The sequence below is a fragment of the Procambarus clarkii genome, unplaced genomic scaffold, assembly GCF_040958095.1.
Source record: "Procambarus clarkii isolate CNS0578487 unplaced genomic scaffold, FALCON_Pclarkii_2.0 HiC_scaffold_213, whole genome shotgun sequence".
NCBI lineage: Eukaryota > Metazoa > Arthropoda > Malacostraca > Decapoda > Cambaridae > Procambarus > Procambarus clarkii.
Window position 1 is genome coordinate 107,960 of NW_027189246.1, and position 72,089 is coordinate 180,048.

Here is a 72,089-nt window from a genome sequence, read left to right on the forward strand (position 1 = left end):
CAAGTTCTAAAAACGGCAGTGAGTCACATTTTGCACAAACTCCCCTGCAGTTTTCAAAATATCCCAAATATCCCAATTTCGAGGCCTGAGCCATATTATGGAGCCAAATTCAGGCTCTCTGCACGTATTTGCAGTTTGAAATTATGACTTTTTATACCCAACATATGCCAAGTACTGAAAGCGGCGTTTGGTCACATTTGTCCCAAACATCCCTGCAGTTTTCAAAATATCCCCAACATCCCAATTTCGAGGCCTGAGGCATATTTTGGAGCCAAATTCTGGCTCTCTGCACGTATTCGCAGTTTGATATTACGACTTTTTATACCCAACATATGCCAAGTCCTGAATGCAGAAGTGAGTCACATTTTGCACAAATTCCCCTGCAGTTTTCGAAATATCCCAAATATCCCAATTTCGAGGCCTGAGCCATATTTTGGAGCCAAATTCTGGCTCTCTGCACGTATTCGCAGTTTGAAATTACCAATTTTTATACCCAACATATGCCAAGTACTGAAAGCGGCGTTTGGTCACATTTGTCCCAAACTCCCTGCAGTTCTCAAAATATCCCAAACATCCCAATTTCGAGGCCTGAGCCATAATTTGGAGCCAAATTTTGGCTCTCTGCACGTTTTCGCAGTTTGAAATTGCGACTTTTTTATACCAACATATGCCAAGTACTGAAAGCGGCATTTGGTCACATTTGTCCCAAACTCCCTGCAGTTTTCAAAATATCCCAAACATCAAAATTTCGAGGCCTGAGCCATAATTTGGAGCCAAATTCTGGCTCTATGCACGTGTTCGCAGCTTGAAATTGCGACTTTTTTTTACCCAACATATGCCAAGTACTGAAAGCGGCAGTGAGTCACATTTTGCCCAAACTCCCCTCCAGTTTTCAAAATAACGCAAATATCCCAACTTCGAGGCCTGAGCCATATTTTGGAGCCAAATTCTGGCTCTCTGCACGTATTCGCAGTTTGATATTACGACTTTTTATACCCAACATATGCGAAGTACTGAAAGCGGCGTTTTGTCACATTTGTCACAAACCCCCCTGCAGTTTTGAAAATATCCCAAATATCCCAATTTCGAGGCCTGAGCCATATTTTGGAGCCAAATTCTGGCTCTCTGCACGTATTCGCAGTTTGAAATTACAAATTTTCATACCCAACATATGCCAAGTACTGAAAGCAGCGTTTGGTCACATTTGTCCCAAACCCCCCTGCAGTTTTCAAAATATCCTAAGCATACCAATTTCGAGGCCTGAGCCATATTTTGGAGCCTAATTCAGGCTCTCTGCACGTATTCGCAGTTTGAAATTACGATTTTTTATACCCAACATATGCCAAGTACTGAAAACGGCGTTTATTCACATTTGTCCCAAACCTCCCTGCAATTTTCAAAATATTCCAAACATCCCAATTTCGAGGCCAGAGCCATTTTTTGGAGCCAAATTCTTGCTCTCTGTACGTATTCACAGTTTGATATTACGAATTTTTATACCCAACATATGCCAAGTCCTGAATGCAGCAGTGAGTCACATTTTGCACAAATTCCCCTGCAGTTTTCGAAATATCCAAAATATCCCAATTTCGAGGCCTGAGCCATATTTTGGAACCAAATTCTGGCTCTCTGCACGTATTCGCAGTTTGAAATTACGACTTTTTTATACCCAACATATGAGAAGTACTGAAAGCAGCGTTTGGTCACATTTGTCCCAAACCTACCTGCAGTTTTCAAAATATCCCAAATATCCCAATATCGAGGCCTGAGCCATATTTTGGACCCAAATTCTGGCTCTCTGCACGTATTCGCAGTTTGAAATTACGAATTTTTTATACCCAACATATGCCAAGTACTGAAAGCGGCGTTTGGTCACATTTGTCCCAAACCTCCCTGCAGTTTCAAAATATCCCAAATATCCCAATTTCGAGGCCTGAGCCATATTTTGGAGCAAAATTCAGGCTCTCTGCATGTATTCGAAGTTTGAAATTGCGACTTTTTTATACCCAACATATGCCAAGTGATGGAAGCGGCGTTTGATCACATTTGTCCCAATCCCCTCTGCAGTTTTCAAAATATCCCAAACATCCCAATATCGAGGCCTGAGCCATATTTTGGAGCCAAATTCTGGCTCTCTGCACGTATTCTCAGGTTGAAATTTCGACTTGTTATACCCAACATATGCCATGTAATGATATCGGCAATGAATCACATTTTGCACAAACTCCCCTGCATTTTTCTAAATATCCCAAACATTCCAATTTCGAGGCCTGAACCATATTTTGGAGCCAAATTCTGGCTCTCTGCACGTAATCGCAGTTTGAAATTACGACTTTTATACCCAACATATGCCAGGTACTGAAAGCGACGTTTAGTCATAATTGTTCCAAACTCCCCTGCAGTCTTCAAAATATCCCAAACATCCCAATTTCGAGACCTGAGCAATATTTTGGAGCCAAATTCTGTCTCTCTGCACGTATTTGCAGTTTGATATAACGATTTTGATACCCAACATATGCCAAGTACTGAAAGCGGCGTTTGGTCACATTTGTCCCAAACCTCCCTGCAGTTTTCAAAATATCCCAAACACCCCAATTTCGAGGCCTGAGCTATATTTTGGAGCCCAATTCTGGCTCTCTGCACGTATTCGCAGTTTTAAATTACGAATTTTTTATACCCAACATAAGCCAAGTACTGAAAGCGGCAGTGAGACACATTTTGCACAACGTCCCCTGCAGTTTTGAAAATATCCCAAATATCCCAATTTCGAGGCCTGAGCCACATTTTGGAGCAAAATTCTGGCTCTCTGCACGTATTCGCAGTTTGAAATTACGACTTTTTTATACCCAACATATGCCAAGTACTGAAAGTGGCGTTTGGTCAAATTTGTCCCAATCCCCGCTGCAATTTTCAAAATATCCCAAACATCCCAATTTCGAGGCCTGAGCCATATTTTTGAGCTAAATTCAGGCTCTCTGCACGTGTTCGCAGTTTGAACTTATGACTTTTATACCCAACATATGCCAGGTACTGAAAACGACGTTTAGTCATATTTGTCCCAAACTCCCCTGCAGTCTTCAAAATATCCCAAACATCCCAATTTCGAGGCCTGAGCCATATTTTGGAGCCAAATTCTGGCTCTCTGCATGTATTTGCAGTTTGATATAACGATTTTTATACCCAACAAATGCCAAGAACTGAAAGCGGAGTTTTTTCACATTTGTCCCAAACCTCCCTGCAGTTTTCAAAATATCCCAAACACCCCAATTTCGAGGCCTGAGCCATATTTTGGAGCCAAATTCTGGCTCTCTGCACGTATTCGCAGATTGATATTACGACTTTTTATACCCAACATATGCCAAGTTCTGAAAGCGGCGTTTGGTCACATTTGTCACAAACCCCACTGCAGTTTTCAAAATATCCCAAACATCCCAATTTCGAGGCCTGAGCCATATTTTGGAGGCAAATTCAGGCTTTCTGCACGTATTCGCAGTTTGAAATTACGACTTTTATACCCGAAATGTGCCAAGTACTGAAAGCGGCAGTGAGTCACATTTTGCACAAACTCCCCTGCAATTTTCAAAATAATCCAAACATCCCAATTTCGAGGGCTGAGCCATATTTTGGAGCCAAATTTTGGCTCTCTGCACGTATTCGCAGTTTGAAATTACGATTTTTTTATACCCAACATATGCGAAGTACTGAAAGCGGCGTTTGGTCACATTTGTCCCAAACCTCCCTGCAGTTTTCAAAATATTCCAAACATCCCAATTTCGAGGCCTTAGCCATATTTTGGAGCCAAATTCAGGCTCGCTGCACGTATTTGCAGTTTGAAATTACAACTTTTCATACCCAACATATGTCAAGTACTGAAAGCAGCGTTTGGTCACATTTGTCACAAACCCCCTGCAGTTTTGAAAATATCCCAAATATCCCAATTTCGAGGCCTGAGCCATATTTTGGAGCCAAATTCTGGCTCTCTGCACGTATTCGCAGTTTGAAATTACAAATTTTCATACCCAACATATGCCAAGTACTGAAAGCAGCGTTTGGTCACATTTGTCCCAAACCCCCCTGCAGTTTTCAAAATATCCTAAGCATACCAATTTCGAGGCCTGAGCCATATTTTGGAGCCTAATTCAGGCTCTCTGCACCTATTCGCAGTTTGAAATTACGATTTTTTATACCCAACATATGCCAAGTACTGAAAACGGCGTTTATTCACATTTGTCCCAAACCTCCCTGCAATTTTCAAAATATTCCAACCATCCCAATTTCGAGGCCTGAGCCATATTTTGGAGCCTAATTCAGGGTCTCTGTACGTATTCGCAGTTTGATATTACGAATTTTTATACCCAACATATACCAAGTACTGAAAGCTGCAGTGAGTCACATTTTGCACAAACTCCCCTGCAGTTTTCAAAATATCCCAAACATCCCAATTTCGAGGCCTGAGCCATATTTTGGAGGCAAATTCTGGCTCTCTGCACGTATTCGCTGTTTGAAATTACGAATTTTATACCCAACATATGCCGAGTACTGAAAGCGGCAGTGAATCACATTTTGGACAAACTCCAATGCAGTTTTCAAAATATCCCAAATATCCCGATTTCGAGGCCTGAGCCATATTTTGTAGCCAAATTCTGGCTCTCTGCACGTATTCGCTGTTTGAAATTCCGACTTTTTATACCCAACATATGCCAAGTACTGAAAGCGGCAGTGAGTCACATTTTTCCCAATCTCCCTGCAGTTTTCAAATTATACCAAATATACCAATTTCGAGGCCTGAGCCATATTCTGGAGCCAAATTCTGGCTCTCTGATCGTATTCGCAGTTTGAAATTCCTAATTATTTATACACAACATATGCCAAGTACTGAAAGCGGCGTTTGGTCACATTTGTCCCAAACTCCCCTGCAGTTTTCAAAATATCCAAAACATCCAAATTTCGAGGCTTGAGCCATATTTTGGAGGCAAATTCTGGCTCTATTCACGTATTCGCATTTTGAAATTACGACTTTTTATACCCCACACATGCTAAGTCCTGAAAGCGGCAGTGAGTGACATTTTGTACAAACTCCCCTGCAGTTTTCGAAATATCCCAAATATCCCAATTTCGAGGCCTGAGCCATACTTTGGAGCCAAATTCTGGCTCTCTGCACGTATTCGCAGTTTGGAATTACGAATTTTTTATACCCAACATATGCCAAGTACTGAAAGCGGCAGTGAGTCACATTTTGCACAAACTCCCCTGCAGTTTTCAAAATATCCCAAACATCCCAATTTCGAGGCCAGAGCCATATTTTGGAGCCAAATTCAGGCTCTCTGCACGTATTCGCAGTTTGAAATTACGACTTTTATACCCAACATATGCCAGGTACTGAAAGCGACGTTTAGTCATATTTGTTCCAAACTCCCCTGCAGTCTTCAATATATCCCAAACATCCCAATTTCGAGACCTGAGCCATATTTTGGAGCCAAATTCTGTCTCTCTGAACGTATTCGCAGTTTTAAATTACGAATTTTTTATACCCAACATAAGCCAAGTACTGAAAGCGGCAGTGAGTCACATTTTGCACAAAGTCACCTGCAGTTTTGAAAATATCCCAAATATCCCAATTTCGAGGCCTGAGCCATATTTTGGAGCAAAATTATGGCTCTCTGCACGTATTCGCAGTTTGAAATTACGACTTTTTTATACCCAACAAATGCCAAGTACTGAAAGTGGCGGTTGGTCAAATTTGTCCCAATCCCCCCTGCAATTTTCAAAATATCCCAAACATCACAATTTCGAGGCCTGAGCCATATTTTGGAGCCAAATTCAGGCTCTCTGCACGTGTTCGCAGTTTGAACTTATGACTTTTATACCCAACATATGCCAGGTACTGAAAACGACGTTTAGTCATATTTGTCCCAAACTCCCCTGTAGTCTTCAAAATATCCCAAACATCCCACATTCGAGGAGTGAGCCATATTTTGGAGCCAAATTCTGGCTCTCTGCATGTATTTTCAGTTTGATATAACGATTTTTATACCCAACATATGCCAAGAACTGAAAGCGGAGTTTTTTCACATTTGTCCCAAACCTCCCTGCAGTTTTAAAAATATCCCAAACACCCCAATTTCGAGGCCTGAGCCATATTTTGGAGCCAAATTCTGGATCTCTGCACGTATTCGCAGATTGATATTACGACTTTTTATACCCAACATATGCCAAGTTCTGAAAGCGGCGTTTGGTCACATTTGTCACAAACCCCCTGCAGTTTTCAAAATATCCCAAACATCCCAATTTCGAGGCCTTAGCCGTATTTTGGAGGCAAATTCAAGCTTTCTGCACGTATTCGCAGTTTGAAATTACAACTTTTATACCCGAAATGTGCCAAGGACTGAAAGGGGCAGTGAGTCACATTTTGCCAAACCCCTTGTAGTTTTCAAAATATACCAAATATACCAATTTCGAGGCCTGAGCCATATTTTGGAGCCAAATTCTGGCTCTCTGCGCATATTCGCAGTTTGAAATTCCTAATTATTTATACACAACATATGCCAAGTTCTGAAAGCGGCGTTTGGTCACATTTGTCCCAAACTCCCCTGCAGTTTTCAAAATATCCAAAACATCCCAATTTCGAGGCTTGAGCCATATTTTGGAGGCAAATTCTGGCTCTATTCACGTATTCGCAGTTTGAAATTACAACTTTTTATACGCAACACATGCCAAGTCCTGAAAGCGGCAGTGAGTGACATATTGTACAAACTCCCCTGCAGTTTTCGAAATATCCCAAATATCCCAATTTCGAGGCCTGAGCCATACTTTAGAGCCAAATTCTGGCTCTCTGCACGTATTCGCAGTTTGGAATTACGAATTTTTTATACCCAACATATGCCAAGTACTGAAAGCGGCAGTGAGTCACATTTTGCACAAACTCCCCTGCAGTTTTCAAAATATCCCAAACATCCCAATTTCGAGGCCTGAGCCTTATTTTGGAGCCAAATTCTGGCTCTCTGCACGTATTTGCAGTTTGATATAACGATTTTTATACCAAACATATGCCAAGTACTGAAAGCGGCGTTTGGTCACATTTGTCCCAAACCTCCCTGCAGTTTTCAAAATATCCCAAACACCCCAATTTCGAGGCCTGAGCCATTTTTGGAGCCAATTTCTGGCTCTCTGCACGTATTCGCAGTTTTAAATTACGAATTTTTTATACCCAACATAAGCCAAGTACTGAAAGCGGCAGTGAGTCACATATTGCACAAAGTCCCCTGCAGTTTTCAAAATATCCCAAATATCCCAATTTCGAGGCCTGAGCCATATTTTGGAGCAAAATTCTGGCTCTCTGCACGTATTCGCAGTTTGAAATTACGACTTATTTATACACAACATATGCCAAGTACTGAAAGCTGCATTTGGTCAAATTTGCCCCAATCCCCCCTGCAATTTTCAAAATATCCCAAACATCCCAATTTCGAGGCCTGAGCCATATTTTGGAGCCAAATTCAGGCTCTCTGCACGTATTCGCAGTTTGAAATTATGACTTTTCATACCCAACATATGACAAAGCTGGGCCTATACCCGGGCCTGTCTGGGCCTATACCCGGGCCTGTCTGGCCCTATACCCGGGCCTGTCTGGGCCTGGATTCGAGCCTGTCTGGGCCACGACCGGGGCCTGTCTGGGCCTGGACCGGGGCCTGTCTGGGCCTGGACCAGGGCCTGTCAAAGCCTGGACCGGGCCTGTCAAGGTCTGGACCGGGGCCTGTCTAGGCCTGGACCCGGGTCTTTCTGGGCCTGGACCCGAGACTTTCTGGGCCTATACCCGGGACTTTCTGGGCCTATACCCGGGACAGTCTGGGCCTATACGCGGGCCTGTCTGGGCCTAAACCCGGGCCTGTCTGGGCCTATACCCGGGCCTGACTGTGCCTATACCCGGGTTTGTCTGGGCCTATACCCGGGCCTGTCTGGGCCTGGACTCGAGCCTGTCTGGGCCTGGACCGGGGCCTGTCAAGGCCTGGACCCGCGCCTGTCAAGGCCTGGACCCGGGCCTTTCTTGACATGCCAGAAAGTATTCTGAGGAAACTACTCCAAGCTTGTACTAAAGAGGCACCCTTCTTGAGCCCGGATGGGCACATGTATAAGCAAGTAGATGGGGTCGCCATGGGTTCTCCCCTAGGTGTCCTGTTTGCAAACTTCCACATGGGTACCATCGAGCAAAAAGTCTTAGTCGACATGAACTTGAAACCGGCCATATACTGCAGGTATGTTGACGACATTTTTACACAGGTACCTGATGTCAGACATCTGCAGGAGCTGAAGGAGGCATTTGAGCAGAGTTCCGTGCTGCGTTTCACTTACGAGACGGAAAAGGATGGGAAGCTGCCTTTTCTAGATGTAACAGTCATGGAAAAGGGCGGAGGTTTCCACACTGCAGTCTACACTAAGGAAACAAACATAGGAATGTGCCTAAATGCCAACAGCGACTGCCCTGACAGGTACAAGAGGAGTGTTGTTAACGCATACGTCGACCGTGCTCTCAGCCACAGCTCAGAATGGAAGCAAGTCGACGAAGAACTCTGTAGGGCAAGGCAGGTCCTAGTCAATAACGGCTTCTCCAATGGTTTCATCGAAGACATCATAAGAAGGAAAGTGAAAAGCCATGCAACCTCTGAAGAGACAACTAACACAACACCTATACCCCCTATTAGACTATTTTACAGGAACTTCTTTTCCACAGCTCATAAAACGGAGGAAAGGGTCCTGAAAGATATTGTTAATAGAAACGTTATCCCTACAGACAAAAATCAGAGGATACAACTGACGATTTACTATAAAACCAGAAAAACGGCCAGCCTACTCATGAGAAACTCTCCAGACACAAAACAGAACGCTTTAAAAGAGACTAACGTCGTCTATGCCTTCAAATGCCCACTTGGGGACTGTAAGCTCCGAAAAAACCAGTATATAGGCAAGACAACAACATCTCTTTCTAGGCGTTTAACGATGCATAAGCAACAGGGCTCCATTAAGGAACATATAATCTCTTCCCATAACCAAACCATCGCCAGAGAAATCCTAGTAAACAACACAGAAATCATCGATAGATACAGCGATAGCAGGCGGCTTGACGTTTGCGAGGCACTACACATCAAGAAGTCAACACCAGCAATCAACAGCCAATTATTGCACAACTATATTCTACCCACCTCAAGACTCCGCTCCAATATAGAAGCATCAAGAAATATGGACCAATAGGCTTTCTACAAACACTTCTATTCAATACCCATTGTTTCTGTTCTGTCTTGTGTTGATACTTTTAATACCCTATTAATATCCCCTCTTGTTCTGTCTTGTGTTAATGCCACATCACCCCTCCCACCTCACTCAAATGTAGATATAAAATCAGGGATACGTAAGTTCTAATCAGTTGTGTATTTGTGAAGTCTTTGAAAATGTAATAAGTTTTACGAAACGCGCCCGTGTCGCGTCAGACTAGAAATAAAAATGAATTTTGGAGAAGTGATTTTTGATTTACCTCCAACAGTGAAGCGTAATGTACGAAAGATTGAGAAAATTCGTGTTAGAATTATTAATCTTACTTTTTCGGTCATATTTAATAATATATATATATATATATATATATATATATATATATATATATATATATATATATATATATATATATATATATATATATATATATATATATATATATATATATATATATATATATATATTATACTGTACATACATATATTTATTTTATTTATTTATTCATATACAAGATGATACAATGGATCATTAAAGTATATATGCTGGTGAGTGAGTGATACATTCTTGCACAACCACTAGTATACATAGCTGTGCACTTTACTGTATATGATACAGTCCTTGAATACTGGGAATTTCATTATTAAAAGTACATTGTCCAATAAAAGAATAGCTCATATATAAAATATTGATGACAATGCAAATACAAAATAAATTGTAATAAAACATTGAATTATTTTTAATGATCCTTCAGTGATAACCCATAAGAGTTAACACTAACTTTTGTAATTGTCTATGTCAATTGACAAATTGTAAAAAAAAAATTAATTAATTTTGTAATTGAAATATTGCTACTGCAAATATTTATCTACCCAAACCTAACAGAGGGCCACTAAAACTAGTGGCCTCAACGAGGACAGGAAGCCGGCGGATTGTCAAAGGTCCCCCTCATTTGCCTTGATGATCCTGTCTAGGTGAAATTTAAAACCTAACTAGTTTTGGCATTTACGACTTCGGTGTGTAGGTGGTTCCATAGGCTTGTAACCCTGAGGGTGAAAAAGCATCTGAACTCAGACCTACATTAAGGTTTGTTGAGTTTACATTAAGGTTTGTCAAGTTTTAAACCGTTGCTCCTTGTTTGTGTTACATCAGACCTTTTGAAGAAATTGTCAGGATCAACATCATCCAACTTTTTAAGTACAATATTTTAAAAGTTTAAATGAAATCTGCTGTGTCATGCCAGGTTTGTAGTGTTGTTAGGCCTTTGGCCCTCAACCCTTCCCGATACGAGACATGACTTGGCTAAGGAATGACTTGTTGCCCAGTGTTCACTTTCTCCAGAGCAGCTATGACCTAATGAAGATGAGGTCTCCATGTCTGGATACAGTCGTCCAAATGTGGATGCACCAGAATATTTACAGTTGAATCAATTCCTTATTTTCCTTAAAGTCAAAGATACGATTGATTACTCTAAGGGTTTGGTTTGCTTTTCTGACTACTGTTCCTACCTGTTGTGCAACTTTTAGTGAGTGACGGAGTAGCAACTTTTCGTCATCAATTTGCTGTAATGGAATGGTATTAATTTGTAATTTGTGGCTTGGGTTGTTATGCCCCACATGCAAGGTCTTGCATTTGTCGTTATTAAAGAGCATTTGCCAGTCTTCTGACCATTTGTGGAGTTCATGTAGATCTCCCTGTAAGACTTCAATATCATTATGATTTCCCACTTTACCACTGATTTGCGAGTCATCTGTAAATTTGATGATGAGGTTTGTAACATTTTCATCTTTGTCATTAATGTATATGACAATAAGGGATGGCATCACTTTTATGCTTGTATCACTCACCTTGTATCACACAAGGGAGATGTGTTCGAGGTTCTGAAGTGCATGGATGAATGGAATTAATTGTTCCACACCATATTGAACTTGGACCCAACTGTCAATTAGGTTAACCCATGTATAGGATTCCAAAACTGTACAACCATCTTAGAACACTTGTTAGCATCATTTTTGGAAGAAAGTGCTCTATGTTAGGGGGACAGGCAGCCAGAGTGTATTTACCTGAATTTACTGGATTTTAGCAGAGAGCCACTAACACACTAATGGCCTCAACGAAGACAGGAAGCTGGCAGCTTGTCAAAAGTCCCGACATTTGCCATGATGATTTTTTCAAGCTGGACTTTAAAATTTAATGGAGTTTTGGCATGAACAGCTTCGGTGGGTAGTTGGTTCCAAGGGTTTATAACCCGGAAGGTGAAAAAAAAAATATGTTTTCAGTCCTACATTGTGGCTTGTTGAGTTTAACACCATTGATCCTTGTTTGTGTTACATCTGACCTTTTGAGAAAGTTGTCTGGATCAACATCCTCCAAATTGTTAAGTTTTTTAAATGTTTCGATGAGATCTGCCTCGCCATGCCTGGCTTGCAGTGAAAGTGAAAGCCCCGAGGCACTCAATCGTTCCTGGTACGAGAGTTTACTTGGCTTTGGAATGATTTTTGTCGCTTAGTGCTGTACTTTCTCCAGAGTAGCCATGTCCTTCTGAAGATGAGGTCTCCATGCTTGGATACAATAATCCAAGTTAAGGCACACCAGAGATTCATGCAGTTGAATCAACACCAACTGTTACTTGAAGTCCAAGGGGATTGGTTAGGTCTTTTTGGTACTGCTGCTCCCACCTGTTGTGCAACTCTCAGTGAATTGTGAATTTTGACTCCAATGTCTTTTTCTTCATCTATCTACTGCAAGATAATGTTATTAATTTAGTAGTTGTGACGTAGGTTGTTATGCCCCACATGCAAAGTCTTGCATTTCTTGAGATTAAAAAAGCATTTGCCAGTCTAATGACCTCTTGTCAAATTCATATACAGTAGATCACTTTGTAAGGCTTCAATATCATTTTCATTTCCCACTTTACCATAGATTTTGTCATTTGAAAATTTGATCATGTGGTTTATACTCTCATCTGTCATTGATGTATATAACAAAAAACGGTTGGCCTTGACCCCTGTGGCACCCCACTCGCCACATTTCTCCAGCCAGATTCATTCCCATTTAACATGATTGTTTGTTTTCTTTGTTTTATCCATAATAGTATTCTACCATTTATTCCAAGTGCCCAAATTTCTTTGCTAGTTTTGCATATGGTACCTAATCAAAATCAATGTTTTCTACATCCACAGAAAGTCCTTTGTCTAAGTAGCTGGTTACCATTTACAAACATGTAAACAGGTTTATAATACAGGATCTATTTTAACAAAGCCATGCTGTATTGATTTTACAAGATTGTTTGCTGTGAGTTCGTGAATGATTCCTTCCCCTAGAATTGTCTCCGTGAGCTTGCAGGTGTATGATGCCAAGCTGATAGGACAGTAGTTTTCAGCTGATTTTTTTAATAGTGGTGACAATTGCATATTTCCAAGTTATGGTTACTATCCCTTGGTCCAAAGATTGCCTGATAAGCAGTTTCAGTGGTAGGCATAGTTCATCTGCTGGTTCCTTTATGATTTTGGATTGAATTCCATCCGCACCTGGGGCTTTTGAGCCTTTTAATTTGTCAATGCTCTTGCAGATTATGTCACACATTGTGGGTATATTTCTTAATTCATTCTCTTCACCTCCTTCAAACATTTGTGTGGGTGTTGGGATGTCATCTAACCTTTCTAGTGTGCACACTGATGTAAAGTATTCATTCTGTGAGTTTGCTGCCCCTTTATCGTCCATTATAACTTGGTTAGTCTCATCTTTTATCTGTGCTACCAAGTACTCTGTTTTGGTTTTACTTCTTATACAGTTCAGTATAGGCATAGAACGACTTGGGATCATACTTTCTTTTTGGAAAGTTTTCTTTCATTGTTTCTTTTGGTTGATCTGATTACCTGGGTGGCTGAGTTTAGGGCCCTTATATACATATATCATAATCAATGATGTTCATAGATTTATACCTTCTCCAGAGGGTCTGCTTAGTTATCAAAGCTCATTTTACTACATGTTTCGTCCATCTAGTTCCCTTTTTTATTGATTTCTCCTTTTTGGCCCATATATTTTCAACGAGTTCAGGAATGACCCATTATATATTTCCACTTAGACTTGTATCCAGGTCCGCTGGTGTTGGTATAGGATTGTAAGTGTTTGCTGGGGGCATGTTGGATGGCAAGTGTTCGCTGTCGTTGTGTTAGACAGTAAGTGTTCGCTGTCGTCGTGTTGGACAGTAAGTGTTCGCTGTCGTTGTGTTGGACAGTAAGTGTTCGCTGTCGTTGTGTTCGACAGTAAATGTTCGCTGGGATGTATCGTGCAAACAGAGAGGTCCCAGGACAGAGCCCCGAAGCAATCCACCCACAACATCAATTAGTGGTAGGACGGTGTTATGGGTGGTAAATTTAAATTGTAAATTTAAAGTGGTCTCTCCTAATCTACCAGAGGACCCACAACAGAAAAGGGGACAGTACGTCACCTTCGCCAGCCGCCTCCATTTTCTAGTGCGACAATTTTTGGCCTTATGTAACGCCTACGATCGAAATGCGACGTTCTTTGTAGGAGGACAGGTTGGCCTACCTAATAAATGTGTACGTGTATTACACATTATCTGACGTAACCTACAACCTTTCTCAAGGTAGTGTATACAATGTTGTGATTATACAGTGTTGTAGTTTGTATACAGTACCTCAGGATGTCTCCCACAACAGTTAACTAACTCCCGGGTACCTACCTACCTCCACTCTTTACACCACTAAACACGACTACAGGAAGGATTGGACTACAGGAAGGATTGGGCTACAGGAAGGATTGGGCTACAGGAAGGATTGGGCTACAGGAAGGATTGGGCTACAGGAAGGATTGGGCTACAGGAAGGATTGGGCTACAGGAACGATTGAGCTACAGGAAAGATTGGGCTACAGGAAGGATTGGGCTACAGGAAGGATTGGGCTACAGGAAGGATTGGGCTACAGGAAGGATTGAGCTACATCTCCAAATGTATATTTGCCAGATAATTTGGCACAAAAAACAAAACGCATATATTATTGTTTAGACTAAATCCGCTACTCATTACTTTCCTGAAGTTGTCGTATATACACTACAAAATCTGAGTGTAAATCACGAGACAATTAACAAGTAATGAAAAATGTGAGTGTCAGACCACGAAGGAAGAATTGAAACAGGAATTTCCTTAAGTATTTTCGTATTTAATAATACATCTTCAGAAGGGTGTTTCAATTCTTCCTTCGAGGTCTGACACTGTCACTACAGAACAGGAATGTATTTAAACGTTGCAACAATTAATAATGAGAACAATCATTATATGGATGGTGTAATAACAGGGGAGCATTAGCGCCTCTGGTGGTCAGATGCTTAACTGTATTAGAGGTTGACACTTTAGATATTATGGTGAAGTAAGGGTGAGTGGCGCGTCTGGGAGTCCCGCTTCTTAACGTGTGGCTCAGTTGTCGACCAGCCGCCGCCTGGCAAGGGTCACGTTGATTACCAGTGTGCAAAGAAATTTGTGTTGCAGATATCTTTATATAGAAAGGATTGTTCGGGGTATGTTTTATGTTGTTATTCCTTATTATTTTGTATATTTTATGTATTTAGACAAAATATAGAGGTGATTGTCAGGTGGCAGCCATAGGTGTATCCGCTAGTTAAGTCACTAGGGTGCTTGTGGTGGCCTTAATAGCCATGCCAGTAGCTAGCCATCAATCTTGAGATGATTTCGGGGCCTAGCGTCCCCGCGGCCCGGTCCTCGACCAGGCCTTCTTTTTGTTATGCATCCCCAGGAAGCAGCCCGTAGCAGCTGTCTAACTCCCAGGTACTTATTTACTGATAGGTGAACAGGTTCAACAGGGTGAAAGAAAGTGGTAACTCCCAGGTACTTATTTACTGATAGGTGAACATGTTCAACAGGGTAAAAGAAAGTGGCCATTTATTTCAGCCTCCACCGGGGATCGAACCCGGAACCTCAGGATTACGAATCCGAAGCACTCTCCACTCGGCTGTCAGGCCCTTTAAAACAACCCAAAGAGAAATCTTCGACATATTTTGATGAAAATCTGAATGAAACTAGAAATTTTGGCCACAGATTGTGTGAAGATGGTGGTGGTGGTGGGGGGGAAGTGGATTAGGGGGGTGCAGGTTAGTACGATGAGCATGATTCAGAATGATGGAAGGAGAAGGGCTCGTATGATGAATTGACCTAAGGGCCACCATCTACAGTGGCCTCGACGGGGACAGGACGGCGGCGCCTTGTCAAAGGTCAGCCTTCCTACTCCCCCCCCCTTATTTTATTGAGGATTTGTCTTGTGTATATTGTGAACAAGAGGAATGACTTGGCATTTACGAGCGGGTTCATGGGTTAATGACCCTATGGGGGGAACAACACATCTATTTTCAGTGTTACATTGTGGCTTGTTGAGCTTGAAGCTGTTGTCCAGCCTGTCTGTGTCAAATATGGCATTTTAGAGAAGTGGTCTGTATTAATAGCCTCCAATTTGGTCAGTATTATCATTTTTTTTGTTTAATTTGTAATGCTGACCAAGTTAGAGGTTATAAATACAAAGCACTTCTCTAAAATACATTACAAAGCATAAAGCAATGCATTAAAATAGTATTACAAAGGCCTCGGCTGTTATTTATTTATATATCTACAAGAAGTTACATTGGGTTTCTGAGAGTACACAGCATGATGTGTTTACGTTCTTGTAAAGCCACTAGTACGCATAGCGCTTCGGGCAGGGCCTTAATCTAACAGATAATATTAAGTAGGTAATTTCTAGGAAAATTTATAGGCTAATCTATCAAAATCTATAACAATTTAAACATTTATAGTGTTAGTCCTTCAAAGATTCGTGGTAGTGACAGTTGAACAAGTTCTGGCATGATTGTTGTTGCTGTCTTGAACTTTATACAATGCGGAAAATCATTGATATCTTTTTGAAGTGAGGTTTCCATATTAGGACACAGTAGGCCAGATGGGACCACAACAGAGACTCGTACAGTTGAATATTCAATGTTGTTCGTTTGAGTCAAAGATTCGTTTAACTATTCTTAAGGATTGTTTTCATATTAACTGAGTCCCAGATGTTTAATGGCTGGTACATAATAACTCCTAGGTAATATTGGCTTAAATTTACCAGAGAGCCACCATTTGTCCATAGTGCCTTCTACGGCAACAGGAAACCGGCGGCTTGTCAAAGGTTCCCCTACGGTTCCTGAGGAGTTTGTCTATCTGTATTTTGAGCGCGCAAACTGCTGCATTATGACATTAAAGGTAGTTTGATAATATGTACACGGTGTCTTGTAGCTAAGCTAAAGGTGAAATGTAATGTTTAGCAACAAGTCGCCCTAGATTGTTTAGTGTTAACGACTAGGGCGATGGAGTGGTCATATCAGGATAGCAATTGTGCAGATAAATGGGGAAGATTATTGCATACGAGGAGTCACAATAACGGGGGCTGAAATATGTTGACCAAACCACACACTAGAAAGTGAAGGGACGACTAGATAATTGGTTATCTAATAGATGGAAGATGTTAATTGTTTGCATCTTGTTTACTCTGCGATGTAAAATGAATTCACCTGTAAATGGTCATTTTTAACAATGTAACCACTAGGCTTCTAACGTTGGTTTAGTGCTCAGAGACCATATACTGTACTTAAGAGGTTTTAAACATATTATTTATATAATTTAGGCCAATAGACAGCTAAATAAATTAATAATACACAGTACTTTTAACTAGGGTTAGCTAAAGGTTTGTTTTAGTGGAAGACCCTAATAAGCTAATGTGTTTCTATGTAACTTTAAAAGAACATTGATGCTTAACCATAGCCTCATGAGTCCAAGACAAAAATGTATTCCGTTAGGCTATTGCAGTCTTATCAGTCTTGCCTACTCGCTATTGTTGTTACAATCAGTAATTAATCTCCATTGAAATTACACCTTTTCCAGTGATTGGTTCCAGTGTTCTTGAAATTCATAATTGTATTTTCCTACTCGATTGTATTTGAAATAAACTGTTTATACTTACCCTGGTGCTACATAGCCTTCCTGGTTTGGTGCCTTCTTTTGATAATTACTTACTTATACTTGCCATTAATATATGTAAAAAATATTGTTTCAGGAGTGTGGCACGTGTGGACAAGTGTTGGATCAGAGGAGTCAAGGTAAAATGCTTATTTAACAACTAGTTCTGGGGAGGAGCGGGTGGAACTAGATGGACGTAGAAAACTTTACACTCTTGTTACACTAACACTGGTTTGTGCCTCGGAGAGGCTGCAGGATCCAGTAAGTTCAGTAGAACTTCGGTTTCAACTCCTTTTGACCATGCCGTAGCTCAGTCGATTACAGCAGCGTCTGGGATGCTCTCGGATGCAGGTTTGAATCCTCGTCCCGGCCCTTGTGGATTTGTACACTCTTGTTAGCAGGCTGAGAGCTTTTCTTTACCATAGATTTATTTATAGAAGAGTTAGCAATAAGTCGGCTGGGTTTATTAACATATTGTTTTTAGGTCCCATTTAGATTATGCCGTTCAGTTTTGATCGCCATGCTAAAGAATGGACATAATTCACTAGAACACGTCAGTTAGGATGACAAAGTTAATCCCGCAAATTATAAAGCTTCCGTATGAAGAGATGTTGGAAAAACCTTAACGTGACATGATTGAAGTGTACAAGTGGATGAATGGGCATAACAAGGGAGTTATTGATAAGGCTTTCAATGAAGATAAGTTTAGATTTAGGAAATACCTGGGTAAATACTGGTTTGGTAACTGGGTTGTGGATTTGTGGAACAAATTACTGGATCATGTGCAGACGACGAGTCACAATAACGTGGCAGAAGTATGTTGACCAGACCACACACTAGAAGGTGAAGGGACGACAACGTTTCGGTCCGTCCTGGACCATTCTCAAGTCTATTGTGGATCATACTACTGGATCACTGGATCCATATTACTGGATCATAATAGGCATAGGAATCTTTGATTGTTTCAAGCTTAGGTTAGACGTATATGAATGAGTGTAGGTGGATATAAATAGGAGGTGCCACGTGCAGGACAATAGGCCATCTGCAGTTTCTTGACTTACGTTCTACTAGTTTACACTCAGAACGCGACTATCCAATCAGCTTACATCTGTATCCTCAATTGCTGCTAGGTGATCAAGGGCGAACATTTAACCATGAATGTTTAATACAAACCAAATGATGGGTAGCAAAGGTGTGTGGTGTGACGGAGTTCCCCCCCTTATAATTCTCCCACGCCTGCAGTAAGAGTCATGTCTACCTTTCCCAAGCGTTCTCTACGTTGCAGGCTACAATTTGATATATGGGAGAGAGTGAAGTGTTCTCGGAGAGCCGAGAAATTTGTGAAATAGTGATATTTTGGCCTGTGGTTTAGGCCCTTTAGGGAGCCAAGATGGCGCTTACCTCTCTGATCTCCCGCCAAAACCGTGTGACGTCAGTGGCACCGGATTGGTCACCGGCAGCAGTGTGGCACCGGGAGCCAATGAAAACCTCCCATAGTGAAAGTGACGTCACGAAGGAAGGGGGTCCGGCCAGCGCGCCGGGCTGGCGCCATCAGTCAGACACGACACGTCATAGAGGTCGGACGTGCGACGAGTGGTCCTGTCTGTCGGACAGCTGTTTCCCACTACCGTGGATTTACGCGTCACCTGAAGTCCGCCGGTACTCTGAGAAGTCTTCCCTAGTTCATGTGTTGAACCAGAAGAGGGAATTGACGGTTATTTGAGCAACAAGTGCTCCAGTCAGGTACTGTGCCAGTAGCAGTGAAGCCGTGCAGTGACGTATGTTGACGTCTGTGGCGATTCACCAGTTCGTGACAGCGTAGTGGCTGACAGAGCCACTGGGTAGCTGAGGAAGAGAGGACTATTTGGGGAAACCGAACGACTGTAGCTGAGGCGTAGGCGACAGCCGTTGCTGGGAGAAGACGACGGCCAGGAGACCGACTCCAACCTTCAAGAAGTCAAGGAGGAGGACGGACCTGCAGTGAGGAGGCACGGAGACGACGCGCTAAACGGTGGGACGACGAGAGGCTCTGGTAGGACACGACGACGTGTAGTGTGGGGGCGTTCCCGACACGAGGACCAGGAGCTACATCTCGACTCTCATCGGAGGATAGGGTGAAGTAGGTGGTTCTAGTTCCCTCCCCATTCCCCTTTAGTTAGCTATATTATTTGGCTATATTATCAAGCCTGAAGATTTTATATGTCGTGAGCAAGTCTCACCTATGTCACGGTAAAGCACCAGTGTGCTAGACAGTACTATCAAGAGTACTTGTAATATTCATGTTGATTATTGGTGTGTACAGGCACCAGGAACCAGTGATAAATTTACTGTGTTGTGTATATTTTTCTATAGATTTTGATATGAACATATAGTGGTAAAATATATATAAGATTATGCCAGTATTTGGAGGTTAGGCTATGTGCCCAGAAACTATTTATTTTCCATGTATTGATGATTGATTTATATACCATGTATATGTCTATGTGCATTCAGTGAATAATCGTTTGTGAGTACAGTGAATTATTGCGTTATCGCCCACGAGAGAAAGTATTGAAAACTCTAGTGTTAATAGTTCTTAATATATTGCTGAGTGAAGAACAATGTAAAGCCATTACAGTGAATCATTATAGCATTGATTGTAGAAAAGACTGTTTGAGCCTGAGTACAGTGTAACCAAGTGATACGCGGTTGTAGCCAATATCATGTGTGCGAGTTCAAAGTAATATTGGAGAATTTAAAGGATCAGTGCGCGTGAATCTAGAAAACAAGCAAAGAGCTTCCGCGCGTCGGCCATTGCGATCAGCTGTTCTTGACACTTGATGAGGAGGGGAGAGTGTTGCCCTCTAGCGGTCACATAATATCCGTGGGAATTTCCGGCCGCGTCAGGATCAGTTGATTTATCGATTATTGTGTGGCCTTGTGACATCTTTCATACATTTTAAGTAAAATACAAAACTATCTTTGTGTTTATATCATCCCCTCCATTGATCTTGTGGCTATATTATACTGATAAACATAAAGTGATAACAACAAGTACCTGCCTGATTCCTGATCTTTGAGTGTGACCTTGCCAAGGCTATCACTGAATACACCAGTCCACTGAGGGTGTTACTGGCCACCTTAAACACCAGTTGGCGACCTTGTGATTAACCGTAGAGCCCTATTGTTGGGGAGGGCACACGACGGTCGATGTGATCGAGTCGTGTTCTCACTCTTTCTTAATAAGAGGCCGTTAAGATTGACTGGGAGACTCTCCTGGCGTGCAGTGGCGCCGTGAGGATCGAGGGAAGACCCGCAGGGCTACGGTGAGTTACCTTGAGCATAATTATTGCTTACCCCAGAGTAAGGGTAGAGAATAATAGAGAGGTGGAAACCCCCAACAGTGGTAAGGTAAAAGTTGGGTGGCGAGGCAAGTTTTGGGGTAGTGAAGACTTAGAATATTGTTCAATGTGGGTGACAAAGACTTGCTGTGAAGAGTAGGTAATGAATAAATTGAGAGATAGGAGAATTATCTTAAGATTAGACATGGACTGGCTGGCATATGCATTATATATCATTAATGCATATGCCATGGGGTGGGGGAGATCTCCCCAAAGGCATAAACTGCTAGGTCAGGTCATCCACAAACCCATCTCCAATGACTCCAAGGTCCTGGGAAGCTTGACCTTCCCATGAAGTTGGAGGATTGTTGGTGGGTTTGTGGATTTGGAATGAGGGAAGAGGCGGGCTGGATGAGGCAGTTTATGTCTTGGGAAATATTTGTAATCATTTTATTTAGAGATGAGTGTGAGCAGAAATGACACGATATAGTAGTAATTTATAGTGAAGATGATAATGTATTTTCCAAATGAGAAAAAATTATGCGTGGCGAAAACATAAGTTGAAATAAAAGTACGTTGTCAACAGCTCTACAATAAAAGATTTCGTTGTGGAAGAAATTCCCGCCCGAAAGGTCGGCCATCTTGGCGCGCAGTTTGAACGCTCCTGACTGGACTTTCTTTCCACACCTCGCCTGGAGCTCATCTTTGAATTCAGCTGGCTTTTTTGGGCCAGTGTGTGCTCACTGCAGCTATCCAGGGGCTCACAGCATCGGGGGAGGCCGGAGCCTCCCTAATGGACGCCATTTTTTGGAGCCAAATTCTGGCTCTATGCACGCATTCGCAGTTTGATATTACGACTTTTTATACCCAACATATGCCAAGTACTGAAAGTGGCAGTGAGTCACATTTTGAACAAACTCCCCTGCAGTTTTCAAAATATCCCAAACATCCCAATTTCGAGGCCTGAGCAATAATTTGGAGCCAAATTCTGGCTCTCTGCACATATTCGCAGTTTGAAATTACGACTTTTTATACCCAGCATATGCCAAGTACGGAAAACGGCGTTTGATCACATTTGTCCCAAACCTCCCTGCAGTTTTCAAAATATCCCAAATATTCCAATTTCGAGGCCTGAGCCATATTTTGGAGCCAAATTCTGGCTCTATGCGTGTTTTCGCAGTTTGATATTATGACTTTTTATACCCAACATATGCCATGTCCTGAACAAGGCGTTTGGTCACATTTGTCCCAATCCCCCTCTGCAGTTTTCAAAATATCCCAAACATCCCAATTTCGAGGCCTGAACCATATTTTTGAGCCAAATTCTGGCTCTCTGCACGTATTCGTAGTTGAAAATTACGACTTTTTTTTACCCAACATATGCGAAGTACTGAAAGCGGCGTTTGGTCACATTTTGCACAAACTCCCTTGCAGTTTTCAAAATATCCCAAACATCCCAGTATTGAGGCCTAAGCCATATTTTGGAGCCAAATTCTGGCTCTCTGCACGTATTCGCAGTTTGAAATTACGACCTTTTATACCCAACATATGCCAAGTACTGAAAGCGGCAATGAGTCACATTTTGAACAATGCCCCCTGCAGTTTTCAAAATATCTTAAATATCCCAATTTAGAGGCATGAACTATATTTTGGAGCCAAATTCTGGCTCTCTGCACGTATTCGCAGTTTGATATTACGACTTTTTATACCCAACATATGCCAAGAACTGAAAGCGGCAGTGAGTCACATTTTGCATAAACTCCCTTGCAGTTTTCAAAATATCCCAAACATCCCAATTTCGAAGCCTAAGCCATATTGTGGAGCCAAATTCTGGCTCTATGCACGTATTCGCAGTTTGATATTATGAATTTTTATACCCAACATATGCCAAGTCCTGAAAGCGGCAGTGAGTCATATTTTGCACAAACTCCCCTGCAGTTTTCAAAATATCCCAAATATTCCAACTTCGAGGCCTGAGCCATATTTCGGAGCAAAATTCTGGCTCTCTGCACGTATTCACAGTTTGAAATTCCGACTTTTTATACCCAATATATGCCAAGTACTGAAAGTGGCATTTGGTCACATTTGTCCCAATCCCCCCTGCAGTTTTCAAAATATCCCATACATCCCAGTTTCGAGGCCTGAGCCATATTTTGGAGCCAAATTTAGGCTCTCTGCACGTATTCGCAGTTCGAAATTCCGACTTTTTATACCCAACATATGCCAAGTACTGAAAGCAGCAGTGAGACATTTTGCACAAACTCCTCTCCAGTTTTCAAAATATCCCAAAAATCCCAATTTCGAGGCCTGAGCCATATTTTGGAGCCAAATTCTGGCTCTATGCATGTATTCGCAGTTTGATATTACGACTTTTTATACCCAACATATGCCAAGTACTGGACGCGGCAGTGAGTCACATTTTGCACAAACTCCCCTGCAGTTTTCAAAATATCCCAAACTTACAAATTTCCAGGCCTGAGTCATATTTTGGAGCCAAATTCTGGCTCTCTGCACGTATTCGCAGTTTGAAATTACAACTTTTTATACCCAACATATGCCATGTCCTGAATGCGGCGTTTGGTCACATTTGTCCCAATCCCCCCTGCAGATTTCAAAATATCCCAAACATCGCAATTTTGAGGCCTGAGCCATATTTTTGAGCCAAATTCTGGCTCTCTGCACGTATTCGTAGTTGAAAATTACGACTTTTCTTTACCCAACATATGCGAAGTACTGAAAGCGGCGTTTGGTCATATTTTGCACAAACTCCCTTGCAGTTTTCAAAATATCCCAAACATCCCAGTATTGAGGCCTGAGCCATAATTTGGAGCCAAATTTTGGCTCTCTGCACGTATTCGCAGTTTGATATTACGACTTTTTATACCCAACATATGCCAAGTACTGAAAGCGGCAGTGAGTCACATTTTGCATAAACTCCCTTGCAGTTTTCAAAATATCCCAAACATCATAATTTTGAGGCCTGAGCCATATTTTTGAGCCAAATTCTGGCTCTCTGCACGTATTCGCAGTTGAAAATTACGATTTTTTTTACCCAACATATGCGAAGTACTGAAAGCGGCGTTTGGTCACATTTTGCACAAACTCCCTTGCAGTTTTCAAAATTTCCCAAACATCCCAGTATTGAGGCCTGAGCCATATTTTGGAGCCAAATTCTGGCTCTCTGCACGTATTCGCAGTTTGAAATTCCGACTTTTTATACCCAATATATGCCAAGTACTGAAAGCGGCGTTTGGTCACATTTGTCCCAATCCCCCCTGCAGTTTTCAAAATATCCCAAACACCCCAATTTCGAGGCCGGAGCCATATTTTGAAGCCAAATTCAGGCTCTCTGCACGTATTCGCAGTTTGATATTACGACTTTTTATACCCAACATATGCCAAGTACTGAAAGCGGCGTTTGGTCACATTTGTCCCAAACCTCCCTGCAGTTTTCAAAATATCCCAAATATCCCAATTTCGAGGCCTGACCCATATTTTGGAGCCAAATTCTGGCTCTCTGCACATATTCGCAGTTTGATATTTTGAATTTTTATACCCTACATATGCCAAGTACTGGACGCGGCAGTGAGTCATATTTTGCACAAACTCCCCTGCAGTTTTCGAAATATCCCAATTTCGAGGCCTGAGCCATATTTTGGAGCCAAATTCTCGCTCTATGCACGTATTCGCAGTTTGATTCTACGACTTTTTATACCCAACATATGCCAAGTCCTGAAAGCGGCAGTGAGTCACATTTTGAACAAACTCCCCTGCAGTTTTCGAAATATTCCAAATATCCCAATTTCGAGGCCTGAGCCATATTTTTGAGCCGAATTCTGGCTCTCTGCACGTATTCGCAGTTTGAAATTACAACTTATTATACCCAACATATGCAAAGTACTGAAAGCGGCAATGAGTCACATTTTGCACAAACTTCCCTGCAGTTTTCAAAATATCCCATACACCCCAATTTCGAGGCCGGAGCCATATTTTGAAGTCAAATTCAGGCTCTCTGCACGTATTCGCAGTTTGATGTTACGACTTTTTATACCCAACATATGCCAAGTACTGAAAGCGGCGTTTGGTCACATTTGTCCCAAACCTTCCTGCAGTTTTCAAAATATCCCAAACATCCCAGTATCGAGGCCTGAGCCATATTTTGGAGCCAAATTCTGGCTCTCTGCACGTATTCGCAGTTTGATATTACGACTTTTTATGCCCAACATATGCCAAGTACTGAAAGCGGCGTTTGGTCACATTTGTCCCAAACCTTCCTGCAGTTTTCAAAATATCCAAAACATCCCAGTATCGAGGCCTGAGCCATATTTTGGAGCCAAATTCTGGCTCTCAGCACGTATTCGTAGTTGAAAATTACGACTTTTTTTTACCCAACATATGCGAAGTAATGAAAGCGGCATTTGGTCACATTTTGCACAAACTCCCTTGCAGTTTTCAAAATATCCCAAACATCCCAGTATTGAGGCCTGAGCCATATTTTGGAGACAAAATCTGGCTCTCTGCACGTATTCGCAGTTTGATATTACGACTTTTTATACCCAACATATGTCAAGTACAGGACGTGGCAGTGAGTCACATTTTGCACAAACTCCCCTGCAGTTTTCAAAATATCCCAAACATACCAATTTCGAAGCCTAAGCCATATTGTGGAGCCAAATTCTGGCTCTATGCACGTATTCGCAGTTTGATATTATGACTTTTTATACAAAACATATGCCAAGTCCTGAAAGCGGCAGTGAGTCATATTTTGCACAAACTCCCCTGCAGTTTTCAAAATATCCCAAATATTAAAACTTCGAGGCCTGAGCCATATTTTGGAGCAAACTTCTGGCTCTCTGCACGTATTCACAGTTTGAAATTCCGACTTTTTTTACCCAATATATGCCAAGTACTGAAAGTGACGTTTGGTCACATTTGTCCCAATCCCCCCTGCAGTTTTCAAAATATCCCAAAAATCCCAATTTCGAGGCCTGAGCAATATTTTGGAGCCAAATTCTGGCTCTCTGCATGTATTCGCAGTTTGAAAATACGACTTTTTATACCCAGCATATGCCAAGTACTGGACGCGGCAGTGAGTCATATTTTGCACAAACTCCATTGCAGTTTTCGAAATATCCCAATTTCGAGGCCTGAGCTATATTTTGGAGCCAAATTCTCGCTCTATGCACGTATTCGCAGTTTGATTCTACGACTTTTTATACCCAACATATGCTAAGTCCTGAAAGCGGCAGCGAGTCACATTTTGAACAAACTCCCCTGCAGTTTTCGAAATATTCCAAATATCCCAATTTCGAGGCCTGAGCCATATTTTGAAACGAAATTCTGGCTCTCTGCACGTATTAGCATTTTGAAATTGCGACTTTTTTATACCCAACATATGCCAAGTACTGAAAGCGGCGTTTTGTCACATTTGTCCCAAACCTCCCTGCAGTTTTCAAAATATCTCAAATATCCCAATATCTAGGCCTGAGCTATATTTTGGAGCCGAATTCTTGCTCTCTGCACGTATTCGCAGTTTGAAATTACAACTTATTATACCCAACATATGCAAAGTACTGAAAGCGGCAATGAGTCACATTTTGCACAAACTTCCCTGCAGTTTTCAAAATACCCCAAACACCCCAATTTCGAGGCCGGAGCCATATTTTGAAGTCAAATTCAGGCTCTCTGCACGTATTCGCAGTTTGATATTACGACTTTTTATACCCAACATATGCCAAGTACTGAAAGCCGCGTTTGGTCACATTTGTCCCAAACCTTCCTGCAGTTTTCAAAATATCCCAAACATCCCAGTATTGAGGAATGAGCCATATTTTGGAGCCAAATTCTGGCTCTCTGCACGTATTCGTAGTTGAAAATTACGACTTTTTTTTACCCAACCTATGCGAAGTAATGAAAGCGGCGTTTGGTCACATTTTGCACAAACTCCCTTGCAGTTTTCAAAATATCCCAAACATCCCAGTATTGAGGCCTGAGCCATATTTTGGAGCCAAATTCTGGCTCTCTGCATGTATTCGCAGTTTGAAATTACGACTTTTTATACCCAACATATGCCAAGTACTGAAAGCGGCAGTGAGTCACATTTTGCATAAACTCCCTTGCAGTTTTCAAAATATCCCAAACATCATAATTTTGAGGCCTGAGCCATATTTTTGAGCCAAATTCTGGCTCTCTGCACGTATTCGCAGTTGAAAATTACGACTTTTTTTTACCCAACATATGCGAAGTACTGAAAGCGGCGTTTGGTCACATTTTGCACAAACTCCCTTGCAGTTTTCAAAATTTCTCAAACATCCCAGTATTGAGGCCTGAGCCATATTTTGGAGCCAAATTCTGGGTCTCTGCAGGTATTCGCAGTTTGAAATTCCGACTTTTTATACCAATATATGCGAAGTACTGAAAGCGCCGTTATGTCACATTTGTCCTAATCCCCCCTGCAGTTTTCAAAATATCCCAATCACCCCAATTTCGAGGCCGGAGCCATATTTTGAAGCCAAATTCAGGCTCTCTGCACGTATTCGCAGTTTGATATTACGACTTTTTATACCCAACATATGCCAAGTACTGAAAGCGGCGTTTGGTCACATTTGTCCCAAACCTCCCTGCAGTTTTCAAAATATCCCAAATATCCCAATTTCGAGGCCTGACCCATATTTTGGAGCCAAATTCTGGCTCTCTGCACATATTCGCAGTTTGATATTTTGAATTTTTATACCCTACATATGCCAAGTACTGGACGCGGCAGTGAGTCATATTTTGCACAAACTCCCTTGCAGTTTTCGAAATATCCCAATTTCGAGGCCTGAGCTATATTTTGGAGCCAAATTCTCGCTCTATGCACGTATTCGCAGTTTGATTCTACGACTTTTTATACCCAACATATGCTAAGTCCTGAAAGCGGCAGTGAGTCACATTTTGAACAAACTCCCCTGCAGTTTTCGAAATATTCCAAATATCCCAATTTCGAGGCCTGAGCAATATTTTGGAGCCAAATTCTGGCTCTCTGCACGTATTCGCAGTTTGAAAATACGACTTTTTATACCCAGCATATGCCAAGTACTGAAAGCGGCGTTTGGTCACATTTGTCCCAAACCTTCCTGCAGTTTTCAAAATATCCCAAACATCCCAATTTCGAGGCCTGAGCCATATTTCGGAGCCAAATTCTGGCTCTATGCATGTATTCGCAGTTTGATATTACGACATTTTATACCCAACATATGCCAAGTACTGGACGCGGCAGTGAGTCACATTTTGCACAAACTCCCCTGCAATTTTCAAAATATCCCAAACTTACAAATTTCGAGGCCTGAGTCATATTTTGGAGCCAAATTCTGGCTCTCTGCACGTATTCGCAGTTTGAAATTACAACTTTTTATACCCAACATATGCCATGTCCTTAAAGCGGCGTTTGGTCACATTTGGCCCAATCCCCCCTGCAGTTTTCAAAATATCCCAAACATCCCAATTTTGAGGCCTGAGCCATATTTTTGAGCCAAATTCTGGCTCTCTGCACGTATTCGTAGTTGAGAATTACGACTTTTTTTTACCCAACATATGCGAAGTACTGAAAGCGGCGTTTGGTCATATTTTGCACAAACTCCCTTGCAGTTTTCAAAATATCCCAAACATCCCAGTATTGAGGCCTGAGCCATATTTTGGAGCCAAATTCTGGCTCTCTGCATGTATTCGCAGTTTGAAATTACGACTTTTTATACCCAACATATGCCAAGTACTGAAAGCGGCAGTGAGTCACATTTTGCATAAACTCCCTTGCAGTTTTCAAAATATCCCAAACATCATAATTTTGAGGCCTGAGCCATATGTTTGAGCCAAATTCTGGCTCTCTGCACGTATTCGCAGTTGAAAATTACGACTTTTTTTTACCCAACATATGCGAAGTACTGAAAGCGGCGTTTGGTCACATTTTGCACAAACTCCCCTGCAGTTTTCAAAATTTCTCAAACATCCCAGTATTGAGGCCTGAGCCATATTTTGGAGCCAAATTCTGGGTCTCTGCAGGTATTCGCAGTTTGAAATTCCGACTTTTTATACCAATATATGCGAAGTACTGAAAGCGCCGTTACGTCACATTTGTCCTAATCCCCCCTGCAGTTTTCAAAATATCCCAATCACCCCAATTTCGAGGCCGGAGCCATATTTTGAAGCCAAATTCAGGCTCTCTGCACGTATTCGCAGTTTGATATTACGACTTTTTTATACCCAACATATGCCAAGTACTGAAAGCGGCGTTTGGTCACATTTGTCCCAAACCTCCCTGCAGTTTTCAAAATATCCCAAATATCCCAATTTCGAGGCCTGACCCATATTTTGGAGCCAAATTCTGGCTCTCTGCACATATTCGCAGTTTGATATTTTGAATTTTTATACCCTACATATGCCAAGTACTGGACGCGGCAGTGAGTCATATTTTGCACAAACTCCCTTGCAGTTTTCGAAATATCCCAATTTCGAGGCCTGAGCTATATTTTGGAGCAAAATTCTCGCTCTATGCACGTATTCGCAGTTTGATTCTACGACTTTTTATACCCAACATATGCTAAGTCCTGAAAGCGACAGCGAGTCACATTTTGAACAAACTCCCCTGCAGTTTTCGAAATATTCCAAATATCCCAATTTCGAGGCCTGAGCCATATTTTGAAACGAAATTCTGGCTCTCTGCACGTATTAGCATTTTGAAATTGCGACTTTTTTATACCCAACATATGCCAAGTACTGAAAGCGGCGTTTTGTCACATTTGTCCCAAACCTCCCTGCAGTTTTCAAAATATCTCAAATATCCCAATATCTAGGCCTGAGCTATATTTTGGAGCCGAATTCTGGCTCTCTGCACGTATTCGCAGTTTGAAATTACAACTTATTATACCCAACATATGCAAAGTACTGAAAGCGGCAATGAGTCACATTTTGCACAAACTTCCCTGCAGTTTTCAAAATACCCCAAACACCCCAATTTCGAGGCAGGAGCCATATTTTGAAGTCAAATTCAGGCTCTCTGCACGTATTCGCAGTTTGATATTACGACTTTTTATACCCAACATATGCCAAGTACTGAAAGCCGCGTTTGGTCACATTTGTCCCAAACCTTCCTGCAGTTTTCAAAATATCCCAAACATCCCAGTATTGAGGAATGAGCCATATTTTGGAGCCAAATTCTGGCTCTCTGCACGTATTCGTAGTTGAAAATTACGACTTTTTTTTACCCAACCTATGCGAAGTAATGAAAGCGGCGTTTGGTCACATTTTGCACAAACTCCCTTGCAGTTTTCAAAATATCCCAAACATCCCAGTATTGAGGCCTGAGCCATAATTTGGAGCCAAATTCTGGCTCTTTGCAATTATTCGGAGTTTGAAATTACGACTTTTTATACCCATATGCCAAGTACTGAAAGAGGCAATGAGTCACATTTTGAACAATCCCCGCTGCAGTTTTAAAAATATCCCAAATATCCCAATTTAGAGGCCTGAGCTATATTTTGGAGCCAAATTCTGGCTCTCTGCATGTATTCGCAGTTTGATATTACGACTTTTTATACCCAACATATGCCAAGTACTGAAAGCGGCAGTGAGTCACATTTTGCATAAAATCTCTTGCAGTTTTCAAAATATCCCAAACATCCCAGTATTGAGGAATGAGCCATATTTTGGAGCCAAATTCTGGCTCTCTGCACGTATTCGCAGTTGAAAATTACGACTTTTTTTTACCCAACATATGCGAAGTACTGAAAGCGTCGTTTGGTCACATTTTGCACAAACTCCCTTGCAGTTTTCAAAATATCCCAAACATCTCAGTATTGAGGCCTGAGCCATATTTTGGAGCAAAATTCTGGCTCTCTGCACGTATTCGCAGTTTGATATTACGACTTTTTATACCCAACATATGCCAAGTACTGGACGTGGCAGTGAGTCACATTTTACACAAACTCCCCTGCAGTTTTCAAAATATCCCAAACATCCCAATTTCCAGGCCTAAGCCATATTGTGGAGCAAAATTCTGGCTCTATGGACGTATTCGCAGTTTGATATTATAACTTTTTATACCCAACATATGCCAAGTCCTGAAAGCGGCAGTGAGTCACATTTTGCACAAACTCCCCTGCAGTTTTCAAAATATCCCAAATATCCCAACTTCGAGGCCTGAGCCATATTTTGGAGCAAAATTCTGGCTCTCTGCACGTATTCGCAGTTTGAAATTCCGACTTTTTATACCCAATATATGCCAAGTACTGAAAGCAGCGTTTGGTCACATTTGACGCAATCCCCCCTGCAGTTTTCAAAATATCCCAAACATCCCAGTTTCGAGGCCTGAGCCATATTTTGGAGCCAAATTTAGGCTTTCTGCACGTATTCGCAGTTCGAAATTCCGACTTTTTATACCCAACATATGCCAAGTACTGAAAGCGGCAGTGAGACATTTTGCACAAACTCCCCTCCAGATTTAAAAATATCCCAAAAATCCCAATTTCGAGGCCTGAGCTATATTTTGGAGCCAAATTCTGGCTCTCTGCACGTATTCGCAGTTTGAAATTACGACTTTTTATACCCAACATATGCCAAGTACTGAAAGCGGCGTTTGGTCACATTTGTCCCAAACCTCCCTCCAGTTTTCAAAATATCCCAAACATCCCAATTTCGACGCCTGAGCCATATTTTGGAGCCAAATTCTGGCTCTATGCACGTATTCGCAGTTTGATTCTACGACTTTTTACACCCAACATATGCCAAGTCCTGAAAGCGGCAGTGAGTCACATTTTGAACAAACTCCCCTGCAGTTTTCGAAATATCCCAATTTCGAGGCCTGAGCCATATTTTGGAGCCAAATTCTGCCTCTCTGCATGTATTCGCAGTTTGAAATTGCGACTTTTTTATACCCAACATATGCCAAGAACTGAAAGCGGCGTTTGGTCACATTTGTCCCATACCTCCCTGCAGTTTTCAAAATATCCCAAATATCCCAATATCGAGGCCTGAGCCATATTTTGGAGCCAAATTCTGGCTCTCTGCACGTATTTGCATTTTGAAATTACAACTTATTATACCCAACATAGGCAAAGTACTGAAAGCGGCAATGAGTCACATTTTGCACAAACTCCCCTGCAGTTTTCAAAATATCCCAAACACCCCAATTTCGAGGCCGGAGCCATATTTTGAAGTCAAATTCAGGATCTCTGCACGTATTCGCAGTTTGATATTACGACTTTTTATACCCAACATATGCCAAGTACTGAAAGCGGCGTTTGATCACATTTGTCCCAAACCTTCCTGCAGTTTTCAAAATATCCCAAACATCCCAGTATCGAGGCCTGAGCCATATTTTGGAGCCAAATTCTGGCTCTCTGCACGGAATTCGTAGTTGAAAATTACGACTTTTTTTTACCCAACATATGCGAAGTAATGAAAGCGGCATTTGGTCACATTTTGCACAAACTCCCTTGCAGTTTTCAAAATATCCCAAACATCCCAGTATTGAGGCCTGAGCCATATTTTGGAGCCAAATTCTGGCTCTCTGCACGTATTCGCAGTTTGAAATTTCGACTTTTTATACCCATATGCCAAGTACTGAAAGCCGCAATGAGTCACATTTTGAACAATCCCCCTCTGCAGTTTTCAAAATATCCCAAATATCCCAATTTAGAGGCCTGAGCTATATTTTGGAGCCAAATTCTGGCTCTTTGCATGTATTCGCAGTTTGATATTACGACTTTTTATACCCAACATATGCCAAGTACTGAAAGCGGCAGTGAGTCAAATTTTGCATAAACTCCCCTGCAGTTTTCAAAATATCCCAAACATCCCAATTTTGAGGCCTGAGCCATATTTTGGAGCCAAATTCTGGCTCTATGCACGTATTCACAGTTGAAAATTACGACTTTTTTTTACCCAACATATGCGAAGTACTGAAAGCGGCGTTTGGTCACATTTTGAACAAACTCCCTTGCAGTTTTCAAAATATCCCAAACATCCCAGTATTGAGGCATGAGCCATCTTTTGGAGCCAAATTCTGGCTCTCTGCACGTATTCGCAGTTTGATATTCCGACTTTTTATACCCAACATATGCCAAGTACTGGACGCGGCAGTGAGTCACATTTTGCACAAACTCCCCTGAAGTTTTCGAAATATCCCAAATATCCCAGTTTCGAGGCCTGAGCCATATTTTGGAGCAAAATTCTGGCTCTCTGCACATATTCGCAGTTTGAAATTCCGACTTTTTATACCCAATATATGCCAAGTACTGAAAGCGGCGTTTGGTCACATTTGTCCCAATCCCCCCTGCAGTTTTCAAAATATCCCAAACATCCCAGTTTCGAGGCTTGAGCCATATTTTGGAGCCAAATTCAGGCTCTCTGCACGTATTCGCAGTTCGAAATTCCGACGTTTTATACCCAACATATACCAAGTACTGAAAGCGGCAGTGAGACATTTTGCACAAACTCCCCTCCAGTTTTCAAAATATCCCAAAAATCCCAATTTCGAGGCCTGAGCAATATTTTGGAGCCAAAATTCTGGCTCTCTGCACGTATTCGCAGTTTGAAATTGCGACTTTTTATACCCAACATATGTGAAGTACTGAAAGCGGCGTTTGGTCACATTTGTCCCAAACCTCCCTCCAGTTTTCAAAATATCCCAATTTCGAGGCCTGAGCCATATTTTGGAGCCAAATTCTGGCTCTCTGCACATATTCGCAGTTTGATATTTTGAATTTTTATACCCTACATATGCCAAGTACTGAAAGCGGCAGTGAGTCACATTTTGCACAAACTCCCCTGCAGTTTTCAAAATATCCCAAAAATCCCAATTTCGAGGCCAGAGCAATATTTTGGAGCCAAATTCTGGCTCTCTGCACGTATTCGCAGTTTGATATTACGACTTTTTATACCCAACATATGCCAAGTACTGAAAGCGGCAGTGAGTCACATTTTGCACAAACTCCCCTGCAGTTTTCAAAATATCCCAAGCATCCCAATTTCGAGGCCTAAGCCATATTGTCTAGCCAAATTCTGGCTCTATGCACGTATTCGCAGTTTGATATTACAACTTTTTATACCCAACATATGCCAAGTCCTGAAAGCGGCAGTGAGTCACATTTTGCACAAACTCCCCTGCAGTTTTCGAAATATCCCAAATATCCCAACTTCGAGGCCTTAGCCATAATTTGGAGCCAAATTCTGGCTCTATGCATGTATTCGCAGTTTGATATTACGACTTTTTATACCCAACATATGCCAATTACTGAAAGCGGCGTTTGGTCACATTTGTCCCAAACCTCCCTCCAGTTTTCAAAATATCCCAAATATCCCAATATCGAGGCCTGAGCCATATTTTGGAGCCAAATACTGGCTCTCTGCACGTATTCGCAGTTTGAAATTACAACTTATTATACCCAACATATGCAAAGTACTGAAAGCGGCAATGAGTCACATTTTGCACAAACTCCCCTGCAGTTTTCAAAATATCCCAAACACCCCAATTTCGAGGCTGGAGCCATATTTTGAAGTCAAATTCAGGCTCTCTGCACGTATTCGCAGTTTGATATTACGACTTTTTATACCCAACATATGCCAAGTACTGAAAGCGGCGTTTGGTCACATTTGTCCCAAACCTCCCTCCAGTTTTCAAAATATCCCAAATATCCCAATATCGAGGCCTGAGCCATATTTTGGAGCCAAATACTGGCTCTCTGCACGTATTCGCAGTTTGAAATTACAACTTATTATACCCAACATATGCAAAGTACTGAAAGCGGCAATGAGTCACATTTTGCACAAACTCCCCTGCAGTTTTCAAAATATCCCAAACACCCCAATTTCGAGGCTGGAGCCATATTTTGAAGTCAAATTCAGGCTCTCTGCACGTATTCGCAGTTTGATATTACGACTTTTTATACCCAACATATGCCAAGTACTGAAAGCGGCGTTTGGTCACATTCGTCCAAAACCTTCCTGCAGTTTTCAAAATATCCCAAACATCCCAGTATCGAGGCCTGAGCTATATTTTGGAGCCAAATTCTGGCTCTCTGCACGTATTCGCAGTTTGAAATTACGACTTTTTATACCCAACATATGCCAAGTACTGAAAGCGGCGTTTGGTCACATTTGTCCCAAACCTCCCTCCAGTTTTCAAAATATCCCAAACATCCCAATTTCGACGCCTGAGCCATATTTTGGAGCCAAATTCTGGCTCTATGCACGTATTCGCAGTTTGATTCTACGACTTTTTACACCCAACATATGCCAAGTCCTGAAAGCGGCAGTGAGTCACATTTTGAACAAACTCCCCTGCAGTTTTCGAAATATCCCAATTTCGAGGCCTGAGCCATATTTTGGAGCCAAATTCTGCCTCTCTGCATGTATTCGCAGTTTGAAATTGCGACTTTTTTATACCCAACATATGCCAAGAACTGAAAGCGGCGTTTGGTCACATTTGTCCCATACCTCCCTGCAGTTTTCAAAATATCCCAAATATCCCAATATCGAGGCCTGAGCCATATTTTGGAGCCAAATTCTGGCTCTCTGCACGTATTTGCATTTTGAAATTACAACTTATTATACCCAACATAGGCAAAGTACTGAAAGCGGCAATGAGTCACATTTTGCACAAACTCCCCTGCAGTTTTCAAAATATCCCAAACACCCCAATTTCGAGGCCGGAGCCATATTTTGAAGTCAAATTCAGGATCTCTGCACGTATTCGCAGTTTGATATTACGACTTTTTATACCCAACATATGCCAAGTACTGAAAGCGGCGTTTGATCACATTTGTCCCAAACCTTCCTGCAGTTTTCAAAATATCCCAAACATCCCAGTATCGAGGCCTGAGCCATATTTTGGAGCCAAATTCTGGCTCTCTGCACGGAATTCGTAGTTGAAAATTACGACTTTTTTTTACCCAACATATGCGAAGTAATGAAAGCGGCATTTGGTCACATTTTGCACAAACTCCCTTGCAGTTTTCAAAATATCCCAAACATCCCAGTATTGAGGCCTGAGCCATATTTTGGAGCCAAATTCTGGCTCTCTGCACGTATTCGCAGTTTGAAATTTCGACTTTTTATACCCATATGCCAAGTACTGAAAGCCGCAATGAGTCACATTTTGAACAATCCCCCTCTGCAGTTTTCAAAATATCCCAAATATCCCAATTTAGAGGCCTGAGCTATATTTTGGAGCCAAATTCTGGCTCTTTGCATGTATTCGCAGTTTGATATTACGACTTTTTATACCCAACATATGCCAAGTACTGAAAGCGGCAGTGAGTCAAATTTTGCATAAACTCCCCTGCAGTTTTCAAAATATCCCAAACATCCCAATTTTGAGGCCTGAGCCATATTTTGGAGCCAAATTCTGGCTCTATGCACGTATTCACAGTTGAAAATTACGACTTTTTTTTACCCAACATATGCGAAGTACTGAAAGCGGCGTTTGGTCACATTTTGAACAAACTCCCTTGCAGTTTTCAAAATATCCCAAACATCCCAGTATTGAGGCATGAGCCATCTTTTGGAGCCAAATTCTGGCTCTCTGCACGTATTCGCAGTTTGATATTCCGACTTTTTATACCCAACATATGCCAAGTACTGGACGCGGCAGTGAGTCACATTTTGCACAAACTCCCCTGAAGTTTTCGAAATATCCCAAATATCCCAGTTTCGAGGCCTGAGCCATATTTTGGAGCAAAATTCTGGCTCTCTGCACATATTCGCAGTTTGAAATTCCGACTTTTTATACCCAATATATGCCAAGTACTGAAAGCGGCGTTTGGTCACATTTGTCCCAATCCCCCCTGCAGTTTTCAAAATATCCCAAACATCCCAGTTTCGAGGCTTGAGCCATATTTTGGAGCCAAATTCAGGCTCTCTGCACGTATTCGCAGTTCGAAATTCCGACGTTTTATACCCAACATATACCAAGTACTGAAAGCGGCAGTGAGACATTTTGCACAAACTCCCCTCCAGTTTTCAAAATATCCCAAAAATCCCAATTTCGAGGCCTGAGCAATATTTTGGAGCCAAAATTCTGGCTCTCTGCACGTATTCGCAGTTTGAAATTGCGACTTTTTATACCCAACATATGTGAAGTACTGAAAGCGGCGTTTGGTCACATTTGTCCCAAACCTCCCTCCAGTTTTCAAAATATCCCAATTTCGAGGCCTGAGCCATATTTTGGAGCCAAATTCTGGCTCTCTGCACATATTCGCAGTTTGATATTTTGAATTTTTATACCCTACATATGCCAAGTACTGAAAGCGGCAGTGAGTCACATTTTGCACAAACTCCCCTGCAGTTTTCAAAATATCCCAAAAATCCCAATTTCGAGGCCAGAGCAATATTTTGGAGCCAAATTCTGGCTCTCTGCACGTATTCGCAGTTTGATATTACGACTTTTTATACCCAACATATGCCAAGTACTGAAAGCGGCAGTGAGTCACATTTTGCACAAACTCCCCTGCAGTTTTCAAAATATCCCAAGCATCCCAATTTCGAGGCCTAAGCCATATTGTCTAGCCAAATTCTGGCTCTATGCACGTATTCGCAGTTTGATATTACAACTTTTTATACCCAACATATGCCAAGTCCTGAAAGCGGCAGTGAGTCACATTTTGCACAAACTCCCCTGCAGTTTTCGAAATATCCCAAATATCCCAACTTCGAGGCCTTAGCCATAATTTGGAGCCAAATTCTGGCTCTATGCATGTATTCGCAGTTTGATATTACGACTTTTTATACCCAACATATGCCAATTACTGAAAGCGGCGTTTGGTCACATTTGTCCCAAACCTCCCTCCAGTTTTCAAAATATCCCAAATATCCCAATATCGAGGCCTGAGCCATATTTTGGAGCCAAATACTGGCTCTCTGCACGTATTCGCAGTTTGAAATTACAACTTATTATACCCAACATATGCAAAGTACTGAAAGCGGCAATGAGTCACATTTTGCACAAACTCCCCTGCAGTTTTCAAAATATCCCAAACACCCCAATTTCGAGGCTGGAGCCATATTTTGAAGTCAAATTCAGGCTCTCTGCACGTATTCGCAGTTTGATATTACGACTTTTTATACCCAACATATGCCAAGTACTGAAAGCGGCGTTTGGTCACATTCGTCCAAAACCTTCCTGCAGTTTTCAAAATATCCCAAACATCCCAGTATCGAGGCCTGAGCTATATTTTGGAGCCAAATTCAGGCTCTCTGCACGTATTCGCAGTTCGAAATTCCGACTTTTTATACCCAACATATGCCAAGTACTGAAAGCGGCAGTTAGACATTTTGCGCAAACTCCCCTCCAGTTTTCAAAATATCCCAAAAATCCCAATTTCAAGGCCTGAGCAATATTTTGGAGCCAAATTCTGGCTCTCTGCACGTATTCGCAGTTTGATATTGCGACTTTTTATACCCAACATATGCCAAGTACTGAAAGCGGCAGTGAGTCAAATTTTGCATAAACTCCCCTGCAGTTTTCAAAATATCCCAAACATCCCAATTTTGAGGCCTGAGCCATATTTTGGAGCCAAATTCTGGCTCTATGCACGTATTCACAGTTGAAAATTTCGACTTTTTTTTTACCCAACATATGCGAAGTACTGAAAGCGGCGTTTGGTCACATTTTGAACAAACTCCCTTGCAGTTTTCAAAATATCCCAAACATCCCAGTATTGAGGCATGAGCTATATTTTGGAGCCAAATTCTGGCTCTCTGCACGTATTCGCAGTTTGATATTCCGACTTTTTATACCCAACATATGCCAAGTACTGGAAGCGGCAGTGAGTCACATTTTGCACAAACTCCCCTGCAGTTTTCAAAATATCCCAAGCATCCCAATTTCGAGGCCTAAGCCATATTGTCTAACCAAATTCTGGCTCTATGCACGTATTCGCAGTTTGATATTACGACTTTTTATACCCAACATATGCCAAGTCCTGAAAGCGGCAGTGAGTCACATTTTGCACAAACTCCCCTGCAGTTTTCGAAATATCCCAAATGTCCCAGTTTCGAGGCCTGAGCCATATTTTGGAGCAAAATTCTGGCTCTCTGCACATATTCGCAGTTTGAAATTCCGACTTTTTATACCCAATATATGCCAAGTACTGAAAGCGGCGTTTGGTCACATTTGTACCAATCCCCCCTGCAGTTTTCAAAATATCCCAAACATCCCAGTTTCAAGGCTTGAGCCATATTTTGGAGCCAAATTCAGGCTCTCTGCACGTATTCGCAGTTCGAAATTCCGACGTTTTATACCCAACATATACCAAGTACTGAAAGCGGCAGTGAGACATTTTGCACAAACTCCCCTGCAGTTTTCAAAATATCCCAAAAATCCCAATTTCGAGGCCTGAGCAATATTTTGGAGCCAAATTCTGGCTCTCTGCACGTATTCGCAGTTTGAAATTACGAGTTTTTATACCCAGCATATGCCAAGTACTGAAAGTGGCGTTTGGTCATATTTGTCCCAAACCTCCCTGCAGTTTTCAAAATATCCCAATTTCGAGGCCTTAGCCATAATTTGGAGCCAAATTCTGGCTCTATGCATGTATTCGCAGTTTGATATTACGACTTTTTATACCCATCATATGCCAAGTACTGAAAGCGGCGTTTGGTCACATTTGTCCCAAACCTCCCTCCAGTTTTCAAAATATCCCAATTTCGAGGCCTGAGCCATATTTTGGAGCCAAATTCTGGCTCTCGGCACGTATTCGCAGTTTGATATTTTGAATTTTTATACCCTACATATGCCAAGTACTGGACGCGGCAGTGAGTCACATTTTCAACAAACTCCCCAGTAGTTTTCGAAATACCCCAAAAATCCCAATTTCGAGGCCAGAGCAATATTTTGGAGCCAAATTCTGGCTCTCTGCACGTATTCGCAGTTTGATATTACGACTTTTTATACCCAACATATGCCAATTACTGAAAGCGGCAGTGAGTCACATTTTGCATAAACTCTCTTGCAGTTTTCAAAATATCCCAAACATCCCAATTTTGAGGCCTGAGCCATATTTTTGACCCAAATTCTGGCTCTCTGCACGTATTCGCAGTTGAAAATTACGACTTTTTTTACCCAACAGATGCGAAGTACTGAAAGCGCCGTTTTGTCACATTTTGCACAAACTCCCTTGCAGTTTTCAAAATATCCCAAACATCCCAGTATTGAGGCCTGAGCCATATTTTGGAGCCAAATTCTGGCTCTCTGCACGTATTCGCAGTTTGATATTTCGACTTTTTATACCCAACATATGCCAAGTCCTGAAAGCGGCAGTGAGTCACATTTTGCACAAACTCCCCTGCAGTTTTCGAAATATCCCAAATATCCCAGTTTCGAGGCCTGAGCCATATTTTGCAGCAAAATTCTAGCTCTCTGCACGTATTCGCAGTTCGAAATTCCGACGTTTTATACCCAACATATACCAAGTACTGAAAGCGGCGTTTGGTCACATATGTCTCAAACCTCCCTGCAGTTTTCAAAATATCCCAAATATCCCAACTTCGAGGCCTTAGCCATAATTTGGAGCCAAATTCTGGCTCTATGCATGTATTCGCAGTTTGATATTACGACTTTTTATACCCAACATATGCCAAGTACTGAAAGCGGCGTTTGGTCACATTTGTCCCAAACCTTCCTGCAGTTTTCAAAATATCCCAAACATCCCAGTATCGAGGCCTGAGCCATATTTTGGAGCCAAATTCTGGCTCTCTGCACGTAATTCGTAGTTGAAAATTACTTTTTTTTTTTACCCAACATATGCGAAGTAATGAAAGCGGCATTTGGTCACATTTTGCACAAACTCCCTTGCAGTTTTCAAAATATCCCAAACATCCCAGTATTGAGGCCTGAGCCATATTTTGGAGCCAAATTCTGGCTCTCTGCACGTATTGGCAGTTTGAAATTTCGACTTTTTATACCCATATGCCAAGTACTGAAAGCGGCAATGAGTCACATTTTGAACAATCCCCCCTGCAGTTTTCAAAATATCCCAAATATCCCAATTTAGAGGCCTGAGCTATATTTTGGAGCCAAATTCTGGCTCTTTGCATGTATTCGCAGTTTCATATTACGACTTTTTATACCCAACATATGCCAAGTACTGAAAGCGGCAGTGAGTCACATTTTGCATAAACTCTCTTGCAGTTTTCAAAATATCCCAAACATCCCAATTTTGAGGCCTGAGCCATATTTTTGAGCCAAATTCTGGCTCTCTGCACGTATTCGCAGTTGAAAATTACGACTTTTTTTTACCCAACAGATGCGAAGTACTGAAAGCGCCGTTTTGTCACATTTTGCACAAACTCCCTTGCAGTTTTCAAAATATCCCAAACATCCCAGTATTGAGGCCTGAGCCATATTTTGGAGCCAAATTCTGGCTCTCTGCACGTATTCGCAGTTTGATATTTTGAATTTTTATACCCTACATATGCCAAGTACTGGACGCGGCAGTGAGTCACATTTTGAACAAACTCCCCTGCAGTTTTCGAAATATCCCAAAAATCCCAATTTCGAGGCCAGAGCAATATTTTGGAGCCAAATTCTGGCTCTCTGCACGTATTCGCAGTTTGAAATTGCGACTTTTTTATACCCAACATATGCCAAGTACTGAAAGCGGCGTTTGGTCACATTCGTCCCAAACCTTCCTTCAGTTTTCAAATTATCCCAAACATCCCAGTATCGAGGCCTGAGCCATATTTTGGAGCCAAATTCAGGCTCTCTGCACGTATTCGCAGTTCGAAATTCCGACGTTTTATACCCAACATATACCAAGTACTGAAAGCGGCGTTTGGTCACATATGTCCCAAACCTCCCTGCAGTTTTCAAAATATCCCAAATATCCCAATTTCGAGGCCTTAGCCATAATTTGGAGCCAAATTCTGGCTCTATGCATGTATTCGCAGTTTGATATTACGACTTTTTATACCCAACATATGCCAAGTACTGAAAGCGGCGTTTGGTCACATTTGTCCCAAACCTCCCTCCAGTTTTCAAAATATCCCAAATATCCCAATTTCGAGGCCTGAGCCATATTTTGGAGCCAAATTCTGGCTCTCTGCACATATTCGCAGTTTGATATTTTGAATTTTTATACCCTACATATGCCAAGTACTGGACGCGGCAGTGAGTCACATTTTGAACAAACTCCCCTGCAGTTTTCGAAATATCCCAAAAATCCCAATTTCGAGGCCAGAGCAATATTTTGGAGCCAAATTCTGGCTCTCTGCACGTATTCGCAGTTTGAAATTGCGACTTTTTTATACCCAACATATGCCAAGTACTGAAAGCGGCGTTTGGTCACATTCGTCCCAAACCTTCCTTCAGTTTTCAAATTATCCCAAACATCCCAGTATCGAGGCCTGAGCCATATTTTGGAGCCAAATTCAGGCTCTCTGCACGTATTCGCAGTTCGAAATTCCGACGTTTTATACCCAACATATACCAAGTACTGAAAGCGGCGTTTGGTCACATATGTCCCAAACCTCCCTGCAGTTTTCAAAATATCCCAAATATCCCAATTTCGAGGCCTTAGCCATAATTTGGAGCCAAATTCTGGCTCTATGCATGTATTCGCAGTTTGATATTACGACTTTTTATACCCAACATATGCCAAGTACTGAAAGCGGCGTTTGGTCACATTTGTCCCAAACCTCCCTCCAGTTTTCAAAATATCCCAAATATCCCAATTTCGAGGCCTGAGCCATATTTTGGAGCCAAATTCTGGCTCTCTGCACATATTCGCAGTTTGATATTTTGAATTTTTATACCCTACATATGCCAAGTACTGGACGCGGCAGTGAGTCACATTTTGAACAAACTCCCCTGCAGTTTTCGAAATATCCCAAAAATCCCAATTTCGAGGCCAGAGCAATATTTTGGAGCCAAATTCTGGCTCTCTGCACGTATTCGCAGTTTGAAATTGCGACTTTTTTATACCCAACATATGCCAAGTACTGAAAGCGGCGTTTGGTCACATTTGTCCCAAACCTCCCTGCAGTTTTCAAAATATCCCAAATATCCCAATATCGAGGCCTGAGCCATATTTTGGAGCCAAATTCTGGCTCTCTGCACGTATTCGCAGTTTGAAATTACAACTTATTATACCCAACATATGCAAAGTACTGAAAGCGGCAATGAGTCACATTTTGCACAAACAGCCCCTGCAGTTTTCAAAATATCCCAAACACCCCAATTTCGAGGCTGGAGCCATATTTTGAAGTCAAATTCAGGCTCTCTGCACGTATTCGCAGTTTGATATTACGACTTTTTATACGCAACATATGCCAAGTACTGAAAGCGGCGTTTGGTCACATTCGTCCCAAACCTTCCTTCAGTTTTCAAAATATCCCAAACATCCCAGTATCGAGGCCTGAGCCATATTTTGGAGCCAAATTCAGGCTCTCTGCACGTATTCGCAGTTCGAAATTCCGACTTTTTATACCCAACATATGCCAAGTACTGAAAGCAGCAGTGAGACATTTTGCGCAAACTCCCCTCCAGTTTTCAAAATATCCCAAAAATCCCAATTTCCAGGCCTGAGCAATATTTTGGAGCCAAATTCTGGCTCTCTGCACGTATTCGCAGTTTGATATTCCGACTTTTTATACCCAACATATGCCAAGTACTGGACGCGGCAGTGAGTCACATTTTGCACAAACTCCCCTGCAGTTTTCAAAATATCCCAAGCATCCCAATTTCGAGGCCTAAGCCATATTGTCTAACCAAATTCTGGCTCTATGCACGTATTCGCAATTTGATATTACGACTTTTTATACCCAATATATGCCAAGTCCTGAAAGCGGCAGTGAGTCACATTTTGCACAAACTCCCCTGCAGTTTTCGAAATATCCCAAACATCCCAGTATCGAGGCCTGAGCCATATTTTGGAGCCAAATTCTGGCTCTCTGCACGTATTCGCAGTTTGAAATTATGATTTTTTATACCCAACATATGCCAAGTACTGAAAGCGGAGTTTGGTCACATTTGTCCCAAACCTCCCTGCAATGTTCAAAATATCCCAAATATCCCAATTTCGAGGCCTGAGCTATATTTTGGAGCCAAATTCTGGCTCTCTGCACGTATTCGCAGTTTGATATTACGACTTTTTATACCCAACATATGCCAAGTACTGAAAGCGGCAGTGAGTCACATTTTGCATAAACTCCCCTGCAGTTTTCAAAATATCCCAAACATCCCAATTTTGAGGCCTGAGCCATATTTTTGAGCCAAATTCTGGCTCTATGCACGTATTCACAGTTGAAAATTAAGACTTTTTTTTACCCAACATATGCGAAGTACTGAAAGCGGCGTTTGGTCACATTTTGCACAAACTCCCTTGCAGTTTTCAAAATATCCCAAACATCCCAGTATTGAGGCATGAGCCATATTTTGGAGCTAAATTCTGGCTCTCTGCACGTATTCGCAGTTTGATATTCCGACTTTTTATACCCAACATATGCCAAGTACTGGACGCGGCAGTGAGTCACATTTTGCACCAACTCCCCTGCAGTTTTCAAAATATCCCAAACATCTCAATTTCGAGGCCTAAGCCATATTGTCTAGCCAAATTCTGGGTCTATACAGGTATTCGCAGTTTGATATTACGACTTTTTATACCCAACATATGCCAAGTCCTGAATGCGGCATTGAGTCACATTTTGCACAAACTCCCCTGCAGTTTTCGAAATATACCAAATATCCCAATTTTGAGGCCTGAGCCATATTTTGGAGCAAAATTCTGGCTCTCTGCACGTATTCGCAGTTTGAAATTCCGACTTTTTATACCCAATATATGCCAAGTACTGATAGCTGCGTTTGGTCACATTTGTCCCAATCCCCCCTGCAGTTTTCAAAATATCCCAAACATCCCAGTTTCTAGGCTTGAGCCATATTTTGGAGCCAAATTCAGGCTCTCTGCACGTATTCGCAGTTCGAAATTCCGACTTTTTATACCCAACATATGCCAAGTGCTGAAAGCGGCAGTGAGACATTTTGCACAAACTCCCCTCCAGTTTTCAAAATATCCCAAAAATCCCAATTTCGAGGCCTGAGCAATATTTTGGAGCCAAATTCTGGCTCTCTGCACGTATTTGCATTTTGAAATTACGAATTTTTATACCCAGCATATGCCAAGTACTGAAAGAGGCGTTTGGTCACATTTGTCCAAACCTCCCTGCAGTTTTCAAAATATCCCAAATATCCCAATTTCGAGGCCTGAGCCATAATTTGGAGCCAAATTCTGGCTCTATGCATGTATTCGCAGTTTGATATTACGACTTTTTATACCCAACATATGCCAAGTACTGGACACGGCAGTGAGTCACATTTGTCCCAATCCCCCCTGCAGTTTTGAAAATATCCCAAACATCCCAATTTTGAGGCCTTAGCCATATTTTGGAGACAAATTCTGGCTCTCTGCACGTATTCGCAGATTGAAATTACGACTTTTTATACCCATATGCCAAGTACTGAAAGCGGCAATGAGTCATATTTTGAAGAATCCCCCCTGCAGTTTTCAAAATATCCCAAATATCCCAATTTAGAGGCCTGAGCTATATTTTGGAGCCAAATTCTGGCTCTCTGCACGTATTCGCAGTTTGATATTACGACTTTTTATACCCAACATATGCCAAGTACTGAAAGCGGCAGTGAGTCACATTTTGCATAAACTCTCTTGCAGTTTTCAAAATATACCAAACATCCCAATTTTGAGGCCTGAGCCATGTTTTTGAGCCAAATTCTGGCTCTCTGCACGTATTCGCAGTTGAAAATTACGACTTTTTTTTACCCAACATATGCGAAGTACTGAAAGCGCCGTTTGCCCACATTTTGCACAAACTCCCTTGCAGTTTTCAAAATATCCCAAACATCCCAGTATTGAGGCCTGAGCCATATTTTGGAGCCAAATTCTGGCTCTCTGCACGTATTCGCAGTTTGATATTACGACTTTTTATACCCAACATATGCCAAGTACTGAAAGCGGCAATGAGTCACATTTTGCACAAACTCCCCTGCAGTTTTCAAAATATCCCTAACACCCCAATTTCGAGGCCGGAGCCATATTTTGAAGTCAAATTCAGGCTCTCTGCACGTATTAGCAGTTTGATATTACGACTTTTTATACCCAACATATGACAAGTACTGAAAGCGGCGTTTGATCACATTTGTCCCAAACCTTCCTGCAGTTTTCAAAATATCCCAAACATCCCAGTATCGAGGCCTGAGCCATATTTTGATGCCAAATTCAGGCTCTCTGCACGTATTCGCAGTTTGATATTACGAATTTTTATACCCAACATATGCCAAGTACTGAAAGCGGCGTTTGGTCACATTTGTCCCAAACCTTCCTGCAGTTTTCAAAATATCCCAAACATCCCAGTATCGAGTCCTGAGCCATATTTTGGAGCCAAATTCTGGCTCTCTGCACGGAATTCGTAGTTGAAAATTACGACTTTTTTTTACCCAACATATGCGAAGTAATGAAAGCGGCATTTGGTCACATTTTGCACAAACTCCCTTGCAGTTTTCAAAATATCCCAAACATCCCAGTATTGAGGCCTGAGCCATATTTTGGAGCCAAATTCTGGCTCTCTGCACGTATTGGCAGTTTGAAATTTCGACTTTTTATACCCATATGCCAAGTACTGAAAGCGGCAATGAGTCACATTTTGAACAATCCCCCCTGCAGTTTTCAAAATATCCCAAATATCCCAATTTAGAGGCCTGAGCTATATTTTGGAGCCAAATTCTGGCTCTTTGCATGTATTCGCAGTTTCATATTACGACTTTTTATACCCAACATATGCCAAGTACTGAAAGCGGCAGTGAGTCACATTTTGCATAAACTCTCTTGCAGTTTTCAAAATATCCCAAACATCCCAATTTTGAGGCCTGAGCCATATTTTTGAGCCAAATTCTGGCTCTCTGCACGTATTCGCAGTTGAAAATTACGACTTTTTTTTACCCAACAGATGCGAAGTACTGAAAGCGCCGTTTTGTCACATTTTGCACAAACTCCCTTGCAGTTTTCAAAATATCCCAAACATCCCAGTATTGAGGCCTGAGCCATATTTTGGAGCCAAATTCTGGCTCTCTGCACGTATTCGCAGTTTGATATTTTGAATTTTTATACCCTACATATGCCAAGTACTGGAGGCGGCAGTGAGTCACATTTTGAACAAACTCCCCTGCAGTTTTCGAAATATCCCAAAAATCCCAATTTCGAGGCCAGAGCAATATTTTGGAGCCAAATTCTGGCTCTCTGCACGTATTCGCAGTTTGAAATTGCGACTTTTTTATACCCAACATATGCCAAGTACTGAAAGCGGCGTTTGGTCACATTCGTCCCAAACCTTCCTTCAGTTTTCAAATTATCCCAAACATCCCAGTATCGAGGCCTGAGCCATATTTTGGAGCCAAATTCAGGCTCTCTGCACGTATTCGCAGTTCGAAATTCCGACGTTTTATACCCAACATATACCAAGTACTGAAAGCGGCGTTTGGTCACATATGTCCCAAACCTCCCTGCAGTTTTCAAAATATCCCAAATATCCCAATTTCGAGGCCTTAGCCATAATTTGGAGCCAAATTCTGGCTCTATGCATGTATTCGCAGTTTGATATTACGACTTTTTATACCCAACATATGCCAAGTACTGAAAGCGGCGTTTGGTCACATTTGTCCCAAACCTCCCTCCAGTTTTCAAAATATCCCAAATATCCCAATTTCGAGGCCTGAGCCATATTTTGGAGCCAAATTCTGGCTCTCTGCACATATTCGCAGTTTGATATTTTGAATTTTTATACCCTACATATGCCAAGTACTGGACGCGGCAGTGAGTCACATTTTGAACAAACTCCCCTGCAGTTTTCGAAATATCCCAAAAATCCCAATTTCGAGGCCAGAGCAATATTTTGGAGCCAAATTCTGGCTCTCTGCACGTATTCGCAGTTTGAAATTGCGACTTTTTTATACCCAACATATGCCAAGTACTGAAAGCGGCGTTTGGTCACATTTGTCCCAAACCTCCCTGCAGTTTTCAAAATATCCCAAATATCCCAATATCGAGGCCTGAGCCATATTTTGGAGCCAAATTCTGGCTCTCTGCACGTATTCGCAGTTTGAAATTACAACTTATTATACCCAACATATGCAAAGTACTGAAAGCGGCAATGAGTCACATTTTGCACAAACAGCCCCTGCAGTTTTCAAAATATCCCAAACACCCCAATTTCGAGGCTGGAGCCATATTTTGAAGTCAAATTCAGGCTCTCTGCACGTATTCGCAGTTTGATATTACGACTTTTTATACGCAACATATGCCAAGTACTGAAAGCGGCGTTTGGTCACATTCGTCCCAAACCTTCCTTCAGTTTTCAAAATATCCCAAACATCCCAGTATCGAGGCCTGAGCCATATTTTGGAGCCAAATTCAGGCTCTCTGCACGTATTCGCAGTTCGAAATTCCGACTTTTTATACCCAACATATGCCAAGTACTGAAAGCAGCAGTGAGACATTTTGCGCAAACTCCCCTCCAGTTTTCAAAATATCCCAAAAATCCCAATTTCCAGGCCTGAGCAATATTTTGGAGCCAAATTCTGGCTCTCTGCACGTATTCGCAGTTTGATATTCCGACTTTTTATACCCAACATATGCCAAGTACTGGACGCGGCAGTGAGTCACATTTTGCACAAACTCCCCTGCAGTTTTCAAAATATCCCAAGCATCCCAATTTCGAGGCCTAAGCCATATTGTCTAACCAAATTCTGGCTCTATGCACGTATTCGCAATTTGATATTACGACTTTTTATACCCAACATATGCCAAGTCCTGAAAGCGGCAGTGAGTCACATTTTGCACAAACTCCCCTGCAGTTTTCGAAATATCCCAAACATCCCAGTATCGAGGCCTGAGCCATATTTTGGAGCCAAATTCTGGCTCTCTGCACGTATTCGCAGTTTGAAATTATGATTTTTTATACCCAACATATGCCAAGTACTGAAAGCGGAGTTTGGTCACATTTGTCCCAAACCTCCCTGCAATGTTCAAAATATCCCAAATATCCCAATTTCGAGGCCTGAGCTATATTTTGGAGCCAAATTCTGGCTCTCTGCACGTATTCGCAGTTTGATATTACGACTTTTTATACCCAACATATGCCAAGTACTGAAAGCGGCAGTGAGTCACATTTTGCATAAACTCCCCTGCAGTTTTCAAAATATCCCAAACATCCCAATTTGGAGGCCTGAGCCATATTTTTGAGCCAAATTCTGGCTCTATGCACGTATTCACAGTTGAAAATTAAGACTTTTTTTTACCCAACATATGCGAAGTACTGAAAGCGGCGTTTGGTCACATTTTGCACAAACTCCCTTGCAGTTTTCAAAATATCCCAAACATCCCAGTATTGAGGCATGAGCCATATTTTGGAGCTAAATTCTGGCTCTCTGCACGTATTCGCAGTTTGATATTCCGACTTTTTATACCCAACATATGCCAAGTACTGGACGCGGCAGTGAGTCACATTTTGCACCAACTCCCCTGCAGTTTTCAAAATATCCCAAACATCTCAATTTCGAGGCCTAAGCCATATTGTCTAGCCAAATTCTGGGTCTATACAGGTATTCGCAGTTTGATATTACGACTTTTTATACCCAACATATGCCAAGTCCTGAATGCGGCATTGAGTCACATTTTGCACAAACTCCCCTGCAGTTTTCGAAATATACCAAATATCCCAATTTTGAGGCCTGAGCCATATTTTGGAGCAAAATTCTGGCTCTCTGCACGTATTCGCAGTTTGAAATTCCGACTTTTTATACCCAATATATGCCAAGTACTGATAGCTGCGTTTGGTCACATTTGTCCCAATCCCCCCTGCAGTTTTCAAAATATCCCAAACATCCCAGTTTCTAGGCTTGAGCCATATTTTGGAGCCAAATTCAGGCTCTCTGCACGTATTCGCAGTTCGAAATTCCGACTTTTTATACCCAACATATGCCAAGTGCTGAAAGCGGCAGTGAGACATTTTGCACAAACTCCCCTCCAGTTTTCAAAATATCCCAAAAATCCCAATTTCGAGGCCTGAGCAATATTTTGGAGCCAAATTCTGGCTCTCTGCACGTATTTGCATTTTGAAATTACGAATTTTTATACCCAGCATATGCCAAGTACTGAAAGAGGCGTTTGGTCACATTTGTCCAAACCTCCCTGCAGTTTTCAAAATATCCCAAATATCCCAATTTCGAGGCCTGAGCCATAATTTGGAGCCAAATTCTGGCTCTATGCATGTATTCGCAGTTTGATATTACGACTTTTTATACCCAACATATGCCAAGTACTGGACACGGCAGTGAGTCACATTTTGCACAAACTCCCCTGCAGTTTTCAAAATATCCCAAACTTACAAATTTCGAGGCCTGAGTCATATTTTGGAGCCATATTCTGGCTCTCTGCATGTATTTGCAGTTTGAAATTACGACTTTTTATACCCAACATATGCCAAGTACTGAAAGCGGCGTTTGGTCACATTTGTCCCAATCCCCCCTGCAGTTTTGAAAATATCCCAAACATCCCAATTTTGAGGCCTTAGCCATATTTTGGAGACAAATTCTGGCTCTCTGCACGTATTCGCAGATTGAAATTACGACTTTTTATACCCATATGCCAAGTACTGAAAGCGGCAATGAGTCATATTTTGAAGAATCCCCCCTGCAGTTTTCAAAATATCCCAAATATCCCAATTTAGAGGCCTGAGCTATATTTTGGAGCCAAATTCTGGCTCTCTGCACGTATTCGCAGTTTGATATTACGACTTTTTATACCCAACATATGCCAAGTACTGAAAGCGGCAGTGAGTCACATTTTGCATAAACTCTCTTGCAGTTTTCAAAATATACCAAACATCCCAATTTTGAGGCCTGAGCCATGTTTTTGAGCCAAATTCTGGCTCTCTGCACGTATTCGCAGTTGAAAATTACGACTTTTTTTTACCCAACATATGCGAAGTACTGAAAGCGCCGTTTGCCCACATTTTGCACAAACTCCCTTGCAGTTTTCAAAATATCCCAAACATCCCAGTATTGAGGCCTGAGCCATATTTTGGAGCCAAATTCTGGCTCTCTGCACGTATTCGCAGTTTGATATTACGACTTTTTATACCCAACATATGCCAAGTACTGAAAGCGGCAATGAGTCACATTTTGCACAAACTCCCCTGCAGTTTTCAAAATATCCCTAACACCCCAATTTCGAGGCCGGAGCCATATTTTGAAGTCAAATTCAGGCTCTCTGCACGTATTAGCAGTTTGATATTACGACTTTTTATACCCAACATATGACAAGTACTGAAAGCGGCGTTTGATCACATTTGTCCCAAACCTTCCTGCAGTTTTCAAAATATCCCAAACATCCCAGTATCGAGGCCTGAGCCATATTTTGATGCCAAATTCAGGCTCTCTGCACGTATTCGCAGTTTGATATTACGAATTTTTATACCCAACATATGCCAAGTACTGAAAGCGGCGTTTGGTCACATTTGTCCCAAACCTTCCTGCAGTTTTCAAAATATCCCAAACATCCCAGTATCGAGTCCTGAGCCATATTTTGGAGCCAAATTCTGGCTCTCTGCACGGAATTCGTAGTTGAAAATTACGACTTTTTTTTACCCAACATATGCGAAGTAATGAAAGCGGCATTTGGTCACATTTTGCACAAACTCCCTTGCAGTTTTCAAAATATCCCAAACATCCCAGTATTGAGGCCTGAGCCATATTTTGGAGTCAAATTCTGGCTCTCTGCACGTATTCGCAGTTTGAAATTTCGACTTTTTATACCCATATGCCAAGTACTGAAAGCGGCAATGAGTCACATTTTGAACAATCCCCCTGCAGTTTTCAAAATATCCCAAATATCGCAATTTAGAGGCCTGAGCTATATTTTGGAGCCAAATTCTGGCTCTTTGCATGTATTCGCAGTTTGATATTACGACTTTTTATACCCAACATATGCCAAGTACTGAAAGCGGCAGTGAGTCACATTTTGCATAAACTCTCTTGCAGTTTTCAAAATATCCCAAACATCCCAATTTTGAGGCCTGAGCCATATTTTTGAGCCAAATTCTGGCTCTCTGCACGTATTCGCAGTTGAAAATTACGACTTTTTTTTACCCAACAGATGCGAAGTACTGAAAGCGGCGTTTGGTCACATTTTGCACAAACTCCCTTGCAGTTTTCAAAATATCCCAAACATCCCAGTATTGAGGCCTTATCCATATTTTGGAGCCAAATTCTGGCTCTCTGCACGTATTCGCAGCTCGAAATTCCGACGTTTTATACCCAACATATACCAAGTACTGAAAGCGGCAGTGAGACATTTTGCACAAACTCCCCTCCAGTTTTCAAAATATCCCAAAAATCCCAATTTCGAGGCCAGAGCAATATTTTGGAGACAAATTCTGGCTCTCTGCACGTATTCGCAGTTTGAAATTACGAGTTTTTATACCCAGCATATGCCAAGTACTGAAAGTGGCGTTTGGTCACATTTGTCCCAAACCTCCCTGCAGTTTTCAAAATATCCCAATTTCGAGGCCTTAGCCATAATTTGGAGCCAAATTCTGGCTCTATGCATGTATTCGCAGTTTGATATTACGACTTTTTATACCCAACTTATGCCAAGTACTGAAAGCGGCGTTTGGTCACATTTGTCCCAAACCTCCCTGCAGTGTTCAAAATATCCCAAATATCCCAATTTCGAGGCCTGAGCCATATTTTGGAGCCAAATTCTGGCTCTCTGCACGTATTCGCAGTTTGAAATTACGAGTTTTTATACCCAGCATATGCCAAGTACTGAAAGTGGCGTTTGGTCACATTTGTCCCAAACCTCCCTCCAGTTTTCAAAATATCCCAATTTCGAGGCCTGAGCCATATTTTGGAGCCAAATTCTGGCTCTCTGCACGTATTCGCAGTTTGATATTTTGAATTTTTTATACCCTACATATGCCAAGTACTGGACGCGGCAGTGAGTTACATTTTCAACAAACTCCCCAGCAGTTTTCGAAATACCCCAAAAATCCCAATTTCGAGGCCAAAGCAATATTTTTGAGCCAAATTCTGGCTCTCTGCACGTATTCGCAGTTTGAAATTGCGAATTTTTTATACCCAACATATGCCAAGTACTGAAAGCGGCGTTTGGTCACATTTGTCCGAAACCTCCCTGCAGTTTTCAAAATATCCCAAATATCCCAATATCGAGGCCTGAGCCAAATTTTGGAGCCAAATTCTGGCTCTCTGCACGTATTCGCAGTTTGAAATTACAACTGATTATACCCAACATATGCAAAGTACTGAAAGCGGCAATGAGTCACATTTTGCACAAACTCCCCTGCAGTTTTCAAAATATCCCAAACACCCCAATTTCGAGGCCGGAGACATATTTTGAAGTCAAATTCAGGCTCTCTGCACGTATTCGCCGTTTGATATTACGACTTTTTATACCCAACATATGCCAAGTACTAAAAGCGGCGTTTGGTCACATTTGTCCCAAACCTTCCTGCAGTTTTCAAAATATCCCAAACATCCCAGTATCGAGGCCTGAGCCATATTTTGGAGCCAAATTCTGGCTCTCTGCATGTATTCGCAGTTTGAAATTATGATTTTTTATACCCAACATATGCCAAGTACTGAAAGCGGCGTTTGGTCACATTTGTCCCAAACCTCCCTGCAGTGTTCAAAATATCCCAAATATCCCAATTTCGAGGCCTGAGCTATATTTTGGAGCCAAATTCTGGCTCTCTGCACGTATTCGCCGTTTGATATTACGACTTTTTATACCCAACATATGCCAAGTACTGAAAGCGGCAGTGAGTCACATTTTGCATAAACTCCCCTGCAGTTTTCAAAATATCCCAAACATCCCAATTTTGAGGCCTGAGCCATATTTTTGAGCCAAATTCTGGCTCTATGCACGTATTCACAGTTGAAAATTACGACTTTTTTTTACCCAACATATGCGAAGTATTGAAAGCGGCGTTTGGTCACATTTTGCACAAACTCCCTTGCAGTTTTCAAAATATCCCAAACATCCCAGTATTGAGGCCTGAGCCATATTTTGGAGCTAAATTCTGGCTCTCTGCACGTATTCGCAGTTTGATATTCCGACTTTTTATACCCAACATATGCCAAGTACTGGACGCGGCAGTGAGTCACATTTTGCACAAACTCCCCTGCAGTTTTCAAAATATCCCAAGCATCCCAATTTCGAGGCCTAAGCCATATTGTCTAACCAAATTCTGGCTCTATGCACGTATTCGCAGTTTGATATTACGACTTTTTATACCCAACATATGCCAAGTCCTGAAAGCGCCAGTGAGTCACATTTTGCACAAACTCCCCTGCAGTTTTCGAAATATCCCAAATACCCCAGTTTCGAGGCCTGAGCCATATTTTGGAGCAAAATTCTGGCTCTCTGCACATATTCGCAGTTTGAAATTCTGACTTTTTATACCCAATATATGCCAAGTACTGAAAGCGGCGTTTGGTCACATTTGTCCCAATCCCCCCTGCAGTTTTCAAAATATCCCAAACATCCCAGTTTCGAGGCTTGAGCCATATTTTGGAGCCAAATTCAGGCTCTCTGCACGTATTCGCAACTCGAATTTCCGACGTTTTATACCCAACATATACCAAGAACTGAAAGCGGCAGTGAGACGTTTTGCACAAACTCCCCTCCAGTTTTCAAAATATCCCAAAAATCCCAATTTCGAGGCCTGAGCAATATTTTGGAGCCAAATTCTGGCTCTCTGCACGTATTCGCAGTTTGAAATTACGAGTTTTTATACCCAGCATATGCCAAGTACTGAAAGTAGCGTTTGGTCACATTTGTCCCAAACCTCCCTGCAGTTTTCAAAATATCCCAATTTCGAGGCCTTAGCCATAATTTGGAGCCAAATTCTGGCTCTATGCATGTATTCGCAGTTTGATATTACGACTTTTTATACCCAACATATGCCAATTACTGAAAGCGGCGTTTGGTCACATTTGTCCCAAACCTCCCTCCAGTTTTCAAAATATCCCAATTTCGAGGCCTGAGCCATATTTTGGAGCCAAATTCTGGCTCTCTGCACGTATTCGCAGTTTGATATTTTGAATTTTTTATAACCTACATATGCCAAGTACTGGACGCGGCAGTGAGTTACATTTTCAACAAACTCCCCAGCAGTTTTCGAAATACCCCAAAAATCCCAATTTCGAGGCCAAAGCAATATTTTGGAGCCAAATTCTGGCTCTCTGCACGTATTCGCAGTTTGAAATTGCGACTTTTTTATACCCAACATATGCCAAGTACTGAAAGCGGCGTTTGGTCACATTTGTCCGAAACGTCCCTGCAGTTTTCAAAATATCCCAAATATCCCAATATCGAGGCCTGAGCCAAATTTTGGAGCCAAATTCTGGCTCTCTGCACGTATTCGCAGTTTGAAATTACAACTGATTATACCCAACATATGCAAAGTACTGAAAGCGGCAATGAGTCACATTTTGCACAAACTCCCCTGCAGTTTTCAAAATATCCCAAACACCCCAATTTCGAGGCCGGAGACATATTTTGAAGTCAAATTCAGGCTCTCTGCACGTATTCGCCGTTTGATATTACGACTTTTTATACCCAACATATGCCAAGTACTAAAAGCGGCGTTTGGTCACATTTGTCCCAAACCTTCCTGCAGTTTTCAAAATATCCCAAACATCCCAGTATCGAGGCCTGAGCCATATTTTGGAGCCAAATTCTGGCTCTCTGCACGTATTCGCAGTTTGAAATTATGATTTTTTATACCCAACATATGCCAAGTACTGAAAGCGGCGTTTGGTCACATTTGTCCCAAACCTCCCTGCAGTGTTCAAAATATCCCAAATATCCCAATTTCGAGGCCTGAGCTATATTTTGGAGCCAAATTCTGGCTCTCTGCACGTATTCGCCGTTTGATATTACGACTTTTTATACCCAACATATGCCAAGTACTGAAAGCGGCAGTGAGTCACATTTTGCATAAACTCCCCTGCAGTTTTCAAAATATCCCAAACATCCCAATTTTGAGGCCTGAGCCAAATTTTTGAGCAAAATTCTGGCTCTATGCACGTATTCACAGTTGAAAATTACGACTTTTTTTTACCCAACATATGCGAAGTACTGAAAGCGGCGTTTGGTCACATTTTGCACAAACTCCCTTGCAGTTTTCAAAATATCCCAAACATCCCAGTATTGAGGCCTGAGCCATATTTTGGAGCTAAATTCTGGCTCTCTGCACGTATTCGCAGTTTGATATTCCGACTTTTTATACCCAACATATGCCAAGTACTGGACGCGGCAGTGAGTCATATTTTGCACAAACTCCCCTACAGTTTTCAATATATCCCAAACATCTCAATTTCGAGGCCTAAGTCATATTGTCTAGCCAAATTCTGGGTCTATGCACGTATTCGCAGTTTGATATTACGACTTTTTATACCCAACATATGCCAAGTCCTGAAAGCGGCAGTGAGTCACATTTTGCACAAACTCCCCTGCAGTTTTCGAAATATCCCAAATATCCCAATTTTGAGGCCTGAGCCATATTTTGGAGCAAAATTCTGGCTCTCTGCACGTATTCGCAGTTTGAAATTCCGACTTTTTATACCCAATATATGCCAAGTACTGAAAGCGGCATTTGGTCACATTTGTCCCAATCCCCCCTGCAGTTTTCAAAATATCCCAAACATCCCAGTTTCGAGGCTTGAGCCATATTTTGGAGCCAAATTCAGGCTCTCTGCACGTATTCGCAGTTCGAAATTCCGACTTTTTATACCCAACATATGCCAAGTGCTGAAAGCGGCAGTGAGACATTTTGCACAAACTCCCCTCCAGTTTTCAAAATATCCCAAAAATCCCAATTTCGAGGCCTGAGCAATATTTTGGAGCCAAATTCTGGCTCTCTGCACGTATTCGCAGTTTGAAATTACGAATTTTTATACCCAGCATATGCCAAGTACTGAAAGAGGCGTTTGGTCACATTTGTCCAAACCTCCCTGCAGTTTTCAAAATATCCCAAATATCCCAATTTCGAGGCCTGAGCCATAATTTGGAGCCAAATTCTGGCTCTATGCATGTATTCGCAGTTTGATATTACGACTTTTTACATCCAACATATGCCAAGTACTGGACACGGCAGTGAGTCACATTTTGCACAAACTCCCCTGCAGTTTTCAAAATATCCCAAACTTACAAATTTCGAGGCCTGAGTCATATTTTGGAGCCATATTCTGGCTCTCTGCACGTATTCGCAGTTTGAAATTACGACTTTTTATTCCCAACATATGCCATGTCCTGAAAGCGGCGTTTGGTCACATTTGTCCTAATCCCCCTTGCAGTTTTCAAAATATCCCAAACGTCCCAATTTTGAGGCCTGAGCCATATTTTTGAGACAAATTCTGGCTCTCTGTACGTATTCGCAGTTTGAAATTACGACTTTTTATACCCATATGCCAAGTACTGAAAGCGGCAATGAGTCATATTTTGAAGAATCCCCCCTGCAGTTTTCAAAATATCCCAAATATCCCAATTTAGAGGCCTGAGGTATATTTTGGAGCCAAATTCTGGCTCTCTGCACGTATTCGCAGTTTGATTTTACGACTTTTTATACCCAACAAATGCCAAGTACTGAAAGCGGCGTTTGGTCACATTTGTCCCAAACCTTCCTGCAGTTTTCAAAATATACCAAACATCCCAGTATCGAGTCCTGAGCCATATTTTGGAGCCAAATTCTGGCTCTCTGCACGGAATTCGTAGTTGAAAATTACGACTTTTTTTTTACCCAACATATGCGAAGTAATGAAAGCGGCATTTGGTCACATTTTGCACAAACTCCCTTGCAGTTTTCAAAATATCCCAAACATCCCAGTATTGAGGCCTGAGCCATATTTTGGAGCCAAATTCTGGCTCTCTGCACGTATTCGCAGTTTGATATTACGACTTTTTATACCCAACATATGCCATGTCCTGAAAGGTGCGTTTGGTCACATTTGTCCTAATCCCCCTTGCAGTTTTCAAAATATCCTAAACATCCCAATATCGAGGCCTGAGCCATATTTTGGAGCCAAATTCTGGCTCTCTGCACGTATTCGCAGTTTGAAATTACGACTTTTTATACCCAACATATGCCAAGTACTGAAAGCGTCGTTTGGTCACATTTGTCCCATACCTCCCTGCAGTTTTCAAAATATCCCAAATATCCCAATATCGAGGCCTGAGCCATATTTTGGAGCCAAATTCTGGCTCTCTGCACGTATTTGCATTTTGAAATTACAACTTATTATACCCAACATATGCAAAGTACTGAAAGCGGCAATGAGTCACATTTTGCACAAACTCCCCTGCAGTTTTCAAAATATCCCAAACACCCCAATTTCAAGGCCGGAGCCATATTTTGAAGTCAAATTCAGGCTCTCTGCACGTATTCGCAGTTTGATATTACGACTTTTTATACCCAACATATGCCAAGTACTGAAAGCGGCGTTTGATCACATTTGTCCCAAACCTTCCTGCAGTTTTCAAAATATCCCAAACATCCCAGTATCGAGGCCTGAGCCATATTTTGGAGCCAAATTCAGGGTCTCTGCACGTATTCGCAGTTTGATATTACGACTTTTTATACCCAACATATGCCGAGTACTGAAAGCGGCGTTTGGTCACATTTGTCCCAAACCTTCCTGCAGTTTTCAAAATATCCCAAACATCCCAGTATCGAGTCCTGAGCCATATTTTGGAGCCAAATTCTGGCTCTCTGCACGGAATTCGTAGTTGAAAATTACGACTTTTTTTTACCCAACATATGCGAAGTAATGAAAGCGGCATTTGGTCACATTTTGCACAAACTCCCTTGCAGTTTTCAAAATATCCCAAACATCCCAGTATTGAGGCCTGAGCCATATTTTGGAACCAAATTCTGGCTCTGTGCACGTATTTGCCGTTCGAAATTTCGACTTTTTATACCCATATGCCAAGTACTGAAAGCGGCAATGAGTCACATTTTGAACAATCCCCCCTGCAGTTTTCAAAATATCCCAAATATCCCAATTTAGAGGACTGAGCTATATTTTGGAGCCAAATTCTGGCTCTTTGCATGTATTCGCAGTTTGATATTACGACTTTTTATACCCAACATATGCCAAGTACTGAAAGCGGCAGTGAGTCACATTTTGCATAAACTCTCTTGCAGTTTTCAAAATATCCCAAACATCCCAATTTTGAGGCCTGAGCCATATTTTTGAGCCAAATTCTGGCTCTCTGCACGTATTCGCAGTTGAAAATTACGACTTTTTTTTACCCAACAGATGCAAAGTACTGAAAGCGCCGTTTGGTCACATTTTGCACAAACTCCCTTGCAGTTTTCAAAATATCCCAAACATCCCAGTATTGAGGCCTTATCCATATTTTGGAGCCAAATTCTGGCTCTCTGCACGTATTCGCAGTTTGATATTTCGACTTTTTATACCCAACATATGCCAAGTACTGAAAGCGGCAGTGAGTCACATTTTGCACAAACTCCCCTGCAGTTTTCAAAATATCCCAAGCATCCCAATTTCGAGGCCTAAGCCATATTGTCTAGCCAAATTCTGGCTCTATGCACGTATTCGCAGTTTGATATTACGACTTTTTATACCCAACATATGCCAAGTCCTGAAAGCGGCAGTGAGTCACATTTTGCACAAACTCCCCTGCAGTTTTCAAAATATCCCAAACATCTTAGTATCGAGGCCTGAGCCATATTTTGGAGCCAAATTCTGGCTCTCTGCACGTATTCGCAGTTTGAAATTACGACTTTTTATACCTAACATATGCCAAGTACTGGACGCGGCAGTGAGTCACATTTTGCACAAACTCCCCTGCAGTTTTCAAAATATCCCAAGCATCCGAATTTCGAGGACTAAGCCATATTGTCTAGCCAAATTCTGGCTCTATGCACGTATTCGCAGTTTGATATTACGACTTTTTATACCCAACATATGCCAAGTCCTGAAAGCGGCAGTGAGTCACATTTTGCACAAACTCCCCTGCAGTTTTCGAAATATCCCAAATATCCCAGTTTCGAGGCCTGAGCCATATTTTGCAGCAAAATTCTAGCTCTCTGCACATATTCGCAGTTTGAAATTCCGACTTTTTATACCCAATATATGCCAAGTACTGAAAGCGGCGTTTGGTCACATTTGTCCCAATCCCCCCTGCAGTTTTCAAAATATCCCAAACATCCCAGTTTCGAGGCTTGAGCCATATTTTGGAGCCAAATTCAGGCTCTCTGCACGTATTCGCAGTTCGAAATTCCGACGTTTTATACCCAACATATACCAAGTACTGAAAGCTGCGTTTGGTCACATTTGTCCCAAACCTCCCTGCAGTTTTCAAAATATCCCAAATATCCCAATATCGAGGCCTGAGCCATATTTTGGAGCCAAATTCTGGCTCTCTGCACGTATTCGCAGTTTGAAATTACAACTTATTATACCCAACATATGCCAAGTACTGAAAGCGGCAGTGAGTCAAATTTTGCATAAACTCCCCTGCAGTTTTCAAAATATCCCAAACATCCCAATTTTGAGGCCTGAGCCATATTTTGGAGCCAAATTCTGGCTCTATGCACGTATTCACAGTTGAAAATTACGACTTTTTTTTACCCAACATATGCGAAGTACTGAAAGCGGCGTTTGGTCACATTTTGCACAAACTCCCTTGCAGTTTTCAAAATATCCCAAACATCCCAGAATTGAGGCATGAGCCATATTTTGTAGCCAAATTCTGGCTCTCTGCACGTATTCGCAGTTTGATATTACGACTTTTTATACCCAACATATGCCAAGTACTGAAAGCGCCGTTTGGTCACATTTGTCCCAAACCTTCCTGCAGTTTTCAAAATATCCCAAACATCCCAGTATCGAGTCCTGAGCCATATTTTGGAGCCAAATTCTGGCTCTCTGCACGGAATTCGTAGTTGAAAATTACGACTTTTTTTTACCCAACATATGCGAAGTAATGAAAGCGGCATTTGGTCACATTTTGCACAAACTCCCTTGCAGTTTTCAAAATATCCCAAACATCCCAGTATTGAGGCCTGAGCCATATTTTGGAGCCAAATTCTGGCTCTCTGCACGTATTCGCAGTTTGAAATTTCGACTTTTTATACCCATATGCCAAGTACTGAAAGCGGCAATGAGTCACATTTTGAACAATCCCCCTGCAGTTTTCAAAATATCCCAAATATCCCAATTTAGAGGCCTGAGCTATATTTTGGAGCCAAATTCTGGCTCTTTGCATGTACTCGCAGTTTGATATTACGACTTTTTATACCCAACATATGCCAAGTACTGAAAGCGGCAGTGAGTCACATTTTGCATAAACTCTCTTGCAGTTTTCAAAATATCCCAAACATCCCAATTTTGAGGCCTGAGCCATATTTTTGAGCCAAATTCTGGCTCTCTGCACGTATTCGCAGTTGAAAATTACGACTTTTTTTTACCCAACAGATGCGAAGTACTGAAAGCGGCGTTTGGTCACATTTTGCACAAACTCCCTTGCAGTTTTCAAAATATCCCAAACATCCCAGTATTGAGGCCTTATCCATATTTTGGAGCCAAATTCTGGCTCTCTGCACGTATTCGCAGTTTGATATTTCGACTTTTTATACCCAACATATGCCAAGTACTGGACGCGGCAGTGAGTCACATTTTGCACAAACTCCCCTGCAGTTTTCAAAATATCCCAAGCATCCCAATTTCGAGGCCTAAGCCATATTGTCTAACCAAATTCTGGCTCTATGCACGTATTAGCAGTTTGATATTACGACGTTTTATACCCAACATATGCCAAGTCCTGAAAGCGCCAGTGAGTCACATTTTGCACAAACTCCCCTGCAGTTTTCGAAATATCCCAAATACCCCAGTTTCGAGGCCTGAGCCATATTTTGGAGCAAAATTCTGGCTCTCTGCACATATTCGCAGTTTGAAATTCTGACTTTTTATACCCAATATATGCCAAGTACTGAAAGCGGCGTTTGGTCACATTTGTCCCAATCCCCCCTGCAGTTTTCAAATTATCCCAAACATCCCAGTTTCGAGGCTTGAGCCATATTTTGGAGCCAAATTCAGGCTCTCTGCACGTATTCGCAGCTCGAAATTCCGACGTTTTATACCCAACATATACCAAGTACTGAAAGCGGCAGTGAGACATTTTGCACAAACTCCCCTCCAGTTTTCAAAATAACCCAAAAATCCCAATTTCGAGGCCTGAGCAATATTTTGGAGCCAAATTCTGGCTCTCTGCACGTATTCGCAGTTTGAAATTACGAGTTTTTATACCCAGCATATGCCAAGTACTGAAAGTGGCGTTTGGTCACATTTGTCCCAAACCTCCCTGCAGTTTTCAAAATATCCCAATTTCGAGGCCTTAGCCATAATTTGGAGCCAAATTCTGGCTCTATGCATGTATTCGCAGTTTGATATTACGACTTTTTATACCCAACATATGCCAAGTACTGAAAGCGGCGTTTGGTCACATTTGTCCCAAAACTCCCTCCAGTTTTCAAAATATCCCAATTTCGAGGCCTGAGCCATATTTTGGAGCCAAATTCTGGCTCTCTGCACGTATTCGCAGTTTGATATTTTGAATTTTTTATAACCTACATATGCCAAGTACTGGACGCGGCAGTGAGTTACATTTTCAACAAACTCCCCAGCAGTTTTCGAAATACCCCAAAAATCCCAATTTCGAGGCCAAAGCAATATTTTGGAGCCAAATTCTGGCTCTCTGCACGTATTCGCAGTTTGAAATTGCGACTTTTTTATACCCAACATATGCCAAGTACTGAAAGCGGCGTTTGGTCACATTTGTCCGAAACGTCCCTGCAGTTTTCAAAATATCCCAAATATCCCAATATCGAGGCCTGAGCCAAATTTTGGAGCCAAATTCTGGCTCTCTGCACGTATTCGCAGTTTGAAATTACAACTGATTATACCCAACATATGCAAAGTACTGAAAGCGGCAATGAGTCACATTTTGCACAAACTCCCCTGCAGTTTTCAAAATATCCCAAACACCCCAATTTCGAGGCCGGAGACATATTTTGAAGTCAAATTCAGGCTCTCTGCACGTATTCGCCGTTTGATATTACGACTTTTTATACCCAACATATGCCAAGTACTAAAAGCGGCGTTTGGTCACATTTGTCCCAAACTTCCTGCAGTTTTCAAAATATCCCAAACATCCCAGTATCGAGGCCTGAGCCATATTTTGGAGCCAAATTCTGGCTCTCTGCACGTATTCGCAGTTTGAAATTATGATTTTTTATACCCAACATATGCCAAGTACTGAAAGCGGCGTTTGGTCACATTTGTCCCAAACCTCCCTGCAGTGTTCAAAATATCCCAAATATCCCAATTTCGAGGCCTGAGCTATATTTTGGAGCCAAATTCTGGCTCTCTGCACGTATTCGCCGTTTGATATTACGACTTTTTATGCCCAACATATGCCAAGTACTGAAAGCGGCAGTGAGTCACATTTTGCATAAACTCCCCTGCAGTTTTCAAAATATCCCAAACATCCCAATTTTGAGGCCTGAGCCAAATTTTTTAGCCAAATTCTGGCTCTATGCACGTATTCACAGTTGAAAATTACGACTTTTTTTTACCCAACATATGCGAAGTACTGAAAGCGGCGTTTGGTCACATTTTGCACAAACTCCCTTGCAGTTTTCAAAATATCCCAAACATCCCAGTATTGAGGCCTGAGCCATATTTTGGAGCTAAATTCTGGCTCTCTGCACGTATTCGCAGTTTGATATTCCGACTTTTTATACCCAACATATGCCAAGTACTGGACGCGGCAGTGAGTCACATTTTGCACAAACTCCCCTGCAGTTTTCAAAATATCCCAAACATCTCAATTTCGAGGCCTGAGTCATATTGTCTAACCAAATTCTGGGTCTATGCACGTATTCGCAGTTTGATATTACGACTTTTTATACCCAACATATGCCAAGTCCTGAAAGCGGCAGTGAGTCACATTTTGCACAAACTCCCCTGCAGTTTTCGAAATATCCCAAATATCCCAATTTTGAGGCCTGAGCCATATTTTGGAGCAAAATTCTGGCTCTCTGCACGTATTCGCAGTTTGAAATTCCGACTTTTTATACCCAATATATGACAGGTACTGAAAGCGGCATTTGGTCACATTTGTCCCAATCCCCCCTGCAGTTTTCAAAATATCCCAAACATCCCAGTTTCGAGGCTTGAGCCATATTTTGGAGCCAAATTCAGGCTCTCTGCACGTATTCGCAGTTCGAAATTCCGACTTTTTATACCCAACATATGCCAAGTGCTGAAAGCGGCAGTGAGACATTTTGCACAAACTCCCCTCCAGTTTTCAAAATATCCCAAAAATCCCAATTTCGAGGCCTGAGCAATATTTTGGAGCCAAATTCTGGCTCTCTGCACGTATTCGCAGTTTGAAATTACGAATTTTTATACCCAGCATATGCCAAGTACTGAAAGAGGCGTTTGGTCACATTTGTCCAAACCTCCCTGCAGTTTTCAAAATATCCCAAATATCCCAATTTCGAGGCCTGAGCCATAATTTGGAGCCAAATTCTGGCTCTATGCATGTATTCGCAGTTTGATATTACGACTTTTTATACCCAACATATGCCAAGTACTGGACACGGCAGTGAGTCACATTTTGCACAAACTCCCCTGCAGTTTTCAAAATATCCCAAACTTACAAATTTCGAGGCCTGAGTCATATTTTGGAGCCATATTCTGGCTCTCTGCACGTATTCGCAGTTTGAAATTACGACTTTTTATTCCCAACATATGCCATGTCCTGAAAGCGGCGTTTGGTCACATTTGTCCTAATCCCCCTTGCAGTTTTCAAAATATCCCAAACATCCCAATTTTGAGGCCTGAGCCATATTTTGGAGACAAATTCTGGCTCTCTGTACGTATTCGCAGTTTGAAATTACGACTTTTTATACCCATATGCCAAGTACTGAAAGCGGCAATGAGTCATATTTTGAAGAATCCCCCCTGCAGTTTTCAAAATATCCCAAATATCCCAATTTAGAGGCCTGAGCTATATTTTGGAGCCAAATTCTGGCTCTCTGCACGTATTCGCAGTTTGATATTACGACTTTTTATACCCAACATATGCCAAGTACTGAAAGCGGCGTTTGGTCACATTTGTCCCAAACCTTCCTGCAGTTTTCAAAATATCCCAAACATCCCAGTATCGAGTCCTGAGCCATATTTTGGAGCCAAATTCTGGTTCTCTGCACGGAATTCGTAGTTGAAAATTACGACTTTTTTTTTACCCAACATATGCGAAGTAATGAAAGCGGCATTTGGTCACATTTTGCACAAACTCCCTTGCAGTTTTCAAAATATCCCAAACATCCCAGTATTGAGGCCTGAGCCATATTTTGGAGCCAAATTCTCTCTCTCTGCACGTATTCGCAGTTTGATATTACGACTTTTTATACCCAACATATGCCATGTCCTGAAAGGTGCGTTTGGTCACATTTGTCCTAATCCCCCTTGCAGTTTTCAAAATATCCTAAACATCCCAATATCGAGGCCTGAGCCATATTTTGGAGCCAAATTCTGGCTCTCTGCACGTATTCGCAGTTTGAAATTACGACTTTTTATACCCAACATATGCCAAGTACTGAAAGCGGCGTTTGATCACATTTGTCCCATACCTCCCTGCAGTTTTCAAAATATCCCAAATATCCCAATATCGAGGCCTGAGCCATATTTTGGAGCCAAATTCTGGCTCTCTGCACGTATTTGCATTTTGAAATTACAACTTATTATACCCAACATATGCAAAGTACTGAAAGCGGCAATGAGTCACATTTTGCACAAACTCCCCTGCAGTTTTCAAAATATCCCAAACACCCCAATTTCAAGGCCGGAGCCATATTTTGAAGTCAAATTCAGGCTCTCTGCACGTATTCGCAGTTTGATATTACGACTTTTTATACCCAACATATGCCAAGTACTGAAAGCGGCGTTTGATCACATTTGTCCCAAACCTTCCTGCAGTTTTCAAAATATCCCAAACATGCCAGTATCGAGGCCTGAGCCATATTTTGGAGCCAAATTCAGGGTCTCTGCACGTATTCGCAGTTTGATATTACGACTTTTTATACCCAACATATGCCAAGTACTGAAAGCGGCGTTTGGTCACATTTGTCCCAAACCTTCCTGCAGTTTTCAAAATATCCCAAACATCCCAGTATCGAGTCCTGAGCCATATTTTGGAGCCAAATTCTGGCTCTCTGCACGGAATTCGTAGTTGAAAATTACGACTTTTTAATTCCCAACATATGCGAAGTAATGAAAGCGGCATTTGGTCACATTTTGCATAAACTCTCTTGCAGTTTTCAAAATATCCCAAACATCCCAATTTTGAGGCCTGAGCCATATTTCTGAGCCAAATTCTGGCTCTCTGCACGTATTCGCAGTTGAAAATTACGACTTTTTTTTACCCAACAGATGCGAAGTACTGAAAGCGCCGTTTGGTCACATTTTGCACAAACTCCCTTGCAGTTTTCAAAATATCCCAAACATCCCAGTATTGAGGCCTTATCCATATTTTGGAGCCAAATTCTGGCTCTCTGCACGTATTCGCAGTTTGATATTTCGACTTTTTATACCCAACATATGCCAAGTACTGAAAGCGGCAGTGAGTCACATTTTGCACAAACTCCCCTGCAGTTTTCAAAATATCCCAAGCATCCCAATTTCGAGGCCTAAGCCATATTGTCTAGCCAAATTCTGGCTCTATGCACGTATTCGCAGTTTGATATTACGACTTTTTATACCCAACATATGCCAAGTCCTGAAAGCGGCAGTGAGTCACATTTTGCACAAACTCCCCTGCAGTTTTCAAAATATCCCAAACATCTTAGTTTCGAGGCCTGAGCCATATTTTGGAGCCAAATTCTGGCTCTCTGCACGTATTCGCAGTTTGAAATTACGACTTTTTATACCCAACATATGCCAAGTACTGGACGCGGCAGTGAGTCACATTTTGCACAAACTCCCCTGCAGTTTTCAAAATATCCCAAGCATCCGAATTTCGAGGCCTAAGCCATATTGTCTAGCCAAATTCTGGCTCTATGCACGTATTCGCAGTTTGATATTACGACTTTTTATACCCAACATATGCCAAGTCCTGAAAGCGGCAGTGAGTCACATTTTGCACAAACTCCCCTGCAGTTTTCAAAATATCCCAAACATCTTAGTATCGAGGCCTGAGCCATATTTTGGAGTCAAATTCTGGCTCTCTGCACGTATTCGCAGTTTGAAATTACGACTTTTTATACCCAACATATGCCAAGTACTGGACGCGGCAGTGAGTCACATTTTGCACAAACTCCCCTGCAGTTTTCAAAATATCCCAAGCATCCGAATTTCGAGGCCTAAGCCATATTGTCTAGCCAAATTCTGGCTCTATGCACGTATTCGCAGTTTGATATTACGACTTTTTATACCCAACATATGCCAAGTCCTGAAAGCGGCAGTGAGTCACATTTTGCACAAACTCCCCTGCAGTTTTCGAAATATCCCAAATATCCCAGTTTCGAGGCCTGAGCCATATTTTGCAGCAAAATTCTAGCTCTCTGCACATATTCGCAGTTTGAAATTCCGACTTTTTATACCCAATATATGCCAAGTACTGAAAGCGGCGTTTGGTCACATTTGTCCCAATCCCCCCTGCAGTTTTCAAAATATCCCAAACATCCCAGTTTCGAGGCTTGAGCCATATTTTGGAGCCAAATTCAGGCTCTCTGCACGTATTCGCAGTTCGAAATTCCGACGTTTTATACCCAACATATACCAAGTACTGAAAGCTGCGTTTGGTCACATTTGTCCCAAACCTCCCTGCAGTTTTCAAAATATCCCAAATATCCCAATATCGAGGCCTGAGCCATATTTTGGAGCCAAATTCTGGCTCTCTGCACGTATTCGCAGTTTGAAATTACAACTTATTATACCCAACATATGCAAAGTACTGAAAGCGGCAGTGAGACATTTTGCGCAAACTCCCCTCCAGTTTTCAAAATATCCCAAAAATCCCAATTTCCAGGCCTGAGCAATATTTTGGAGCCAAATTCTGGCTCTCTGCAGGTATTCGCAGTTTGATATTTCGACTATTTATACCCAACATATGCCAAGTACTGAAAGCGGCAGTGAGTCAAATTTTGCATAAACTCCCCTGCAGTTTTCAAAATATCCCAAACATCCCAATTTTGAGGCCTGAGCCATATTTTGGAGCCAAATTCTGGCTCTATGCACGTATTCACAGTTGAAAATTACGACTTTTTTTTACCCAACATATGCGAAGTACTGAAAGCGGCGTTTGGTCACATTTTGCACAAACTCCCTTGCAGTTTTCAAAATATCCCAAACATCCCAGTATTGAGGCATGAGCCATATTTTGTAGCCAAATTCTGGCTCTCTGCACGTATTCGCAGTTTGATATTCCGACTTTTTATACCCAACATATGCCAAGTACTGGACGCGGCAGTGAGTCACATTTTGCACAAACTCCCCTGCAGTTTTCAAAATATCCCAAGCATCCCAATTTCGAGGCCTAAGCCATATTGTCTAACCAAATTCTGGCTCTATGCACGTATTCGCAGTTTGATATTACGATTTTTATACCCAACATATGCCAAGTCCTGAAAGCGGCAGTGAGTCACATTTTGCACAAACTCCCCTGCAGTATTCGAAATATCCCAAATATCCCAGTTTCGAGGCCTGAGCCATATTTTGGAGCAAAATTCTGGCTCTCTGCACATATTCGCAGTTTGAAATTCCGAATTTTTATACCCAATATATGCCAAGTACTGAAAGCGGCGTTTGGTCACATTTGTCCCAATCCCCCCTGTAGTTTTCAAAATATCCCAAACATCCCAGTTTCGAGGCTTGAGCCATATTTTGGAGCCAAATTCAGGCTCTCTGCACGTATTCGCAGCTCGAAATTCCGACGTTTTATACCCAACATATACCAAGTACTGAAAGCGGCAGTGAGACATTTTGCACAAACTCCCCTCCAGTTTTCAAAATATCCCAAAAATCCCAATTTCGAGGCCTGAGCAATATTTTGGAGCCAAATTCTGGCTCTATGCATGTATTCGCAGTTTGATATTACGACTTTTTATACCCAACATATGCCAAGTACTGAAAGCGGCGTTTGGTCACATTTGTCCCAAACCTCCCTCCAGTTTTCAAAATATCCCAATTTCGAGGCCTGAGCCATATTTTGGAGCCAAATTCTGGCTCTCTGCACGTATTCGCAGTTTGATATTTTGATTTTTTTATACCCAACATATGCCAAGTACTGGACGCGGCAGTGAGTTACATTTTCAACAAACTCCCCAGCAGTTTTCGAAATACCCCAAAAATCCCAATTTCGAGGCCAGAGCAATATTTTGGAGCCAAATTCTGGCTCTCTGCACGTATTCGCAGTTTGAAATTGCGACTTTTTTATACCCAACATATGCCAAGTACTGAAAGCGGCGTTTGGTCACATTTGTCCGAAACCTCCCTGCAGTTTTCAAAATATCCCAAATATCCCAATATCGAGGCCTGAGCCAAATTTTGGAGCCAAATTCTGGCTCTCTGCACGTATTCGAAGTTTGAAATTATGATTTTTTATACCCAACATATGCCAAGTACTGAAAGCGGCGTTTGGTCACATTTGTCCCAAACCTCCCTGCAGTGTTCAAAATATCCCACATATCCCAATTTCGAGGCCTGAGCCATATTTTGGAGCCAAATTCTGGCTCTCTGCACGTATTCGCAGTTTGATATTACGACTTTTTATACCCAACATATTCCAAGTACTGAAAGCGGCAGTGAGTCACATTTTGCATAAACTCCCCTGCAGTTTTCAAAATATCCCAAACATCCCAATTTTGAGGCCTGAGCCATATTTTTGAGCCAAATTCTGGCTCTATGCACGTATTCACAGTTGAAAATTACGACTTTTTTTTACCCAACATATGCGAAGTACTGAAAGCGGCGTTTGGTCACATTTTGCACAAACTCCCTTGCAGTTTTCAAAATATCCCAAACATCCCAGTATTGAGGCATGAGCCATATTTTGGAGCTAAATTCTGGCTCTCTGCACGTATTCGCAGTTTGATATTCCGAATTTTTATTCCCAACATATGCCAAGTACTGGACGCGGCAGTGAGTCACATTTTGCACAAACTCCCCTGCAGTTTTCAAAATATCCCAAACATCTCAATTTCGAGGCCTAAGCCATATTGTCTTGCCAAATTCTGTGTCTATGCACGTATTCGCAGTTTGATATTACGACTTTTTATACCCAACATATGCCAAGTCCTGAAAGCGGCAGTGAGTCACATTTTGCACAAACTCCCCTGCAGTTTTCGAAATATCCCAAATATCCCAATTTTGAGGCCTGAGCTATATTTTGGAGCAAAATTCTGGCTCTCTGCACGTATTCGCAGTTTGAAATTCCGACTTTTTATACCCAATATATGCCAAGTACTGAAAGCGGCGTTTGGTCACATTTGTCCCAATCCCCCCTGCAGTTTTCAAAATATCCCAAACATCCCAGTTTCGAGGCTTGAGCCATATTTTGGAGCCAAATTCAGGCTCTCTGCACATATTCGCAGTTCGAAATTCCGACTTTTTATACCCAACATATGCCAAGTGCTGAAAGCGGCAGTGAGACATTTTGCACAAACTCCCCTCCAGTTTTCAAAATATCCCAAAAATCCCAATTTCGAGGCCTGAGCAATATTTTGGAGCCACATTCTGGCTCTCTGCACGTATTCGCAGTTTGAAATTACGAATTTTTATACCCAGCATATGCCAAGTACTGAAAGAGGCGTTTGGTCTCATTTGTCCAAACCTCCCTGCAGTTTTCAAAATATCCCAAATATCCCAATTTCGAGGCCTGAGCCATAATTTGGAGCCAAATTCTGGCTCTATGCATGTATTCGCAGTTTGATATTACGACTTTTTATACCCAACATATGCCAATTACTGGACATGGCAGTGAGTCACATTTTGCACAAACTACCCTGCAGTTTTCAAAATATCCCAAACATACAAATTTCGAGGCCTGAGTCATATTTTGGAGCCATATTCTGGCTCTCTGCACGTATTCGCAGTTTGAAATTACGACTTTTTATTCCCAACATATGCCATGTCCTGAAAGCGGCGTTTGGTCACATTTGTCCTAATCCCCCTTGCAGTTTTCAAAATATGCTAAACATCCCAATATCGAGGCCTGAGCCATATTTTGGAGCCAAATTCTGGCTCTCTGCACGTATTTGCAGTTTGAAATTACGACTTTTTATACCCAACATATGCCAAGTACTGAAAGCGGCGTTTGGTCACATTTGTCCCAATCCCCCCTGCAGTTTTCAAAATATCCCAAACATCCCAATTTTGAGGCCTGAGCCATATTTTGGAGACAAATTCTGGCTCTCTGCACGTATTCGCAGTTTGAAATTACGACTTTTTATACCCATATGCCAAGTACTGAAAGCGGCGGCAATGAGTCACATTTTGAAGAATCCCCCCTGCAGTTTTCAAAATATCCCAAATATCCCAATTTAGAGGCCTGAGCAATATTTTGGAGCCAAATTCTGGCTCTCTGCACGTATTCGCAGTTTGATATTACGACTTTTTATACCCAACATATGCCAAGTGCTGAAAGCGGCAGTGAGTCACATTTTGCATAAACTCTCTTGCAGTTTTCAAAATATCCCAAACATCCCAATTTTGAGGCCTGAGCCATGTTTTTGAGCCAAATTCTGGCTCTCTGCACGTATTCGCAGTTGAAAATTACGACTTTTTTTTACCCAACATATGCGAAGTACTGAAAGCGCCGTTTGGTCACATTTTGCACAAACTCCCTTGCAGTTTTCAAAATATTCCAAACATCCCAGTATTGAGGCCTGAGCCATATTTTGGAGCCAAATTCTGGCTCTCTGCACGTATTCGCAGTTTGATATTATGACTTTTTATACCCAACATATGCCAAGTACTGAAAGCGGCAATGAGTCACATTTTGCACAAACTCCCCTGCAGTTTTCAAAATATCCCTAACACCCCAATTTCGAGGCCGGAGCCATATTTTGAAGTCAAATTCAGGCTCTCTGCACGTATTAGCAGTTTGATATTACGACTTTTTATACCCAACATATGCCAAGTACTGAAAGCGGCAGTGAGTCACATTTTGCACAAACTCCCCTGCAGTTTTCGAAATATCCCAAATATCCCAGTTTCGAGGCCTGAGCCATATTTTGCAGCAAAATTCTAGCTCTCTGCACATATTCGCAGTTTGAAATTCCGACTTTTTATACCCAATATATGCCAAGTACTGAAAGCGGCATTTGGTCACATTTGTCCC